The 71,097-nt window shown below is 37.5% G+C and overlaps 5 protein-coding genes across 9 annotated transcripts; 4 read left to right on the forward strand and 1 right to left on the reverse strand.

The window, feature by feature from the left end:
- The first annotated feature begins 295 nt into the window (after positions 1–295).
- gins1 (GINS complex subunit 1 (Psf1 homolog)) lies at positions 296–2,808 on the forward strand. Its single transcript, XM_043256067.1, has 7 exons — positions 296–521; positions 645–709; positions 1,053–1,151; positions 1,238–1,328; positions 1,427–1,543; positions 2,158–2,232; positions 2,365–2,808. Exons 1-7 carry the CDS (start codon positions 447–449, stop codon positions 2,431–2,433), a joined length of 591 nt encoding a protein of 196 aa, XP_043112002.1. The 5' UTR covers positions 296–446; the 3' UTR covers positions 2,434–2,808.
- On the reverse strand, positions 2,517–26,891 carry ninl (ninein-like). 4 transcript variants are annotated; one of them, XM_043256063.1, is made up of 28 exons: positions 26,419–26,891; positions 24,889–25,100; positions 24,716–24,812; positions 23,200–23,390; positions 17,575–17,641; positions 17,288–17,478; positions 16,967–17,125; positions 14,916–15,083; positions 14,685–14,821; positions 13,669–13,809; positions 13,415–13,589; positions 12,406–12,516; positions 12,222–12,311; positions 11,534–11,681; positions 11,314–11,382; positions 11,106–11,227; positions 10,508–10,866; positions 7,691–9,313; positions 7,154–7,258; positions 7,011–7,080; positions 6,081–6,365; positions 5,882–5,995; positions 5,661–5,807; positions 5,429–5,578; positions 5,136–5,249; positions 4,843–5,052; positions 4,598–4,711; positions 2,517–3,373 (listed from the first exon to the last, which is right to left on the reverse strand). In XM_043256063.1, exons 2-28 carry the CDS (start codon positions 25,069–25,071, stop codon positions 3,182–3,184), a joined length of 5,532 nt encoding a protein of 1,843 aa, XP_043111998.1. In that variant the 5' UTR covers positions 25,072–25,100; positions 26,419–26,891; the 3' UTR covers positions 2,517–3,181. The 4 variants fall into 4 exon arrangements, with proteins under 4 accessions (XP_043111998.1, XP_043111997.1, XP_043112001.1 ...); XM_043256062.1 differs by having other exon boundaries at positions 23,200–23,393; XM_043256066.1 differs by lacking the exon at positions 7,691–9,313 and having other exon boundaries at positions 23,200–23,393; positions 26,419–26,869.
- Positions 26,892–28,746: 1,855 nt separating this feature from the next.
- aifm2 (apoptosis inducing factor mitochondria associated 2) lies at positions 28,747–33,818 on the forward strand. Its single transcript, XM_043255962.1, has 9 exons — positions 28,747–28,837; positions 29,480–29,663; positions 29,745–29,860; positions 29,938–30,057; positions 30,158–30,250; positions 30,318–30,426; positions 31,145–31,297; positions 31,799–31,999; positions 32,131–33,818. The coding sequence occupies exons 2-9, from the start codon at positions 29,489–29,491 to the stop codon at positions 32,283–32,285; spliced, it is 1,122 nt and encodes a 373-aa protein (XP_043111897.1). The 5' UTR covers positions 28,747–28,837; positions 29,480–29,488; the 3' UTR covers positions 32,286–33,818.
- A 5,452-nt stretch (positions 33,819–39,270) lies between these two features.
- Positions 39,271–59,322, forward strand: LOC122356724 (protein AHNAK2). 2 transcript variants are annotated; one of them, XM_043255737.1, is made up of 7 exons: positions 39,271–40,260; positions 46,801–46,850; positions 46,957–47,055; positions 47,182–47,292; positions 47,400–47,550; positions 47,659–47,825; positions 47,932–59,322. In XM_043255737.1, the coding sequence occupies exons 1-7, from the start codon at positions 40,209–40,211 to the stop codon at positions 58,606–58,608; spliced, it is 11,307 nt and encodes a 3,768-aa protein (XP_043111672.1). In that variant the 5' UTR covers positions 39,271–40,208; the 3' UTR covers positions 58,609–59,322. The 2 variants fall into 2 exon arrangements, with proteins under 2 accessions (XP_043111672.1, XP_043111673.1); XM_043255738.1 differs by lacking the exon at positions 39,271–40,260 and adding an exon at positions 44,474–44,800.
- A 3,928-nt stretch (positions 59,323–63,250) lies between these two features.
- si:ch73-49p17.1 (protein LBH) lies at positions 63,251–69,089 on the forward strand. The gene is made up of 4 exons (XM_043256071.1): positions 63,251–63,588; positions 66,160–66,244; positions 66,629–66,809; positions 67,005–69,089. The coding sequence occupies exons 2-4, from the start codon at positions 66,161–66,163 to the stop codon at positions 67,055–67,057; spliced, it is 318 nt and encodes a 105-aa protein (XP_043112006.1). The 5' UTR covers positions 63,251–63,588; position 66,160; the 3' UTR covers positions 67,058–69,089.
- The last annotated feature ends 2,008 nt before the right edge of the window (positions 69,090–71,097 follow it).

Here is a 71,097-nt window from a genome sequence, read left to right on the forward strand (position 1 = left end):
TTTATATTTATTTTTTACTCTTATAAAATAATACGACGATGTTGACTGGGATAGTTTTTTGTTTTGCTTTCAAGAGACCGGATCCTTAAAACATATTTCTGCTGGGCATATTTATACACGCGAAAATGCACACGTGTCTGTCATTGTCTCATTAACGACGACGTTCAAGTAATTATGTATACATTTAAAGTAAAACGCTACGCTTTGACGCAAAAGGAAAATAATAAATGAACCGGCTCTTTGAATCTGAACTGTTCATAAGAACCGGTTCCCGAAAATGTCCTTTTTGACTCTCCGTAGTAACTTTTCGTCTCACGTGATCACAACAACAAAAAAATTACCGCGAAAACTGTCTGCGACTGATAATACTTTGTACGTTTTTCTAGCTGAGACTTTATTCTCCCAAAAAGCACCATCTTTAAATTAACGTTACAGACAAATTGACAATGTTTTGCGAAAAGGCAGTCGAGCTTATTAGAGAACTTCATCGGATGGGCGACGGTCAGCTGCCCGCCTTTAATGTAAGTTCAGTTATAGCACATTGCGGGGTTTAATAGTGTCTGTAGTTGAAGCAGTTGATGTTAGCAATAGCCGTCGATAACATTTCAAAGCTAAGTCATACCTAGTCAGTTTTTTTTCCGCAGGAAGACGGGATTCGCCAAGTCCTGGAGGAAATGAAGGCTCTGTACGAGCAGAATCAGAGTGATGTGTACGTGCTGTTTACTGAAGCTTTGTAAACGATTCGTTTAGCGTGGCAGAATATGAGATAACTAAAACAGTTTAACTAAAATAAAGCTGGAATAAAATAAATATTATCTATGGGCTTACGTGAAAATTAATGATGGTTGATAACTAAAATAAAATGTTAACATTGTACTGTTATATATATATATATATATATATATATATATATATATACATAAAATGATTATAAATGTAAAAATGTATTTAAAATATTTAAACTAAATTAATTTAAATTAAATGATGTGATGTGATTTTGTTTATAAAGCCATTATAGTCATTGTGTTGTTGTTATTTTTTTGTTTTTGAAGGAATGAGGCAAAGACCGAGGGAAAGAGCGAGCTGATCCCATCCATCAAGTTCAGGCACAGCTGCCTGCTGAGAAACCAGCGCTGCATCTCCTCTTACCTGTGTGTGATTGGCTGGCCTCCCCTGTCACCCATCATCAAGTGCGCCCTTGACAGGTGTCATCTAACCCGTCTCTTTCTCTCCACAGTTATGATCGCCTGCTCCGAATCCGTGCTCTCAGGTGGGAGTATGGCAGTGTACTGCCCACAAACATCCGCTTTCATATGTGTGCTGAAGAGGTGGGCCTGCTTTTGTCCTGTGTGATGTTAATACACGGTGTGTCACATGTGTCTTTCTGGCCCGTCACTGACCTGTGATTTATATGCTTGTGAACCAGATGGAGTGGTTCAATCAGTACAAAAAGTCTTTGGCGACCTATATGAGGTCAATAGGGGGAGAGGAAGGTTTGGACATAACACAGGATATGAAGCCCCCAAAGAGTTTATACATCGAGGTGAGTGCAGTGGGGTTTTTTTTATAATAGAAATGTGAAGATTCAAAAAGCTTTTAAGCATTTAAGAGTTGGTTCTGAATTTTTTTTTAGTTGAGCACCCATTTGTGATTGATGTGCGTGCTTTAGCTTGCTCTTAGTTATGTTAATCAATAAATGTTGCCTTGGGAACTAGCTGAAAAGTTTTTTTTTTTTTTTTTTTTTTTTTTTATATCATGGTTTTAACTATGAGTGGTCACAGAAAAATGGCTCTCTGCAATAAATAGAAATGGGTCAGTGCATTTCAGTACTGTTCAGTTTAGAATCATAAAATACTTTCGGCTGAAACTTTTTAAAAATGCCGGAAGGTTTTTGTAACGTTAAAAGTTTGGGCATTTCGACATTACACTTACGGCACTACATTCATTACTCTTTGCTGTAATATGCTGAAAACATCTTTCTACTGTAATGTGTAAAAAAATCCTTATCTTATTTTGATTAAATATTAATATGTACTCGACATCTTAACTATTTGTTTTAATACCTTGTACAAGAATTTTTTTAATGGGATGCTTTCAATATATAAAAACGTGTGCATGTGTGTAACATTCAGCACCAATCATTTCCCTTCTATTCAGGTGCGTTGTCTCAAAGACCATGGAGAATTTGAAATCGATGATGGTACTGTCATTCTGTTAAAGAAAAATAGCCAGGTAACTATGTTCTTAAGAGCATTTAAATCTGATTACAAGAATTGCTTATATATATATATATATATATATATATATATATATATATAGTGTGTATGTTTATCTTACCATGTTTCTCCTTTCCTCTCTTCACAGCACTTTTTACCCAGATGGAAATGCGAGCAGCTCATTCGGCAGGGTGTATTAGAGCATGTCATCTCCTAACGACGAGCGGCTGTATTGTGGATATTTTCCTTCACGTTCATTTAGATTAAAGTTGTCACGAGTAAATTAATCCAATCCGAGAGTTACACAGGTAAAACTTTACTTGGTCACGTTCTGTACAGTGGTACATGGTGCATTTACAACAGTGGCGTCACACTTTCATCTCCCAACAGTTAGCCAGCCCTTTTCACCGAGGTGTACGTCTTAAGAGACATCTGCAACACTGACAATAATTTATATCAAAGTGGACGTTAGTGCATCATGATTGACAATTGTGCAATTACTTAAAAGTATTTGTATCAAAACTGTACATTGCGTGAATACTGTGCTTTTGGTTATTGCACCACAATGGGCATTAAAACTGCAGTAAAAAGAGTCTTTTTTTTCCCTCTCTCTAGCAAAAATTTAAGTCAACAGATTTACAAGAATGCTTGCGCTTTGTACCCTACATCACAGTGAACAACCGAAGGAATGTATAATGCTCTGTCCTTAAATCAAATCTTATTCATTGGTATTCGTTTGTCTCTGAAGAGACCGTTGAATTAACCCTTCTTTCTCTTCACACTCTTAAAACAGCACAATTCAATACAGTATGCCGTTACGGTAACCCTACGACTTTGCATTATCTGTGCTTTCATTTTAACACTAGGATTTTATAAAAAAAGCACCAAAAGACGATAGTGCACTAGCGGGTGGTACTTCACAGTCCAGTACAACGGATAAAGGCTCATAATGGAGTGAAACAAGTCTAAGCTGTGAGGGATGCTGGGGCAATTTTGCGTAGCAGTTTATTAAGAGCGATCACTTTCTCCTCCAATAGAAAAGATTTCTTCTCTGCGCTCTTCTGCCTCTGCTCCGTCACCTGAAGAGCCTTCATGAGCTGAGAGTTCTCCACATACAGGTCCTTCAGCAGCAGATCCGACTTGGCATTTTTGGCCAGCTATGGGGTGAATAAAAGTTAGGAGATGATCGTCGGGGGTTACCAAACGTTCGCATTTATTTTTAAATAAACATTTAGAAAAGCTCATATGAAAATACAGATTTTTACAATTTCCTCACCCCCAGGCTATTTGTTTGTTTTGAGAAAATTAGCATTACATCACTTGCTCTGCAATGGTGCAAGAGCTGATAAAAAAAACAAAACAAAAAAACAGTACAATAATCCACACAACTCCAATCCATCAGTTAATGTCTTGTGAAGTGAAAAGCTGCATGTCCATCAAGACTTGTGACGAAAATGCAAGTTGTCAACACATAATATTGCTTTTTACAGTGAAGAAATGTTCAGATTAAACACCAAGCAACCAAAAAGACTTCAAAAACGGTTCTTTAAAAGGGGTGTAACGTGCCTCGAGTGGTTTACACTGTTAGAAATGTTGTATTTAGTTTTTAGGTGGCAAAAATCTTACTACGGGGTTTGTAGAAGTTTCTGAGAGTTTTTTTCTTTGACGTATTTGAGGATGGGACTTCTTATATGGGCATTTCTCCCAGAAGCACGCGCCCGCAGGCGTAGACCAGAGAGGCAGGACTCACACGGGAAGTAGGGCTAGTGCACTTTGGGTTACAAGGGAAAGATAACCTTGTTTTCCAAAGAAACCCAGCGTTACATGAATAGTGGATGCACTTTGTTTCCCGAAGTGTTTTAGGAGCTCAGCTGCATCTTTCTTTAATAAAAATAAACCTAAACACTTTTTTGGAGATATGAAAGATGCAGTCCTAGTCCTACATGAGATTGGGTGAAACTGTTTTATGGCCACTTTAAAATGATGATGCGAGAGGACTTTTTCACTGGAGGTCAAATTATTATTAAGTGCCTTAATGACATTTGTTTCTTAAAAACACAGCCATTCACTTCACTATCCGTTAATTAATGAACAGAAGTCGTGTGTATTAGTGAATTGTGATGTTTTTATCAGATGTTTAGACTTTCACTCCAACGGCACCCATTCACTGCAGAGTACCCATTGCTGAGCAAGTGATGTAATGCTACTACTACTACTTTCCTCGAAGTCTGTTCTGATGTACAAACAAACTTGTCTACATTTTGAATGGCCTGAGGGTGAGTAAATTTAGATGATATTTGAGTGAGTATGTTGTGGGAAATTGTGTTTAGTTCCTAAAATATTCTATAATAGTAGTCTTAATGCCGTTAGTGTCTGGTTACCTGTTCTTTTAGCTGGTTGACCTTCTCCTGCAGCATGACACGGGTGTTTTTAAGCCTGGCCTCAACCTCATCCATACGTTCCTGCATACTTGCCATCAATTTCTCATACTGCTCCTGATGTTTAAAGGTTTATTAATTGAAATATGAGATCAAGGGAGAAAATAGCATGAATGATTAAATAAAAATGTATAGTAAGCACTCATGTTCACTTCCTGTTTGACTGCCTAAATGTAATGCTGATGTACCTGCTGGAGTCCCATCTGAACACTGGCCTGTTTGGCCTGAGAGCAAAGCAGATCCTCTAAATCCTGCGTCCTGCGCTGTTGCTCCACCAGTTGAGTTTGAAGATGAGCCAAATGCTCCTGTGTGCCAGAGCCCACCCGTTCCCTCAGCTCCTGAACCTCACGCACATGCTGGGCCTGGACCAGCGACAGAGCGCTATCTGCCCTTAAAGCCTAAACCACAACATCAAAACACAAAAGTGAGACCAGAAACATTCGTAAAAGGAATTCTCAAGCGGTGAAAATGATCTCCAAACCTGTTCGTCTGCCTCCTGTTTAGCAGTCTCCAGCTCTGCCTGTTTGTTTCTCAAAGAGAGGCACTCGTGTGTCAGTCTCTGAAGTTCCAGCTCCCGAGTCTGCAGCTGAGCCACCTGGAAATATAATCCAGCATATCGGCAAGGTCACGGCTTCCATTGCACTGAATGAAGTCATTTCGGATAAATGTAAATGCATTCCAAATACTTCAGTAGAAATAAAACAGAGCAGTTATGCATAATTGCATATTGAAAAAAAATCCACTGCAAAAGCAATTTGTTGTTCCCCAACAAACCTTATTACGAAATTCCTCATTCTGCAGTCGCAAAGTCTTGCACTCCTTCTGCAGGACACTGACTGCCGTCTCCTCCTGGAGCCTGTTCGTCTGATGTAACTGCTCCTTCTCTTTACGCAACTGGCGTATGCTCTCCTCAAGCTCCTGGACCTTGTGTTTTACAACAACATTCGCATGTTATTTTTTAGTATTACTTAATTGACAGCAAGAATGTATAAGTTTCTTTGTTGACCTTTTCCTGAGACTGCTGTAGCATCTTCTGATGTGTGGCTGACTCCTGGACGTGAACATCCTTTTCTTGCCACATAGTCAAGATCTGGGAGTTGAGCTGCTCTATCTGGGCTTCTAATTTGCAAAGAGATTCCTGAAGACTTATCAGCTGCAACAAACACAAAGCATGTTTCAGCATGAACATGTTGGATAAATATTCTGAGTATAGTATCAACATCTCACCTTCTGGTCCTTGTCTGATGTTTCCTTCAGCAGATGCTCCTTGTCTTGCTCTAGAGCTTGATTTTTAAGAGTCTGATTATTCAATGCAGACTCAAGTGCCACCAAATGCTGGAGCTGAAGAAAAACAGCAGTTTCAGCGATTCCTGCCAACTTTGAAATAATTTGTTAAGACTTCTACAAAAAAAATAAAAATCCATACTGTCTCCTTGGCGGTTTTGAGCTCCCTCTCTAGAAGCTCCTTCTCTTTCTGCCACTGTTCCTGCAGCTTTAGTGTGTCACTCTTCTGCTGTTGAAGGGTTTCCTGCAGCTGTTTGAAGGACACGGCTGCTGCGTCGTTCTCCTGACACACCTGTGCAAGCCTGTCAGTCAGCGTCTGCACTGCTCTCTGATCAGTAGACAGCCTGAAGCTCAGTTCAGCGTTATCATTGCTAAGCTGCAGGTTTCTTGCGCTGAAATCAAGCACCTCATCTCGAAATCTGGAATTCTATGTTGGAGAAACATAACTATTGTTAAGGGTAGCAACTAATGCTAATGCCTGCATAGTTGTTTTTTTGGGTTTATCTGAATGAAAATGCAACCTCATTCTCTGCCACTTTTGGACCATTAAAAGCTCACAAACACTGCTTTAAATGTAAGTCACCAATCACCAGAGGGGTTTGGAAAAATAATTTGTTGAAAGAATCGTTTGGGAGTCGTTGAACAAATAAAAAGGTAAAAATTAATGCATTTAAGAAAATTAAAATGTTTTTTGACCTTGCATACACGCCAACATGCCCATCCCCCAAGTATTTTATAACCGATAACAGGCACACTTTCAAGGAATAGTTCACCCAGAAATAAAAATTACACCATATTTTACCCACAAGTACTGCAACGTAAACCTAACCTATACACCTTATTACGTTATCATTTTAAAACATGTAATAACAGCTTCTTGGCTGACGTAAATTGCATCAAACATCATAGGTTAGCTCCAACTGTGTTCGTCTGAAAGAAGAAAGTCATACACACCTAGGATGGCTATGTAAAATGTGGGATAATGTAAATTTTTGTGTGAACTAATCCTTTAAGAATAGTGGCTGAATTCAAGATCCATGCTATCAATATTTTTTAAGCACTTGAAATGCACCTCTTTCCGTAGGCCCTCTTCTTCTTCTCGATCCTTCATATATTCTCTTTCCATCTCATCAAGTTTCCTCCTAAATGTAGTGAAGCAAGATTAGTTTTTGCTAAATATTAAAATAAAGTGTGGAAAGTAGTTGATTTCTTTACCTCTTTTTGTTGAGCTCTTCCTCCAGTGACCTGACATCCTGCTGTAATACAGCAAGCCTGTCTTTCAGGGCACCATTTTCAGAGGTGACCTCATCAAGTTGAGCCCTAGAATTGGAAGCCAAAACATAGAAATCAGCTTTTCATAATCACTTTTAGGCAGCTTAGTAACATTTACTATTATTTTGGAGCTAGATTTCCAAAAAGAGTTAGAGCAGCAAACACAAAAATACTATTAATTCAATGAAAAGGATGCAAGAACACACTTTCAATCAGAATGCATATAGTAACTGTTATTAATAGTGAGATTGCATGCATGTCAGTGACATCAACGTCATTCAGTTAGTGAGATGCAGCATGATGCTGAACAATCAAAGCGCATGTCTACGGTTAATTAGATCTCATTTTGGACAAACATGAAAGTAGTGAACGTTCAAGTCTTTGCATCCATACGGGAGAAACGACGATTGGATCAATGCAGCAATGGTTAGTCTTGGTTCTGTTTTGACGGTCATCTATACCAGCCGGAGAACCACAAACCTGTGGGGATTGGCCATCTCTTGCTCTAAAGCCATGACAAGTCCCTCCATCTCCAGAAGCTGCTCTTTTAAATGGCTCTTCTCTCTTTCAAAGGCCTCCTCCATCTGCTGAAGCTCCGTCTGGGAGTCCATCAGAGATTGCTGTAGCTGGTTGGCGGTATTATCAGCATCTTCCCTCAGAGAGCAGAGTTCTTGCTCTTTGTCCTCCAACTGGCTGGTCAAAAGCTGGACCTGAGCAGAGAGATGAGTGACGTTCTTAAAGAGGTTCATCTTCAGCTGAACCTCGTTCCAGAGCAAGTCCATCTCTTTGGTTTTGGCTCCAAGCTGATGATTGAGTTCCAACATTTGATTGTCTTTGTTTCGCAGTTCCAGTGCGACTTTATCTGCGTTCTCTTTGAGTTTGGAAGACTCAGCCTCCATTTCGACAATCTGAGATGAAAGCTGGTCTACAAGTTTCTGGTAGCTAAAATTCTCTTGTTCAAGACGTCTCGTCTCTTCTTGCTCTGAATTCAGACGGGTTTGAAGCCGTTCAACCTTACCCTGCTCCACACAAAGAGAGCCTTGAAGTTTTTGCTCCATCCTGTGCATTTGATCCCACTCCTCTGAGAGACTGTTGACCTGCGTTTGTAGCTGTTTGAGAACCTCGCATTGACCTCTAAGCTCCTCTAGGAGTCGATCCCGCTCCATCTCCACAGCATTTTGCTGTGAAGCCTGTCTTGTAAGATCGTCATCTCTGCTTTTCAGAGCCTCATGTGTTTTGGCCAAGTTTTCTTGAAGCTCCACAAGTTCTTTCTCTTGTTTTCTCAGCTGCATTTGCTGCTCACCAAATGCTGTAGACAGATGACTACTGCTTCCCTGCATCACTTTAATCTCCTTCTGCCAGGTATCAGATTTGGTCCTCCAGTTCTCCAGCTCTTTAGTCAACTGAGAAACTCTGTCAAGAAGCTCCTGTTCCCTCTCTTTTTCTTTTACAAGTTTCTCCTTTAGATCTTGAATACTTTGTTCCATTTCTTTCTGTAGTTGCTCCTTTTGTTTCAGAAGCTCTTGCTTCTTTTCTCGCTCGATTTTAAGTTTTTGCTCTATCTGAGAGAGCTTATTGCAGAGCTTTTGTTCCTTCTCATTTCTGATTTCCATTTCTTTCTCTTTGGCATGGAGTTCAGTAGTCAAATGCTGAATGAGGGCATCTTGTGCTTTCATGGAAACAGTGTTGTCTTCCAGCTGGACACACATCTCCTCCAGCTTATCTTCTAGCTGTTTTTGAAGAACGAGCATCTCTTCCTCAGCCCTGGATGCAAGCTCTACCTGAGCTTCCATGAACAGGATGTGTTCTCCTAGCTTCCTGACTTCCTCCTGGTGTTCCTCCTCTAGTTTCTTCCTCTCCTGTGCCACTTTGCTGCAGATCTGAGCCTGTTCTTCACTCCAGCGCTCGGTGCTGAGGAGACGCTCCCGGCGCGCCTCCTGTTCCTGCTCCTGAACTCTTGACTCCCATGCACCGACTTCTCTGCGGTGCTGCTGGCATTGTTCCTGCAGACGGTTACGCTCAAGGTGCAGCTGGTGAAGGAGGTTGCGCTGAATCTCGCTGTGTTGTGCCTTCGTGTGTAATAACTGCTGTTCTGCTTTCTCCCTGGGACACAGCAACATGCTAATTCTTGGAAATGTTATGGAACTATCTGCTTTCTCTTTACAGGCATGTTGGTTAAGAGGTTGAACTTACAGTTTCACTTATAGTTTTCATTTGTCCACTTAGACAGGATGAATATCCATGTGAAGAAGGCATATTGGTTTTAATTGAAATTGCATCTTTAAAAAAAATTATATATATATATATATATATATATATATATATATATATATATATATATATATATATATATATATATATATATATATATATATATATATATATTTTTTTTTTTTTTTTTTTTTCCTCAATCAAATATAAAAGGTGACTCAGTTTGGCTTTAAATTTGTTTAGCCTGACTATTTATAATCAATGTTAATTATACTGATTGCCACTGTAAATTTAATGCTTACATTTTTCTGAATACTGCGTTTAGATTTCTGTGTTTATGTTAAGGATTTGTTGTGCAGTCAGGGGAACCATAGTACATATTTATATAAAATTATGTCTGTAAATGTTTTGTTTTAGTAATTTTAATAATTTATAAATATAGCAATATGTGACGAATACACCAATGTATCATTTGTCACAATTTTGTCTCTCAACAATGCAATTTTGACCAGGTGAGATTAAAAGTCAGCTTATTTTCTGAAAATAGGGTAAATAGTCTCACCAAGAAAGTTAATATTTTAAGACCACTGCAATTTTTGGCATCATGCATTTAAAATTTCTCATTATTTTTACACCATAAAAATACATAATTAAAAAAAAAATATATATTTTTTTTTACAACAATTTACGACATTTTCCCTGAATTCTTCTATAATGCATTCTGATGTTTTTAATTTGATTCTTTAAATACTCATTGTGTTCAATGGTGATGGTCATTAAAGTAATCTTACTATGCCATGTATCAATGTACTTTTTTAAAAATTAAAATTAACCCATTACAACAAATGCTACTTACTATAAACGTGCAAACACCTTTACAATAATAAAATAATAACAACAACAACAATAAAGTAAAGAGTAAATATTTTTGCAGTAATTACATTTTTTTTATAATTATACTTATACGTTTTTAATCCTCAAGCACTGACAAACCATCTGCCTTCGCTCTTTTTCTAATACGCAAGACAAACGTTTACATTGGATGAGCTGCATCTAATCCTTTTCCAGATCATGAGTGACACTTACCTAACAAGCAGCACTTCCTGGTCCATCTTAAGCTTGAGTTCTGCCTCTAGCTGATCTTTCTCTGAAGTGAGACGCAGCACAATGTTACTGATCTCACGAGCGTAGTTCTGCTCCAGTTCGGCCTGTTCCCGTTGAATTCTCCGCTCTTGCTCTGGACCCCAGGCTCCTCCTGAAGTCTTACCCCTCAGCTCTGCTTCCAGCCGCTCAGCAGCCTGACGCATTTTCTCTGCCCGCTCCTCGGCCCGAGCCTTCAGGTCCTCCAACTCACTGATCTCCATCTTAAAGCTCTGCGAGATGTCCTTCCTCTCAACCTCCATATTCTGCCGCATCAGCTCCATACTGCGCTCGTAGAAATTCACCTGTTGAAACCGAATTAGGACGCTGAATCACTTTCTCTCTACAATACGGTTTTATTTACACAATTTATGTTGCAGTGAAATCCTATTATATTCTTCAAAGTTTTGTTTGGTTGCTGGTAAGATTGTACGTCTAGGAGCACTTGCTCATCTTTGCTTGTCTTCTTAGCACTTGCTTTGAGTCTAAATTAATCTGCAAAGGTTTACAAACCTATTTAAATGTGTCCATACTATGTCTCTACCTTAGTCTCCAGTTGAATCTTCAAGTCCTGGACCTCTCGGTCGTATTTCTCTTTCATCTGCTCCATGGCCAGTTCTGTCTCGATGCTCACAGGGGGAGCCAAACTCTCCAAGGAACCCAAAACTGAGAAGACACACCAATCCAATCCATGACACGGGCGTTTAGATATTCCGTGGGGAAAGTATGACTTTGTTTTGAGAATTCCTTACCATTCTTGTCAGTAACTTGGAGCTTTTTTCTGACCTGAGGCGATGTACCTTTCTTCATTTCTGGATCATCTGCAGGACAGAACAGAATGAGCCATTCATTCAAACGTTTACTATAAAAGGTTTGCAAACATAGGCACAGCATTAAAGATATATGTAAGATCTAGAAAGGTTAACCTGACAGATAATTAAATTTCTAATTCAAAACGTTTGTCGAATTCACCAGAATCTGATTCAGTGGTTAATGCTCTTCGGCTCGACCAGTCCTGACCAGACAGGCTGCTCCTGGATCGTCTGGCTCTCCTTCCTGAGCCCTGAGATTTCAACAACTCCAGCTCTGAGTGTAACTCGTCATTCCTGTCCTGCAGCTCCTGTATTTAGTGGGGCGGAGAAATGCAAGTAAAACATTTTTTCCAGCATTTCCTGAAACAAAGATGTTGTAATGCACAGGTGAAACGTGCAATTTTGTTTCCAACAAACATCAACTGGAACTGCACATTTTAAGCAGGCTAGCTCAACATTAAAAAAAGTATAACATACTCTGACTTAATGTGTAAGAAATGTTTTCTTCTCCTCAAATTAAATGCAAAAAAGCCCATAGTTCTCAAAATTGACCAGCGCATGTGAAACCAAAGGTGTCTTAACTTGAATAAGAAGCATCATTGACAAAGTCCCCATCTTGTTGCTAAAGTGTACTGCATTAGCATTACTCGGCATAGGCAGTTACTTGCTGGCAAAAAGAGCTATACTAAAAGGCACAAGTGTGCAACTCCTCAAAAAGTTGCACAATTAAAGCTGTTATTTAAAGCACTATGAATTACAGGATAGCTAGCATAATGGCCAAACAAGGACACTTAAATACAATGCGCAATGACAGAGCTGTCTTCACACAAAAGATCCACCAAACATACCCTGCACTGCTGCTCGTACTCCTTAAAGATCTCAGAGTATTGCTCCTCTTGATTCAGCAGTCCTGTGCCATTTGTATCAAGGCCATCATACTGTTCAGTAAAACAAGCATAGATCAATTATTGTTCTTGGATCGTTCATGAAGGAAATCATATACAGCAATTTAATGACGTATAGTCATCTCACCTTGTCCTGCAGCAGATGATCTAGATCCTTCTGTAGTTTAGAGATGGTGCTCTCGGCTTCAGACAGCTTCTCCTTCAGGACGCTGACCTCCTCCTCCAAACGACTGTTCTCCTGTAACACACAGCTAGAGTTATTTAACCTGACACCACACTGACATGCTCAAAGAAACATACACCTCTAACCATGACAGATCACCTCATGCTCATCATGAAACTTAAGTCAGTGTGATTGCAAGGGAATTAAAGGAGGCTTGGTAAAGAAATTGTAATACAATACACACATTCTATAGATATATATATATATATATATATATATATATATATATATATATATATATATATATATATATATATATATAGATATATATATATATATATATATATATATATATATATATATATAAACATTTGTAGATTCTGTACATTTATAGATTCTTTACTTTTGATTTAAAAACAAACCAATGTAAATCACGGACTGAAGTGGTGTATTAAAATGTCTGGAAATATATTAATATTAATTAATAATACAATTACTTATATATTAATACTATTTGTGATAATTCACCTGTTAAGCAAATTAGTTTATTAGTGTAACTGATGGTTATTTATTATTGCCAGCCAAAAAGAGAGGCACTTTAAAATACAATAATTTAAAACTAATTGAAAGCAGAGCCTCAAAACGATTTGTTTTACAGTTACACATTACTGTTCATAGGTTTATGGTTTTTCAAATGCTTTTGTCTCTCATGAGCAATGCTAAAAAACAAATGCAGGAACGATTGTGAAACATTACAAGTAAAAGTTGTTTCCTAGGTTACTGCTATATTTTTGTGATATCAGAATTTTCAGAAGCCATTGTTAAAAAAAAAAAAAAAAAATTAAAAAGTAATTTTTTTTCCTGAATTCTCTGATTATGAAAAAAAAACAAAAACTGACCCCAATCTTTTAAACATTTTTAAGTGCAGAGACATACTGATGATGATGATGATAATAATAATGTCAGTGGCTACCTTAGCAGTAGTGCAAATGTCCTCCTGAAGGCTAACGTCCTGAGCCCTGAGCAGTTCTAGCTCCTCCTGGAGTCTTTTACGCTCCTTCTCTACCTGCTCGAGAAGCACCTCGCTTTCATACTCGGATTCGCTCCTCAGTGCTGTAAGCTTATCCCGAAACTCCTGCTCCAGACCCCTGCGCCAAAGAAACAACACGGACAGTGACACGGCAGCCCACCACACGCGATGACACGACTAGAGGAGAGCAGCCGTACTTGATTTTAGACTCATTGAGAGACTCCATGGTGGCATGGCGGTCATCCACCTCTCTCACCAGCTGCAGGTTGCGGCGGTCAGCCAGTTCCAGGTCCGCCTTGGCTTTGTCCCTTTCCTGACAGGCCTGGTCTGCCAAAACTCTACAGAGGAGGAACACAAAAGCACCACCGCATGAGAAACCCATTCATTCTGATGCACTTTTTGTCTCAAGTAACACCTGTTAATCATGCAAAGACATCTGTCGAACAGTAAAGCCACCATGCAGTTGTTTAAAGATTAGTAACTGTAACATGTGGTATAACGTTACATGTCCTCCAGGTGGAGACAAACACCAAACTGCAAAAAGTTATAAAATAGTTTAAATGAAAGCAGAAACAATACTAATATGAAAAGTTAAAATTGTCCTGAAAACAACATGCACCACACCATATATATAGTTTTTGATACAATTCTGTAACGCTCACCAAGGTGGCATTTGTTCCTTAAAAAATACAGAAAAATATTGTGAAATATTATTTTATTTTAATTTAAAATATTTTCTGTTGTAATGCATTTAAAAAAAATAAAATTTCCTGTTACACAAAGCTGAATTTTCAGCTTCACTACTCCAGTCTTCAGTGCAGCATGACTATTCAGAAATGATTCTAATGTTAAGTTGCCATTTAAGAAACATTTTTATTATTACCAATGTTGAAAGTTAAAATTAAAACTGAATGAATAATTTTTTAGTTAGAATGGACTCATTAATCAAAAGTGATTAATAACATTTCCAATGTTGCAAAAGAGCTCGGTCTCGAATAAATGGTTAAAAAAAAATAAAATTAAATAAATTACAGAACGTGTATTAGAACGATTTCTAAAGGACCGTGTGACACTGAAGCAATGATGCCAAAATTTCAGCTTTGCACAAACGCAATAAAATGCATTTTAAAAATACGGTTCATTAAAAGTTAGTCTAAACTGTAACACTTCACAGAATTATTGGACAAGATTTTGTGAATAAATCCAGACTCACTGTAAGTAGTTTATCTCATTCTTGTAGGAGACCAGAGCAGCCTGATGGATGCCGTTCCCACTGACCAGCAACTCATTGTCCAGAGCCAGAGTGAGTTCAGCCAGACACAGACGCTCCTCCAGAGAGAAGTCCAGAGTCTGCGTACAGAAAGATGACTTCTGATCCACTTCATGCAAACATTTTAGTTTGTCAGGGTTTAAGTAATGCAAACAGCACCCAATAACGTCTTACCTGTAGAATATCCCTGCTGTTGTGAATGCCCTCCTCTGTCCAGAGAGCGATGACTTTGTCCGGGCTTGTGCATCCCGATCCATCGTCCAGCCGTGTCAGCAGCCTCTGACCCACCGTAGCCGAGAGTAAAGAAGGGGATGTGGAGCGTACCACCCGCTCCTCCAGGGCCTGAGAGAGCAGAGAGAACGACATGAGGGGAAAAAAGCCAAAACGATACCAATATCCAACTGCGAGGAAAACCGCTGAAAAACTGAGCTCGCCGAGTCCCACCGCACAATGCACAATGCTGTCCTTGACATGCCAGAGCTGCAGCCTCAATCATGAACAAAATTATTGCACTGACCACCAATAAACGGCGTAACCCTGGTGTCGTAACCCTTAAGCTGGCTTAACCTCAATTTAGCTCCAGCGACCGCCAAATATTCATGCAACTCTGCGTTTGTTATCAAACACCGAAGCCGTTTCACTCTTTAAATAGGCCTGAGCTTTTCAATCCTGCATTTTATTAACCTGCAAACCAGAATATGTGCCCGGCTTGAGTTCGGTGCTCTTTTAATTATTTTGGCTGGTTGTGCTCTCAGTAAAATCACCTCAGAAACGTCATCGCTAAAGGAACCCAAACTGTCTTTGCCTTCCCACGTGAAAACATCACATGCAGGTATGAAGCCCCTTGTGCAGTACATCTCTTCAGCATTGATTTCAAGTTTGGCCACTGCACAGGAATACATTAGCTGTGCTTTCCTAGGAACAAGAGAGGAAAAGAGAGGCTCCACCTTCCCAATTAAGTTAATTGGTTCCAGCCACTGCAGCCCTCAGTAACTTGGCTTGATGTTGCAGCTCTGAAATGAATCCTGTTTGACAGGCAATCATTTAACTGTCTCTTCTGTCTGTCTTCTGTGAAATGAAGACATCGGGGCATTTTTGTCTTTTATAATCAGCAGGTGAGAGGGAAAGTGGCAGATAATGATTTCTGTATTGCATCTGTTACGTGAACCTGCCAGTATGGCACCAGTGCTTTCATACAATCTGTATTGTTAAAAGTGTTATTTAAATAAAAGTGATTAATGCAAATGCAGATTATCCATCTGCAGCAAAAATATTTTTTCAGCTGCACACCGGAAACCCGTGTACATGTGATTTTTTTTTTTTTTTTTAATGTTCTACATATGTACACCATACTGGTTTGGAATAATCTTTTTTTTTTTTTGTTAAAGAAGATTTATGTTTACTAAAAGTGCATTTAGTTAATAAAAATACAGTGATGTTAATCTGACCTGAAATGTTTTTTTGTTGTTGTTTTTTATTGGAACGTATTTTAAAATGTAATTTGCTCCTGTGATGCAAAGTTGAATTTTCAGCATAAGTACTCCAGTCTTCTGTGTCACGTGATCCTCAAATGACATGCTTTAGTAAATGTCTTATTATTAATGATGTAAACAATTGCGCTGGCTAGTAATTTAGTGCAGTGGTAATTAGAACCGTTATTAATTATTGAGCATCAATTCAGCACATTAGACATTTTTTCTGAAGGATCATGGGACACGAGACTTGAGTAACAATTCTGAAAATTCACAGGAATGCATCATAGATTTTTAATAACATATTTTATATTATAATATAAAGAAATAGCAGGTCTTAAATTTTAATACTATTAAGAGTATTAATACTATTTTACTGTATTTTTCATCCAACAACATGCAGCCTTTGTGAACATAATAAACATCTTTTAAAACAAAAAATCTTTTTATGGGTATTTATATATTTGTATATAATGCTTTGGCAACCACGCTTATACATTTGGCAAGTACAAGTACTTACAAGTAATTCCAATCTTTCAAAATATTAAATAAGCACAGTATATGATTTTAATACTACCAAGTGCAACATAAAACCTTTAACTTCTGTTTCTATCAAGCATTCGCTTCACTTGCAGAGAAAACTATGCAGTCACACTCTTGGAACACTTTTTTTCTGTTTGGCAAAGCTCTGTTTATTTTTGGCTACAATCTGCTTTAACCGCAACATCACCACGACCTTGATCTGATCCTGACCTTGGAGACGGAGCGCTGTGGTTTGGGCCGGGCAGGGGTGGAGGTAGAGACGGGAGCAGGGTGCCCGTGTTGTTGTGTGAACAGCCCGCTCTGGAACTCACTCAGACTGACTCTCCCATCCTGATCCTTGTCTAGTTTCCTGAAGAGAGCGTCTAACTCCTTTGCATAAACAAAAAAACATGGATAACAGTGTTGCATGCACTGAACGGCGAAGTAAAGTCGCTACAAACTCTGTAAAGAGTAGCAAACAAGCAGCACAGTATGTCCTAACTTTTTTTAATATGATTACTAATGTCTGTACAGAGCGTTACATGACCGTACCTCGGACTGTAAGTCCTTGAGACCGATGTGTTCACAGACGAGTGACAGCTCCTCACGGTTTAGTGATCCCCCGGCTCCGACCCCCAGCTCCTGCCATACCGCCCTCACCTGTCCGTCTGTCACTTCCTGCTGAGGGTCAGATGAGCGCTGGGGGCTTCCTGCGCCGTCTTGATTCCAGAGCTTCAACTGGCCTTGAATACAAGTAAATCAGAAACAGTTATAGCTATGTGCTGATTTTGCATGCAAACTTGCTCAATTCATTTAAAAATGAGTGATAGCTGATGTACCTTGTGCCACAAAATAGTGGTGTGTAGACTCCTTGTTGCTTCCTGTCTCCTCATCTGATTTGAGACTCTGTAAACAGCGCATTGAAAGTGCCTCAATTATGGATTTTTCATGCAGTGTGTAACACAGCTCTGTGCGAATGAAAACATGTGAAAGTGAAAGTGCCCGTGTATAAAGTTATTGTCTAAAAGAAAGAGTCGAATCATTGAAACGAGTCGCTTTCAAAACAAGTCCCAAGCCGTTTCATGTTGACATAAATTACGTATTGCCCAGCCATTTGTTGGCCTTTTCGAATCTGAATGAAAATGAAATCGTTGCTACTAGGTCCCGCTTTCGGAGCGTTAAAAGCTCACAAACACTGCTTTAAATCAAATCGCCAAAATGAATCATTGAACAAAGTATTTGGGAGTAAATAAGGTAAAAATAATAAGAAATTGAAATAGTTTTTTGACCTTGCATGCATATCAGCCTGATGTTTGGGACTCCCAAAACCAAATATGAACCTTTCATAACCCATAACAGGGGTCCTTTAACTGAATAACGCACAGTATAAGCTCTATAAGACCCACTATTTTTAAAGAAATAAAAAGTTCCAAATACAGAGATCTGTACTGGTTTCAAACAGTAGTATTGCTGCATTGTTGTCACGTGATCTCACTGCCTTTGTCACGTGATCTCATGAGAGTGTTTGTGACATGACATCTAGTTATATCACAAATGGTTATTTTATTTGATTTTTATGTAATAAAAAATATTTATTGTTCACACACAGTATACACACTTCACAATTAAAGTAGCACGGCAATAGTTTAACACAAATGATCTTGACTGAAGTGAGTGAGCGGATGAAGACAGTGTAGCTGAATGAATTAGTATGGTTCAGTGATCACAAGGAACACAATGCAATCATCATAAGGCATTCCATCCCAGCAGTCATTACTTCTGCAACGCTGGACGGGAACAACCGGCAGATACAAGCTCAAAAGTAACTCTGTCCCATCAGTATAGAAACACTGCACCATGCTAAACAGCTTAAACCTTGCACATATAAAGCCAGCTAAATCTCCCTGTAATGATGTAAAAGAGCTTACATAAGAAATGGTTTGGAGTGGGACAGGGTTATCCAACTGTTACAACACAGCGCTTTAAAATCGACTGACACCATTAAGACAAACGCAGTAAAATGTAGTAAAAGTAATTGTAACGGTGTTTACTAAATGGATACTGTGCAATATGAACTGAATACTGCCTACTATTATTTTATTAAAAGAGTGAAACTGTATTGTAGTAGTTTGCTATTGGTTTGCAGAAATATATATATATATATATATATATATATATATATATATATATATATATATATATATATACACTGTATTTATATAGCATATTATATACTGAATAAATACAGTAGATTTTGTGATTGGACCACAAAACCTCATAAGGGTCATTTTTCTAAATTGAGATTTATACATGATGTGAAAGTTGAATAAATCAGCCTTCCATTGAAATGTGGTTTGTCGGGACAATATTTGGATGAGATACAACTATTTGATAATGTAGAATCCGAGGGTTAAAAAAAAAACTAAATATTGAGAAAACCGCCTTTAAAGTTATCCAAAGGAAGTTCTTAACAATGCATTTTACCAATCAAAAATTAAGATTTGATATATTTGTGATAGAAAATGTACAAAATATCTTGGTCTTTAGAAGAAAAAACTAGAAAAATGTTGAAACATACAATATATTACTGGCTATTACTACAATTATATCCGTGCTACATACGACTGGTTTTCCAGGGTCATATGTACACATATATAATCTGCTTTATACAGTATACATATCCATTATTGTATTAACGGTAAGAGTATTAATGTACATGAAAATGGAATGATTTGTGCTAGTGCCATCTGCTGGTATATTACAGTTTGACTCGGACAATCATTGACCTGTAAAATATCCGTGGTTTGATCAATGTGGCTGATCAAACGCAAAACAGAACTGGATACACCGATCGAAACGCTACACAGTTCAGCCTCCAGCAACAAAAGAGTAAACCCAGCGGAATACGGGACAAGCCACAATCAATTACCATCAGCATTAAATTTTAAACAACATTACATAACTGTTCACAAACGGCTTTTCAGTTGAAAGGCAGAGGGCAGAATGTCTTGTATTATCTCTCTCTCAAACAGTGTAGGTTTAGTGAGAGGAAAAAAAGCCACTCCATTGATCTCCACTGGGAAATTAAGCGAGGAACATGGCACAACTTTGTACCTGCGGTGTTGTTCAGGAACGCATGGATATATGGAGGTCTTTCAGGAAAGACGTCTCTAATTTGGGCATACAAAAACTCAACGCAATCGACATGACATGAGATACTTTTAAAAGACTTAATTACAACTCAAGAACGTTCCTCGGCTTCTGCATGCTTATGCTTATGCTTATGAAATGTGTTGCATTTTAGCACTAAATTATTTATGTTGCATGACAAGATTTGTGTGCAATATTTATCACATATGGTTGAATTATTTACATTAACAAGTAGTGCCGTTGCTCACATGATTGTTGTAAAAGACTGGAGTGGACTGGAATCTGTGCTCGGGCCTGTGAATCCGCACAGATTCTCTCTATTCAGCCCAGCTTGCTCTTTTCAGACCAGGAACGTGCATTAAAAAAAAATAAATGCTTAATCATTCGCATATTCTTTTTCCTATTTATACTACGGACAACCATGATATATTTTATAATTATATAATATATTTTATTTTATATACACTTGACTGACCAAGCGACTTTCGTTGCGTTCAATTTAAAAATGAGGACTTTCATTACGTTTAAAACTGAAATCGGGTTCGGTGTGATTAGTTGCAACGATAATTAGGAACGTTCAAGAAATCTTTAGCATCTTTTAGCTTTTCGGAGGTAAAACAGAGTCTTCGGTTTTGTAAAAAAGTGTATTTAAGATGATTAAATCTTCACGGGCACCCTCGTGAAACTTTAAACCTTTTACATAATGCTTGTACTGCGCGTGTTCGTCAGATTACTGTACAAGACACGATAAGTTGGATCTTCCTGCTACAGAGCAGCGCAGGATCGCTGGTGACGGTGCAAAGAGTCGATTTAGAGCATGTAATCTCCCCCATTCATCAAAATAGCGTGTACTGGGTTACATAAAAGCTCTAAATATTTCAAACACTGTTATAAAAAGTGAGAGAGGAGATCGAGAGAAGAAAAGCAGAACAGAACCGGAGAGACGTGTAGAGAGAGAGAGAGAGAGAGAAAGAGAACGAGGGAGGGCTCTGGTATGCAAGTATGCGTTTCTAAAATGAGAGGCGCAGCTAGAGGAAGGGCCAAATTATAGCCAAACCCTTGTTGTACTTCGCATTATCAGGTCCTCTGACCACAGCTGACGCTTTGCACCCTGAGCTCCACCCGGACCACGACCTCTAATCCTGGTTGAACACATTCGATACGTAAAACACAGGCACTGAAACGCGCCGGACCAAACGGAGCCTGGCGGTCTGGTTCATAAACACCAAATGCTGCTCGCTGCCAACATAAACTGTTCTGATGGACCGGTATGCTTTCATTCTTGGCTAAAGCACTCGATTGTCTGAATCCTTCACAGACTGTGACCTGCTCTCTGAAGAAATCTCAACCTAAACAGCACCAGTAGACTGTACACTGATGGAAAATGTAAATGTTAGCACCTTGATGATCTGAGTGTTTTTTAGCATGCTGCTAGTATGTTCTAACCTTGAGAAAAGGCAGTATATTTAAGCATCGTTTTAAAAAGAGTGCCTTTTACTTACAATACAGTAATACTGTATAATACAGTACACTTCATAGAATATACTTAAGTGTGAACTGTTTTTAGGCACTTTATTGCATTACATTGCAATGAAAATGCATTACAGCTGAAATTAGTTAAGTCTAAGTAGTACTTAAGTACATATTTATATGTAATTTCATATTTGTATACTGTCTTTAAAGTGTACTGTTGAATATACATGCAAGCAAAAATGGTAAAATATACTCTAATACTTTCTACGGAAACAAAATGTTTTTGTAATTACACATTTGTAATGATGCTGCAATTTTGCACATTTAAAATATTTTACACTACATATACTTTATAATGCTAAACATACGTATTAAATACAATATCAAATAACACGCTAAAGTTAAAAACTGAGTACATTAGTCAGCACATCAAAATATGATTATATCTATTAAAAAAACTGATTTAAACAAATATTAAAACTAAAAAATGTAAATTATGTTATATAATTGTTGTCTCTCTTTAAGTACACTTATGTGGCCTTTATTTAATTAATGTTAAGATGCACTACAAATGCACATTCAATATAATTAGCACACTTCTTTTTCATAAGGGTAGACGGCTGCTTTTTCAATCAACCCAATCAATCTATAATTTTTATTACCAAAACAAGATGGATCCCAAATAATTCTTTAAAAACAAAACACTATGAAATGAGGGATCCAGCAGCACAGGTTTTCATTTGCACTGGCTCTCTGGTCTGGCACCGCTACGAACAAGTAAGATGACTCCAGAAGAAAAAGTACAGACACAGCAGAAACAACAAACCCCCTTTTATAAGAGCTCCTGCTCTTTGAGGGAAAGAAGTGAACGTGAAATGAGCCATTTTTTGATCCTGGGCCAAAAGTAACACTAAAGTCTGGTGAAGGTGGGGGCTGCACTATGGGCCGGCACTTGCACATTCCACACCACCGCACTTCCTGTCTGAGGAAAGCAGGTCGGCCCAGATCCATTCACTAGAATCGAACTGATTCAGCTCTTCAATTGACTAACAATGCGACACCTCAAGTACGCTGCATTGTTAAGGGCTATTATTTGCATGGCAATCTGCATACAGTCCCAAGACGACGTCCCCATTTTCACTTGATTCTCTTTTGACTGTTATGTTTCAATACATGAGTGAATATACACTACTGTTTAAAAGTGTGGCATCTGCAAGACGTTTTAAGTCTGCTATTGTCACCAAAGCTGCATTCATTTGATCAAAAATCCCACTGTAGTAAATAGTACTGTAATTTAAAACTATGTGAATATATTTTAAAATGTAATTTATTCCTGTGATGCAACGCTGAATTACACATGATCCAAAAATCATTAAAATATTCTGATTTGCTGCTCAAGAAAGCTACAAGTTTGTATAATATATTTGTGCGTACTGTGTATATATATATATATATATATATATATATATATATATATATATATATATATATATATATATATATATATATATATATATATATATTTTTTTTTTTGTATACATATCTATATACAGTATTTTTATATTTACATGTATTTTTAATGTATATTATTTATAAAATAAAAATATTATTTATTTTTTATTAAGAATAATATATAAACAACATATTTTTTTTATTTATATATATATATATATATATATATATATATATATATATATATATATATATATATATATATATATAATATATTTTTTTTAGTGACACTTTTGATCTATTTAATGGGTCCTGCTGAATAAAAGTATTCTTTGTTTTTATGTTTCTGAGCCCAGACTTAGAGGTAGTGTAGGCATCATGATCTTTACCTCAACACTCTCCAGTGAGGTGGAGCGTCTGAGCTTGGCTCTCCTCACACCGTTTGTTTCTACTTTGTCGGTCCCAAACTTTGGTGAATCTTCTGAGTCTGCTGTCAGCTCCAAGTCAGTCTTGTCTGGCCGTGATCGCCGCCCGTACCGCTTGCTTCCTTTCACATATTTAGGCTTCACCTCTTCTGGGACTGCTAGAGGCACAGGAAAGATGCTTTAGAGCGACAGATAATTCAAGTATGTCAGAAGCAGTCAAAGCGAAGAAATAACAGTGATAATAGCAATAGTAGGTGATCTCACATCATTGTTTTACGTCACAACCTTTTTCATAGAATGAGAAATATGTTTGAAAGGAAATGAAAACCTAAATAGAATTTCCAAACCCGGGTTCAGTGTTTGAACATCTGTTTTTTATCATAGCTTTCAGGTTTTCCATTTTTAAAGATCATTGTAAGTGTTGAGCTCTGAGATTTCACAACTTACACTTATGTACCAGTCTCCCTGACGCATCCATGAAAAAAGACAAAGGTTATTCTGGCTTTGGTTTAAAAACCACTTGCACAAAACGTTTCAGCATCTGTATTTCTTATATATACTTTATATATACTATAGATACTTCAAGGTATTATAAGCTATTATTGTGCATAACTTCATTAATAGGCAGGAATGCCTGCATTTTGTCTTCTTACATATGTTAATATTAATAATGTAATCTTAAACAATGTCTTTAATCCATAAAAGGTGTGTTTTTTTTTCTGTATTCTCATATTTGTAATTCATTTTCCAGTGACACTAGCTAATGCAAAAGACCTAGAACTTTTCTTTTTTTTCTTTCCATTTTTGGTTTCATCCAGTGGTTCTAATATAATGTTTAATGGAAGTATGTTTTAAATGTCAAAATACTTTCTAGGACCATATATTAATAATTGAAAAAAACTCTAATGATAAGCTGGAATTTGCATGCTTTTTTTTACATAAACTGCAATGATCTTACTTTTATTCAGTGATAATGAATTAAATTAGTCAAAAGTGGCAGTAAAGATTTTTACATTATTACAAAATATTTCTACTCAAATAAATGTTTATCTTTTGTATTGTTTATTCATTATAGCATACTAAAGGATCATGTGACACCCAAGATTGAAGAATTGATCACGAGAATACAGTACGTTTTAATATGTGCTCAATTACTCTAAACTGTATTTAATATTGTATAAACTGATATTTAATACTTTCATATTTTACTGTATTTGTGATCAAATAAATGCAGACTAGGAAAACAGAAAATCATAAAAAATATATAAGCCTTACACAAATAATGATTTAGACAACAGGATGTGTTCAGTTTAGTTTGTCAGAGTACTCAAGTTAGATCAAATACACATCATGCACCATCAACAAACCTGGAATCCGCGACGTCTAGACTGACTAGCGACACAAAATCACGACGATACACTCAACCCTGCAAACACCGATAAGCCCGGAGGTGTATAAAGGTGGTTTTCTTGTCGAGTACCTGGTTCAAGATAGCTGCTCTCCTCCTCTGAAGTACTGAAGTCCAAAGACCTTGACAGCACAGCCACAAAGCCCTCTTTGAACTCCTCGAAATTCACCTGCAAAAACACATTAACGTCTATGACACAGCATCAGGATGAGAGACGCCGGGGTGTTCACGGGAATGCGGCTCACCCTGGCATAATGCTGTGGCCCAAGCAGAGTGTCCAGCAGCAAGGGAAGATGGGCATCTAAGCTCAGCTTTCGGCATAAGGCAGCGAGCTCCTGTTTGTCGAGGTAACCCGTCCCGGTGGTGTCACAGCTGTCGAACTCAGCTTTCAACTGGGCCACATAACGGTTCTGCTCCTCCTCATCCATCCCACCACATACTGCACAGCCGGCCAAGTCTGGAGCGTGGAGGGAGAATTAAAAGTGAGGAACAGGGCTAGCGGTCAATCGGGCATCGACGGATGAGTGCTAGACTCTAACCTACATAATAAGTAGCCTAGTCGATTGAACTGATACACATTGATCTGGAAATCCAATCACAGCGTATTTTTTTGAGTAGCTTATGATGCATTTGCCGGTTTGGGCACAGAGATATGTATTCTACACAAATACCATCATTTGAAAGATAAGAGAATTACCACCAAATAAACGTTCAGCAAGGATGCACTAAATTTAACAAATGTGACAAACTGAATATTTATATTTCGAATAAATGCTTTTTTTTTAAGCATCAGGCCTTTCACAAAAAACGTAAGCACAATTTAATTGATTGTAATAAATGTTTCTTGAGCAGCCAATCATTATAGTAGAATGATTTCATAAAGTAATGCTGCTAAAAATTCAGCATTGCATCACAGGCACGAGTTAAATTATTAAAACCGTTTAAACATTAAATAATTATTAAACAGTTATTCTGCACTGTAATATTAATATTTCACAATTTTACAGTTTAATGTACTTTTAAATACATGCGTTCTCAGTGAGAGACTACTTTTGAAAAACTTTTGTAAATTTTTAAACACTATGACTATACAGTAAATAAATTGCATGGCGCTTGTTGTAGGCTGTACTACTTTCCTATACATACTATGTCTTTTTATACTTTAGGCACACAGTTTTATGTGTTTTTTATGCCTGTTCTGTTATCCTGATGGCTTTATTGTTTTGAGGAGTCTTTGTTTTTGTAAGAATACTATTATATTGGTACAACAGGCACCTATGATTAATGCTTTGAGGCAATAAGAGCCTGAGTTTATTTATCACTAGTTTCGAGTGACTTCTGATAACGGTGGATGACAAAGTAAACTCACACTTAATCTTAAAATATCTTAGTCTCCACTAAGGACACCCCCGAGAGTCAACTCAAGATAGGTCTTTGAATGTTTTAATTAATTCCACGCGACATTTTCACACACACACATCACTTATTTAACAATAACAGGCGAAAAGAGAAACGCATTCGTGAATAAACCCAATAAAAACTACTTTATAAAGCCTGGGGGTATCCCACAATGCAGCACGCGGGTTTGGTATACATTCACCATGGGAACGAGGACAAGACTAAAGTAAAACAAATAGGAAAAAAAAAACACATTTCGCCCGTGCCAGTTTCCATTGTAAACATGCACTTTCGAGATCCCCGTGACCCGTTAGAGACGAGCTCGTCCGAGGAAGAAACCCGTTAACGTGACATCGGGGGGATTTAAGCCGTCTTACCGTTCGTGAACTCACACCGAAACCGTTCCCGTAAAAGTCACTTCACGTCCAGCATCGGCCGGGCTCCCTAAAACATGTGGTCGCGAGGTGAACGACCCGAGACGAAGAGATGCGTTGCCCTTTAAAACGCACATGAGTAACAGACTGCAGAGAAGAGTCCGGGGACCGACGCGCGCGCGCGCTCATCCGCTCGCGGTGCCGTGTCCGCCGGAGCGAGCGGGGAGGTCCCAAGCGCTCCTGCTCGTTCAGAGACGCTCCTTTCTGCAGCCCCTGCTGGTCAGGCGGTGGACTCATACTGAACCCCCAGAGACCAGCACTGGCATCGCATTGCTTCGTTGCTTTACATTGTGCTCGCCGTAAGAAAAAATGAACAGCACTGCGTTTTGCGCTTTAAAAGCTTTACGCGGGCAGCTTGAAGAATCAGATGCGCTTTTACGCCGAAAGAAGAGACATTCGTTTACGTGGTATCTTTACAGCTCACTTTAATTCTCAGACCGTGAGAGTGCACGCACGCGCATAGCGCCACCCATCCGTAGACAAGTGCAATGCATTAAAGACGGATCATTTGAGACGAAGGCACTATTATTCATTTTATTTATGTGTTTATTTTCAATACAAAGGCTTAAATGAGAGCAAAGCACCCGCTGTTTCAAACGCGTATAACTGTTTGACAGCTCTGTCATTATACAGTCAATGAAGTGAATGGTGACTGAAAAGTTGTCACCTGTAACAGCTGCTTTTGCGTTTCAACATAAGAGTCAATAATTAATGACATCGTTTGTTTTTTTAAGGACCTAATCATTTATGCAATCTATTGTGAGAGTGTGCCGAAATACAGGGCTTGGACAACGAAACTCAAACACCGGCCACTTTAGTGCTGGAGGTGTCATGGCTAAAGTTGACCAGCCTGGTGGCCAGTCTTCATCGATTGCACATTCCACCGGTAAGTGCAGAGTGTGAAGGTTATGGGTGACACATCAGAGTTCAAAAGAGGACAAATTGTTGGTGCACGTCTTGCTGGCGCATCTGTGACTCGGAGAGCAAGTCTTTGTGATGTATCCAGAGCCATGGCATCCAGGGTAAAGTCGGCATACCACCAATAAGGACGAACCACGTCCAACAGGAGTGACTGTCTGAAAGGGATGTCCGCGTGCTAACCCGGATTGTATCCAAAAACACACTCACCGCAGAATGTAATGTGCACCTCGACTCTCCTGTTTCCACCTAAACTGTCCACAGGGTCAATATATATATAGCCGGGCTGCTGCGGCCAAACCTTTGATCCTTTGAATAGTGCCAGCAGCAAAAATCCTGGGCTGTGGACAATGTGAAACATGTATTATTCGCTGATGAGTCCACCTTCGCTGTCTTTCCTACATCCGGGAGAGTTACGGTGTGGAGAAGCCCCAAAGAAGCGCGCCACCCAGACTGTTGCGTGCCCAGAGTGAAGCATGGGGGTGGATCAGTGATGGTTTGGGCTGCGATATCGAGGCATTCTCTAGGCCTAATACTATTTTGGAGGACCATGTGCTGTGTATCAGGATGATCATGCATCAATACACACAGCAAGACTGGTGACAGAGTGGTTTGATGAACATCAAAGTGTAACTGAACATCTCCCATGACCTGACTAGTCACCAGATCTAAATATAATTGAGCCACTTTGGTGTGTTTTGGAGGAGCGAGTCGGGAAACGTTTTCTCCACCGGCATCATGTAGTGTCCTGGCCACGTTTCTGCAAGAAGAAAGGTTCAAAATCCCTCTGGCCACTGCGCGGGACTTGTATTTGTCATTCCCAAGACGTACTGATGCTGTATTGGCCACTAAAAGGAGAGTTGGCACTTTTAGTGAGCTGGTGTTTTCTTGAAACATTGGCCTGTGATAAATTGAATGTTTTATTTGCAATGAAATGCAGAGGGTACATCTTAATATAGATCAAATAATAATTATAATGTGGTAAAAGCATCAGATATATCAGTTGCATGTTTATCATCATGACTCAGCTGGATTTGTGACCTTTCACTGTTATATGAAGCGTTTCGATGAATCACCCGTGAATAGCTGAATCCGATGTTAATTGCAGTTTGTCAGCAATTTGATTAAAATATGATCATCATTATTTATTTGCTTGCGTTTTGTCTATTTCTTAAGATGAACTGCTATCTGATTCAGCCTGTCACTAGTGGTAGTTTTGCAAGAGGAAAAGAATTAGTTATTTCTCTACTCACGCAACAAAAAGACACGCCCACCCGGGCGCTAACCATTGGATGTGATGCGACTCAGTCAAATAAAGACCCGCCCACAAGCAAGCTGCGCGTGCTGCCATTGGTACAACATGGCCCTATAAGCAGAAATAGCTGAACACATCCGTGTTAAAGAACACTATACGGAGCCTTACATAATCACCGCACACTAGTTGGTGAGTATACAGTAAACTTTTATACTGCATGCAAAAGATTATGAGCTCATGTAAGCTTTCTGTTGTAATATTGTGCGATATGTGAATGTATATGTATATAATAACGTGTACGAATACACCGGTGTGGGCCACTTTGTTTATTATGAAAACGTTTCTCGTTAGTGTTTACGTATTGTAATCTCAGCATGCATTATTACACAGCGTTTTTACTGAGTTATTGATTTAAAATAAAGACATTTCTATATATTTCCCGATCTTCCCAAAAACAGGTACAATCGTCTTTTTTGGACAAATATCGATAAATGACCTAAATATTAATAAAAATATGGTGGGGATTTTTTTATGTATATGTATGCAAATGCGCGGGGATATATTTGTGTGTATTTCGACAGTTTTACTGTCAGAAGTAAAAAAAACAAACAAAAAAAACCACATTTTTAATTTTTTATCCCGAATTGATTTCAATAAAAAATATTAATTCTAATATTATTTCCACAGTGTAACTGCTTTTACTTCATATTTGATCAAATGAATGCAGCCTTACAAGACTCAAATGATTATTTTAGAAGAATCAAACAAAAAAAATGTATTTAGTTTAAGACTTTTTAATCTTTCCTTTTCCCCTCTCTCTCTCCACGATAGTGAAGCATCATGGGAGGTCAGCTGTCCATCGATGAGAAAGTCCATGTGGTGATTGTTGGCGGTGGTTTTGGAGGCATTGCAGCCGCTCAACACCTTAAACATCATGGGGTGCCCTTCATGCTCATTGACATCCTGGATGCGTTTCATCACAACGTTGCAGCGCTGCGTGCCTCAGTTCAAGCTGGTGTGCTAATAACACGATGCCTAATGTAGTAAAACCAAACAGAATAACGCAGCAATGCATTTGTTTTGTATCTTCATCTAGGTTTTGCGAAACAGACGTTCATACCATACAAAGAGACATTTGGACTGAACTTCCTCCAAGGCCGTGTCATACAGATAGACACAGAAACGCAGACTGTGGTACTTGACAATGGAAAGGTGAGAGGTTTTTTTTAATGCTACAGCAGAAGGAAACTAACACGAGAGCTTTAATAAGTGCTAATTTTAATCTACAGCAAATACGGTACTCACACCTCATTCTGTGCACCGGAACAAGCGGACATTTCCCAGGAAAACACAATTCGGTGGACACCTACCAGTCAGCCATTCAGAAGTATGAGAACTTTGTCAAAGTGGTGAGTTGTCCTATCGGTCATTTTACGTAACCACTTAACCGACAGCACAGAAGTAACTGTTAAAAGCTTGAATTATTGCCACGTTCATCCATTGTTTCAGATCCAGGAGGCGAGCGCGGTCGTAGTTGTCGGAGGCGGGACCACGGGTGTTGAACTGGCTGCTGAGATCAGGACTGAATTTACCGACAAGAAGGTGAAGCGCTGCATTCGCACACAAACAGACATCATGCTCGTTCTTGTCTCACGCTGATTTCATCTAGGTGACTCTGATCCACCCGCGTGAGGAGGTGGCTGATCCTGATCTGTTGCCGTCTGTCAAAGAACAAGCCAAACAGGTGCTGCTGAAAAAGGGGGTGGAGCTTCTGCTAGGTAATGATCTTGTGTGTCAGGGTTGCTTAGCTTCTGCTTTATATTCCTTTGCTTGACGCTGGGCATCACGCGTCTCTTTTATCTGAGGGACTGACTGCGAGAAATATGAGACACCGGAGACCCGTTGTTGCTAATACAGATATTGATACGATTTTACTTTAATAAAATGTTAACTCGATAGAAGACTTATTGTCTCATACAATTGCTGCATTTCAAAACATTAGAATAAATTGGGTGGCTTTCAGTATGATGCACTCCAATATAAATAAAAAAATGCTATACTATATATTTTTTTTTAAAATGCAACTGGTAGCAGCTTTTAATACTAAAAACTTGAGTATTAATATCACTGTCATGTCATTGCAGTTCTTATTTATTTTTTTTGTTTGTATTTGCATTGAAATTGATATTTTTCTTAGTGACCCTTTAAAATAATGTACAGCTGAAATAAATATTTTATGTGCACATATATATTCATTTATTCATTTAAAGTAATATGGCTGGGTGCGGGGCTGGGGGGACTTTTATCACCCTAAAAGTGTTTATATTGCAGTGGCTGACTGTACGTGGTCTATGTGGGGAAATCTTTTCAGGAAATGGAAAATGTTACAAGCTGCATTTGACTATGCAAAATATAAAAACATGCATTGTGCTTCAGACCACATATATACCATTAAATGTGCATGGTTTCTAACTTTCCCTGTTTTTCTAAACGCAGGACAGAAAGTGACAAACCTCGATGATCTGCAACTGAATGTGTTTCGGAAAGACATGGTGGTCAAGACCAATAAAAATGAGCAGGTCGTTGCTGATCTAGTCATCTGCTGCACAGGGAGTAAAATCAACTCTGAAGCATACAGGTCCAGTCTTAGTAAGTGCTTTTTGTACGTAATAAATGCTTATTCGTGATGATACCTATTCTTAACATTTGGTTGCATCTCCAAAATAAGCTTTGCTTTGATGCATCTGTTTGTGTGAATTACATCTAAAAATATATGAATTTTTTTTTAAACATAACTTATAATACATTATTTATGTCATGAAAAGTGGTACATAAAATGCTATTTTATTAAATAAATGCAAATTATTTCTATAGGTGGCACTGATTGTTAATAGATGTTAATGTGCTTGGATTACACCGTATTTTGTGTGCATATTTATTGTTAATGATCATACATTCATTAATCATAACTTTATTAAATTTAAATATGATAATACACCCTTTCTTAATGGCACAGAAGCCTGGTACTTGAGCACTAGCAGAGCTTAGAGAATTGTATATGTAGGTATGTATATGTATGTATTTTTTTTATCTCTCTCTCTCTCTCTCTCCCTCTCTGTTTATACTTCATCTCATTTTCCTGTGTTTCAGATGCATGCATGACAGAGAGTGGAGCTCTGAAGGTGAACCAGCACCTGCAAGTAGAAGGCTTTGACAATGTGTATGCTGTGGGTGACTGCGTCAATCTCAAAGAACCCAAGATGGCGTATCATGCCGGACTTCACGCTGCGGTTGCTGCCACCAATATCATAAACAGTTTGACGGGAAAATCTTTAACCTCATATCGCACAGGTACGCACCAAGGACCCGGCGGTTTAGCTTCAGCCGTTCTTTGCGAGCTCGTTTTACACAACGGTTCTTTTATGATATAATTCATACAGCTTTTCATACTCACTCAACAATATAATTTTTTTTCCAATCAGGAAATGTGACTATGCTGATCGCTATGGGCAAGGATGCTGGAGTAGGCCAGTTTAACGGCTGTAAACTACCTCAGTTTCTGGTCACCAAGGGAAAGAGCCAAAGCTTGCTGCTGTGGAAGAGCTGGAGGGAAATGGGCCAAAAAGCCCCTAACTGACACAAGGTTATCAAAAGGGTTTACATCATACTCAAAATGTATATGTTAACTATGTTAAGTATAACACAGTTCCATCTTACTTGATTACTTTTTTATAAAATAATTTTTACATTTATCATTGTCTTATTAAATTAAGCCAACAGAAGGAAGCTTCATATTGTACAAATAACAGAGATTATATACTTCTATATAACATTGCTCGTAATATTTTGTAGAACAATCAAATGCACCGTTTTATAGTACTTTGTTCTAGTGTCTTCCTGCATTGATCACGTGACGTGTGATAACTTATTGGTGTTTCTCCACTAGAGGGCAACATATATCAAATCATTGTAGCCCGGACAATGAAACAAGATGATGCTGAGTCATAGATTTGGTTTTTCACAATTGCATATTGAAATCAATATCTAAAAATGCACAAATGGACGCAGTGAGTTCACTCGGTGAATGCCTTTACTCACGTTGTTTTCTGAGTGAATTCACGCTGGAGAATGGAGGATTAGCCTAAATCAGTTTTTAAGAAGCCATTAAAGCGCCTAATCAGGTTTGTTTCATGCATCACATATCAACGGAGTGGTGATATCACGTTGGAGCTAAAAGGGTTGTTTTTGCAGTTTACATTCAATTTAGTGTAAAAGGTCTATTGGCTGTTCATTAAAATAATAAATATTAATTTGCAGTGCGTTCATCTGATTGAAAAGATAAGTGCACTGCACTATAAGACGCACTGCCAAGAGAACTGGAGATGTTCACAAAGAGCTGGAAATCTCTGCAAAATGCCCCGTAATGCTGCAGTCATGTCTGGAGCTGGTGGAAGGCCGTTGGTATTTAGTGTTTAAGTCTTGATATATTGTCCTGAAATCAAGGCACTGTGTTTTTTTTATATCACATTACACATCTTTGCCGGTTGGCCTTGGATACAAGTGGTCTTTAAATGCAATGCTGCCATAAATTGTAACTCTGAAAAGCTCACAAGCTCCCAACCCATTGTTTGAGTCGAGGCACACAGGCGCTGATTCAATTCAGAGCTTGCTTACTCCGATACGAATGTCAGTTAGCATTTTTTATGTCTGTTCATGTTTGTCATTTGTTGTTCTTATTGTTAAGGATGATCTTTGCCATGCAGGTTTATATTGTTTCAACTTGTATTTTTAAAAGTTATCTGTATGAACTGAGCGGTTTAAATTAAGACTTCTGAAGAAACACAGTCAGTTTATATAAAAGATTTAACTTTGAATAAAACATTGACAATAGCCTAAAGCTACATAATAAACTTATGCATCAAGTAAGCATGTTTGTTACTTTCCCTTTAAGACTAAAACAAATTTGGATAGAAAATAACTGCTAATACTTAACTAGAATTATTGAAGGTTGTTTCAATGAGACTTATAACATCATTATATGTTTTATGAAAGTTATGACATCCTTCACTGTAAAGAGCCATCAGCAATTTCCTGTATCAGCGTCAAGATATACTGTATAACTAAATCACTGTCGAGTTTAAGATTTATTCAATAAAGAGAGGCAGCAGCATGTTTGGTTCCTAACAAGTGTCCACTCAAATGCAGGCCTGGCGCCTCAATCCCTTTTATGAATCTTTGTTGCTTGATATACTGTACAATTTTGCACTGATGTGACTCAGCAAAACATGAGAAAAAAATACATCGAATGTAAAAGTGAGATGCGAGGGAGCTTCAAAAAACATTCAGAGTATCATCATGGAAACAGCATAATGTCTCACCTCTGCTCAGTCAAAAAAATGATACAAGCAGACAGACAATTGAACCGGGAGATGGATATAAAGGCATTCGTCGATGCTCATCAAATAAGTCTTATGTTTGAATGAGTAAGCAGAGTCAAATAGTCCTCTGCGTTCCCACTGGAACCGTTTTTATTTTAAAGGAATAGTTAAAATGGAAAATTGCTTGGGAAGGCTATGCAAGCGAGCTTGTTTCTTTATGAGAACAGATTTGGAGAAATGTAGCATTAAATCGCTTGCACACCACTGCAGTGAATGGGTGCCGTCAGAATAAGAGTCTAAACAGATCCACAATCCCACAATCCATAATTTTTTACGTTAAAACAAGTCTTTGGATTGTAGAGGGGAAGTGAGGTCCCTGTCAGTCTCGGTTGTTTATCATAGATGCTTATTTTTAATACTCCTGCTTTGATATGGGCACCTGTGTAAAAGTTAAATGTAGCCAGATCATTGATCAGTCAGAGATCATTGTGACCCCTGTCCAAAACGCTCATCTTGCGGTTAATGATACAATGAACAACACCACATAACCTCCTGCATCCTGGGTTTCCCCCAGACAAACATCTGTTTTCCCTCAGCAATTCAATTAACCCTAAAATGAATCACAATTAGCTAATTTACAACACTGTAGAAATCATTAGCCTAACGGTTCTCGTTCGTTTTCCACTACACTTTTTCCTTCGCAATTGTTTTCGGTTGTCCTCCGGCCCACTGTAAACTATTTAAAAAAATTAAACATTTCCCATGGTATGTCAGGGAGACGGTAATGAATGGGCTTTCTGTGCGCAGTTAAATATATTTTGTCTTACACAGTATACATCACTATATTCCAGGGTAGATTTGGAATTACCTTAAGAAAACCCTCATTAACCAGATTAAGTTGTTTGTGATTTAACAACTGCCCTCTCTTCGCCTCTGATTTACAAAACAAACCAAGTATTCCAAGAATGCCAACCTTGTCCTCGAAGTTCATGGAAAAAGTCAACAGTGGATTGATTCATACACTTTTTATAATTCTGTCAGTGCAGTCAGAGGACAGCAAGGGTACATTTTTATCAGCGATTAGGCCACACATATTTACGATGGAATTTAGGTGTAGAATTATTATACCGCCACACTAGTCACATGAGGAATAAATTAGATGAGTGACCCTATAAACCTACTATATCCAAATTGCTGAGGCCTCTAAATAATCAACATTAAAACACAGTTTGCTACATGCCTTCTGACTGATACTGTTTTATCATATCAAGTAAAAGGCCTATGCCTATTGGTATATCTAAAAAGTAACACAGTAGTAACATTATTTACTATTGCTATTTTATTAGAATGCATATTAGATTAGATTAGATTAGATTCAACTTTATTGTCATTACACATGTACAAGTACAAGGTAAAAATGCACTTTAGGTCTAAGGCAATAAGCAGCAAGTGCAGGATATTACAAATATAAATATAAATTACAAAGATAAATATGTGATATAGATTACAGATGGGAAGGGGGAATTTACAGTGATTATGTGTAAACAATTTACTCGTTATGTATATATATTACAATATATTGGCGGTTTAAATCATTATTAAGGCCTTATTCTGCAACTATTCTAGATACAACAACAATACCTTCATATGTACAACAACAAGTTTATGTACTAATAGTTAGGAGTTTAATGATTAATAGTGAATCTTAATAGTCCCCCTTCAGGTCGTGGTTCAGGACTTTTTTTTTACTGTGAAATCTTTAATGATTTTTATAAATGAAGTGCAAGAATTCTTGTTGTATATTGCTGGCCGTATTTGAAGATGAACACTTACTGTATTGAAAAATAAGAGCATAAAGATGATACATCAAGTTCTTAAAGAACGTTTATTTCATCTTTCAACCATCATTGTATTGCACTACATTATGTACTTTGTCCTCCAGAGCTTGGACTACAAACTAAGCATTTAAATATAATTTTTCTACAACATATTATTGGGAAATACAGAGTGACAACTGATGTTTATTTTTTTTAAATGTATTTATTTTATGTACGCATTCTGTTATACTGTTATAAAAAAGATTGCACTGATCAAGCTATCATCTGTCTTCTTCATCATATAAATATCAGCAAGTTGCATATTTTTGCCCAGTTTGGGCCAAAGCATTTGTTTTTATCTATTTAAGTAGGCCTATACATTTACATTTAGACAGTCATTTTTAAAACATTAGCATATCGTCCGCCCATTTTTTATTTTATTTATTATTTTCTTCAGTGTAGGGGCACTTTAAAATCTTGACGTACCAAATATGATTCTCAACAAAAACACATATTTTAGACTACCGCAATACAAGATAATAGATGGCCAGCTGTAGTGTAAGGCAGTATTGGTCTCAAAGTATCTCAGATACTCTCCTGTGGGATGGGATGTTGCATGCATCTTCTCAGTGCTTCCTAAAGGAGTTGCAGATTCGGCAAAAACGTGCTGCATCATACAAATGCAGTAAAAGGGTATCAGTTTCATACAAAAGCAGCAGCAAGAACTGCCGGAAGATGCTCAAGTCACTCATACTTTTTCAAATCTTCCCTTCCAAACACTTCATTACACATTATAACGTTAGCTTTTTTACAGTTCAATCAGTTGCTTACGTACTTATATTAATTAATAGTGTTAATCTTGTTATGTTAGCAATATTGAGTGTGTGGATTTGTAAGATTAAATCCTCCCTCAACACGTGATTATCATTACAAGTCTGTGGTTTACACTGAATTAACTGTTACGGTAGATGTAATTGAGTCTTTGAGAGCTACATTCCTGGAGACCTCAGCTCATGCTTTAACACCCGGCCTGTAATTCCCAAGTAGAGATGAACACATGGTTAGCTGGTTCGAGCTGAAATCTGCAGAACAGTAGATCTTATACAGAAACCGTTTGTATCAAACTACCTAAAAAAATTTTGAATTAAAAAAGTAATTAAGTTCGACTCAACCGAACCAGAAAACACTCCAAAAGTCAACTAGTTGGATTTAATGCAAATTTAAACTGGAATATATTTTCACTGCATTGCATTCTTTAATATAAAAATACCCCAAAAAATAAAATTCATATATTATAAATTATCAAAAAATGCCCCTAAATGCATGAGGTTTTTCTGTAGTTTGAACTACACACTGTATTATTGCTATATTGATTTTCTTAGATCAATCTACTGCCCTATTGGAGAAGTGGCACCAAGAGTTGTACTAAAAAACAAGAAGTCAATCCTCATCCAGGTACAGGCAAGCGAAAAAGTATAATACTACTTAAAATCTCAGGCTAGACACCATTCAGCCTTGTTTTCATTCACGTTGGATTCAAAACGGTGTCTTCCATTATTAAAAGCATTAAGTGAACTGAGCCGAAGCAACAGGTTGCTCCAGGAGCACGATCTCTTGTCAATAATGAAATGTTATTTGCATTACATTAAAAGCGTCTGCTCATCAGCAGAAGCTCCATAACAGTGTTTTCAACTCCTTTGATACTGAAACTTTCCACTCTGTGAGCAGAGGGTTCGTTCATAGCACTAAAGACGTGGCAGCAAATGCACGTTAATATACATAAATCACACGGAGGATGAATTACCTTTTGAACGTTGACAGAATTTGTGGTGCATAATGGCAGAAGACGGTAGGTCTTGGCGGAAGAAGCGTAGGCAAAGATGGTGGCAGGGCACATTCTGTTTTTCTCAAGTGCCTAAATTGATTTTGGTGTGAAGTTTCTTGGGCAGCAGCCAGGGGCTAATGCAGTATCATCCTGCCACTCCCTGTCTCAGATGCAGACACATAAAGAGATGGACATCTGGGCTGAATATGAAACAGAGATGCTTCTGTTTACATCCCAAGTCATCAGGGGTGCATACATACATGCATCGGAACATAGTGCATGTCTATAAATAATCAAACTTCACCCCATGTTTAATTCATCATACACAAGGTTTTACTGATAAATTAGTAATGTATCATATCTGATGCTTTATACCTTTGCTGTTGTAGTAATACCTTTACTGAAATGTACAGAAAACCTCTTTAAACAGGAATCAAATGGTTTTATGAATAATAAAATAATAATTACCAAATAATCAGTCCACCAAAAAAATGAAAATAGCCACCCTCACGTCAGTCCAAATCCGTAAGACCTTTGTTTATCTTCGGAACACAAATGAAGATCTTTCTGACCCCACATAGACAGCAGTGCGGCTGCCAGCTTCAAGGCTCAGAAACATAGTAAGGATATTGATGAAATAGTGCTGCTGGCACAGGAGTCGGCGTTCTGATGTAGAACACAAGCAGAAGACATAAAACATACATAAAACTGTATATGCAAACATGTCAGATTTTGACAAAGAGGATGACTTGCAATTTTTTGCCTAGCCTTGCTTTAAACAGAATATACAGACAAAGAACTAAGAGAGATGGATACCAAAAATATTCTTGTAGCTACATGAAATTATGACTGATAACACTATTTTAACAATGTCTTTACTACCTTTCTGGGCCTTAAATGAGGTAGTTCTGTTGTTGTCTATGCAGGGTCAGATGTCATCAAAACTAATTTAATGTTCTGAAGATGGAAAGACTTGAGTAATTAATGACAGAATATTAATTGCATCACTTTATAACTACAATGATTTTAGCCCAAATGATCAATTTGCACTTCTAGCGATACAGATAAGATTTCCTTATTCATTTTCAAGTGTGTTACATGCATTCTGAACAAAATATCATCATGTACCAACCAGCACAGTAAGAACTGGATAAAGCCGGAATGACAATGTTACCGGTGCTACTGTAAATATTGAATATAATTGAATTTGTGAATATAATTAACTGTAAATATGAACTTCTCCACTGATTGGATTCAAGAGTTTACATGCTTAATATTTTTCTGTTGATCAGATTATTTCAGGTCTATACCAACCCTTCCAGTCAGATCAAAATTTCATTCAGATTGACTAAGAGGTCTACAGGAAGTCTTTGCAATTCAAGTCATGGGGTTGATTATAAATGGATTATATGGGTGTATGAAAACAGCTATTATTCAAAAAGTCTACATTGTAAAAAAAAAAAATATTATATATTTTTTTTATTCAGTGTGTTACTTAGCATATTTCTTCAAAAGCCAAAAAAAACCCCTGTAATTATGAGAAGCAGAAGCCTGCAGATTGCACAATGTCCAATGGAGCTGCCCAGGAGAAACATGTAAGAAACTGAAGAGCTCTTAACTGTGAATTTTCCATCAGAACCTAAAACGAAGAAACTTTTCTTTCAACTGATTTGTTTTAGACCCACAAAGGCCATAAATACGACCTCTGTAGTCTGAGGGGTGGCACTCCGGTTTGTCTCAGCTTGACGTCACAGTCTGGTACCTTTCTGAGGTCATTTTTTATTCTTAGACATGAAATCATAAATTATTTAGCCGTGGTCTTAGTGGCCATCCTCAGAAGGACAGATTCATGCAGAAACCAGAGGAGACATTCCCTCGAACGGGTCACGTAACCCCATCAGACGAAACTACATATCAGAAGTTTGTGAACGTCATCCAGCTCAGGTACGCAGCTGCTCTTAAACACATTAGACCAGTCACCTGACAAACCACATCCTCAGTTCCCCTTCTGCCACCCGGCAGACGTGAAAACATGTACTGTGTTGTATCAAATCCAATTACGCATCTCTGCTGCATGCCTATAAAGCTGGAATGTTTTTCTTGCGTCGTAAACCAATCAGCAGTCGGACGGTCCAGAGCCTCTCTTCAGCGATTGGTCAAAAGTGATCAGAAGGGTGGAGTGAGATGCTTAGGAGGAGGGATTTGCGTTGTTTAGGACAGCCCCCGTCCCAAGTCGGCCATACCCCTTTAATTGTTTTAGCGTGCTAGAGAGACAGAGTTTATTCTGGCAGGGAAGAGAGTGCAGCCTCACTCCTGTGAAGTACGAACTAGTGTGGATGGAGCACAACATCTCTCTCCGTCCCTCCCTCGCATGCCAAATCAGACTGACTTTATCACTGTTCACCGGCTCCGACTTTATTTTGTCCTCTGCATCTGGAGTGACTGACTGAGAGGAAAAGGAAGCAGCAGGTTCTTCTGCCCCGGAGGAAGACTGAATCCTCTACTGACAGCCTGGACAAGACCTCCATCAGACAGCCACCATGTGCGACTGTTTTCACCTGGCGTTTCCCAACTGGCATGCGTCAGCCGCGGGTGGGCATCACTCTTTATTTTGCTCTCTCTCTCTCTCTTTAGCTTTTCTTCTCTCCCTCTGTGTCGGGCTTACTCTGCATGCTCCGTGCTATTTTTATCTCCACGCTCAGCACCTCTGGTGGCAGGACAGTAATGGTGCGTTTGGGCTGTGCATGTGTGTGTTAGTGGGACACTGATGCTGAGCTTGTTGACAAGCATCACTGCATTTCTCTGCTGAGATGACGCTGCACTGTGGGTGATCTGGGTGTGTCTGCAGTAAAGGGGGCGTGGCTATCGGCTGTGGGTGTGTCAATAGAGTTATGCAGTATTTTATTAACAGCATCTGCAGTGTGTTTGTTTACAGTGTTAAGAATGTAGTTTTGTGCGTTTGGGAATGGGCGAATTTGGATAGTATTGCTTACAAGGGTTTATGAAAACTTTCCATAATAGCTTTTTTATTTCAATCATTTCTATGTTTAATAAAAAAGCAAAAAAAGTGTGTATTTATATATACATACATATGTATATATATATATATACACATGTTCTATATATATGCTTTTCATCATGCAAGATGTATACATAAGCCAAAGTCTCCAAAACAAACTGATTGTGTATATATATATATATATATATATATATATATATATATATATATATATATATATATATATATATAGAATATAAAATATACTTTGTATATGTAAGTCATCTTATGTATCTTCTTTGTGTAATTGATTTCTATCTTTGGTTGTGTCATTCTGTGTTACAGTAACTTGTTGGTGCTCTTTCTGGCTCCATTATCAAAGGACTTTGAAATCCAATTAACCCACTAACCAAACAGCTCTAAGTCATTTGGTCACCTTGTCTCATTTAATTCAACCAGCAGCTTTATCTACTTTTTCTTTGACCTTCAGATGAACTTCAACAGACACAAACAGACACACGGAGTGACCTAAATGAGTCAAGAGCTATATTTTAGATCTCTAACAAACTGCAATGAGCAGCCAATACATCTCACAATACAACGGCTGCACGACAGCTTAATTGCTAGATATATATAGCAGAGAATGGCAGGATTTAATTAAATCAATTGTGTTTTTCTGCTGTGGGTTTATACAGACATGAACTTGCTATGCAGCTTTTCCATGACGCGAGATTGCATTAGCACAATCTCTCTTATCTGACAAAATGATTTAATTGTGATCACACTATAATGAACCGCTGTACATAAGCAAGGCACAGTAACCGTATATATTTTGTGGAAATTGAGTTTTAAGCCAAATCGAGTCGGGGTTTGGCTGTGCTATGCTCACGTTCTCAGAGTGTGAAAACGGATATAAGATCAATCCTAATTGAATCAAAAACGTTTCTCTTTGTTTGGTGTCTTCGTGGTTGGGCTCTGTAGGACAGTATAAATGCTGGTGGGCCTGGCTCAAGGTCTTTATGTTGACTTGTGAGGCTTGGATAATGGCCAAAGTACACCAACTGAGCATGATGAGCAAGATGTGGATGGGAATAAATACTCTGAATTAGTGTAACTGGACAGCTGATATATTCACAATGCAAAAGGTAAAAAACATAAATAAACCCAAATATATTTATAGAGAAGCTCTAAAATATCAGCGCATCAGCAGGCCATTAAATACTTATTGATTTTACCCACTTAGTCCACTTATAAAAATAGTTAACTGTCACTAATTCCCTCCTGCTAATGAATAAATTATGAATTTGAGAGTATTAGAGTTTTTCTTGGTCTGGTTTTATAGAATTAGTCTAACTGAAGTTGAACATTATTGAAAAAGTTAAGAACTGGTTTTGTGTATTGAATTTTTTTTCTGTATTTTAAACTGAGATATTTAAAGGCAAAGTAAACAAAAATATTTTACAGGTGTAGCAGTGAATATGTTATTATAATGTATTATACTGCGGTTATAATAATCCTTAAGATCATACAATGCATTTTTAAAGTAAATTTCAATCCGTAATAAATGCACTAAAGTCTCTCTTTTAAAGCATAAAGGCTTTAAGTACATTTTTACCAAATAAATAAAAACCAAAAACCTGTACATCGTCTATACTCACCCTCGTGTCATTTCAAATCTGTATGATTTTTGAAACAGGTTAGGAATGACATTTTTATTTTCAAATTTTTATTTTTGTCTGAGCTCTCGGTTTAACTCTCAAATTTTAAAGCTATCATCTCTTTGGCACATACAGTAAACACATCAATTATTGCTGCCGATTGATTGGAAACATGAGGGAACTTGGTCTCATGTTCTTAATATGGAAGAAAATCCAATTCAGTTTTCAGTTTATTTTCCCTCTCCGGCCCTGAAATTCAATTATATTTCGAATACAAACAAGTCTTTCCCACTTGTCTCTGAAAGAAGCTTGTGTATGATGTTATGAGCTCAGGCCAGAATTGATGTTCCTGCTCCCTGTATCTTGCTGAGCAGCTAATTAACCGTATTAGTGTGCTGAAGGAGCAGAGCTCAGGCCTCGTATGGCCAGAGGAGCAGAAAACAACCTCTAATGCCTATAATCTTGGTCATGGGAGATGTGCTAACACACAGGAGATCAGCAGTTAGGACATTCCAGGATTTTCACAGCTTATGTTGTAATATCATGATATATGAAACATACTACATACAGCATTTGCAATACTAGTTCCATTTAGGGAGGTGTGTATAAGGTTCGGGCATGATGAAATTTGCATTTCTTAAAAGATCATTCATTCATAAAATAAATATAGTCATATTCTAAATATGTACTAATATTAAATTTGAAAATCAGTTATGAACTCAACCCCATGTAGTTCCAAACCCATACGTTGTTAGTTTACCAGTAAAACATTATTTTTTTTAAGAATCTTCATGCAGATCTTTTCCACATTTCAAAATGATCAACACAACTTATATACTATAAATCTGATTTTAGAGATTTTCGATAGCGACGTTTAGTGAAACGCTTGCATACACAAGCATAGATCCTTCACATATGATATCAATAAAACGTAGTGTAGTTTTCTGATAAAGTCGCATCTAAAAATCCTACATTTCATATTTGGGCATGCAAACATAACACCTTCACAAAACAATGCCAATAAAATATAGTTAAGTTTGCTGATGATGTTATGGACAAAATTTCTTTGGTCTCCATTCTAAACTATGCTCTGGGTCAGGAAAACTAGGATTTGTCTACAGCTAGACCACACCACTGAACAATATCTAAAGGCTCATTGTTCAAATCTGATTATGTAATTGTTTAAGCAACACGTCCACATCCACAAGAATAGGAAAAAAAACTGTAATGGACAGCATATGATTGACCTTCATATTCAGTTTTGCTTTGCAGAGAGTTTCCTTGTTATTTAGCTGTGGTAACACTTATTTCTCATTCCAAAAATAAAATTATATATTATAAATAAAGCTAAATCCCAGTGTTATAATATGCCTAGTTCTGTCAGCAATGAGACAGATATAGGCTATTTAACTAAATGTACAATATACTAGATTTAGTCATGATTGTAACAACATGAATTAACCACCTAAATCATATTTTGTAGTCCTTCATAACATAACATCATAAAATTATAAAGAGAATCTGTGCGTGCTTATACTTTCTGTAGAGGATTTTCCAGTAACACAAATTACAGGCCTATACTGTTAAAACTATTTTACAGAGTAGTCACATATTTTAAATGCTTTATCCCTTTTTGACCAGAACCCTGTAAGTAAACATTTGATTAAAAAGTTATGAATTTTTTCATAACAGAAAAATACAGAATCTTTCACATGTCCATCTCAGTTAATGATCAATGATCTGTGACTAAAAATCAATACGCTTTTTTTTAAAGGTTTCCTCCTATTATAGGTCTGCTGCTTGCTAAATCAGTTGCACTGTTATCTTAGAACAAATGTGAAGCTAAATTATAATTTTTGGGGTAAAAAAAAAAACATTTTTGGACTGGTATTTCAACACGCAGTCAATGTGCACACACGCATACTGGAAAAACACAGTGTGATTGACAGCTTGCTTTGTATCGAGTAATCTGATCTATTCTTTAAAGCCTCTGTATTTATTTGTGTGAAAGCACAATGAAAAAGAACTCTGAAATGCATGAGATCTTGTCTTCATTCTGCATTCATCTCCCAGTGTACACTAATGTCATAACTATTTCCTTCAACTCAAATTTAAAGTAAACTAACACAGAAAACTGGAGAACCGAAGGACATAAACAACCGTACAACATAACCTCTGCCCTGATTCCTTTGATTCAAAATGTCAAGACCTCTCATTTATAGTCATTTGTGAATGTGTGCACGCAGAGTTACACATTCAGATGTTTGTTCTTCAGCACAATAGCATTAGCAGGAGTTTGAAACACAGCCCTGAAACGGGGTTGTGCCGTACCTACAAGAAGGGCAGGGCCCTTCATCTTCTCCACTAAAACTAACAACTACCCGCAAACTATCCTGTCAATGCATGCTGTGTACTAGGTGAATTACTATCTGGAAAACAGTAAGACATATATTTTTTCAAGTAAACCAGAGATAAGGTAAGTGCAAACCTGTCATTGTTAACCTTTAATGTTTACCTGGAGAAGAATTTAGCATCATTGTAATTACAACACAGTTTTTTTTGTTATTTATTTTTATATATTTCCGTTATATAGGCTATTTTCATATTGGCACATGAATTCTTTTTAGTGTTTGTACTTCAAAATAGGTCAGTAACCTACTGAGGTAAACAGCATGTTATAAGTTATGCATATTATTTTTGGATCTTCAGAAGCGAAAACTGATTACACGACCTTATTCCTAACAAAAACACAAAGTATAGGAAACCAGGAATGATTGCAAATTGGTATAGAGGGGATTTTATTTTAAATAACTTATTAATGATGGACAATGGCCTTTCGAGAACATTTTCAAGAACAACAGTGCACTTCATTCAGTAATTATTACATATACTAACTAAGAAACGGCCTCATTTTACCTGAAAGGTGTGAGGATCCTGAAAGCATATAAGAAAAAAAAAGAAAAGTAAGGCCTGTTGTTTGGGCCTGTTCTAATAATGGTGTTGGTTTTGGACAGATGTTATAAAGCTTAAGAGCAGCCAGAAAAGACACCTTGCTTAAACTTGTTGATCTGCACCACAACATATCAAACTTCAAAACTGCAGCTATGTAATTTTAATCCTTGTTCATCATATACTACCCACAGTTAGAAAATGACTGTTAAAATCACCCCTGGTCTCTCCTATGAACATCGGTTTCCATCAGGTTACTTAAAACAATGGTTTTGCCAGTATTTGCCAGAGCATGGTTTCATAAACCAAGGTTCTGGGATGAAATGCTCACAGTAATAGTGGCGCAATACCCTATTTAAACATTGCTTTACTTGTGTTCAAAAGCAGGGTGTAAATAAAGAACTGTGGTCGACACAAAACTTGCGTAATTGTTTTTCATTTTTTAGATAGAGGGTGTGTCATATAACATGTCAAAGCTGGTATCTGCATAACGACAGAATGATTGATGAATGGCATATTCATTTTTTACCAGAATACCACTGACTTGGATTGTTCTCAATGCCTTTAACCAGTCTGTTTACTTTACTTATCTTAACTGTGGGGAATTCACTTTTCCCAGCTGTCTATACATTGGTGCATTCACATGTTTAGTGTCTGATCATTAGAAACTCTAAAAAAAAAGCTGGTGTAATAATGCTCACATGCTATATGACATGCATACTGTATATAAATATCTAGTGTGCTTCAATGCCATTTAGACCTGATGCCTGGATAAGTGCTTGAAGGAAAGTGCAGGTTAATGGCCTGGGCAGAGTGAGGCTTATGGAAAATGTTTGTGTACCTAAATGATCCTTTAAGTGCATTCTGTTATGGGTAACTGGAAATGTATGTCTTTCTCAGAAGAAAGGAGGTCATGAAAGTATTATTACTGCCGTTATCATTTAAGTATTTCTTTTTTTTTGTATAATATTGTTAAAAATCATGCCACTATTTTAAAAAGTATGCAAGGGAATCGTGTCTACATGCAGCAAAAATAAAATATATGTATATATAATTTGTATTTTTAGAATAATATATCTGCAGATATTTATAACTATATTATTTATACTGTCCTTTCTGAACCTATATCATTTTCATGTTAGTCTTACTGCTGGCACTGTAAACCGACCCCTTAAGATCAATAGAGTGCCTCAATTTCCAGGAAGCAGGTAGACTGCCTGGATCCTGTGGGTATATCTGCCAGGAAATTTTTCTGCCTTAGACCTTGCCTTATTTTATTTTTGCCTGACCAAAAAGTTGTAATCAGTACAAACTATGAAACGGCAAATGAAGAAAGTATATTACATAGATGGCTAACAGACTCTACATTTAGGATGCTTAAATTTCAGTCATACGTACAGAAAACATAACGCACCTATATCACTTTCAAGTCCCATTTGAGGTTTTCACTTAGCAGCCACATTTTAAACCTATGAATTCACAAAGTTTTATCCTTAAGTGTTTATTCTGCTTTTTTCATCATGACAGGTGAAGGGAGAAGGCTGAAGGGACCAGAACAAGACACAGATGATGATTTAGTAAGTATCACTCAAGTAAAGCACATTTAGCAAATACACAAAATGAATTGTACAACATCATATACAACATCAATTGTTTAAGCAATCTTAACAATAATTATAACAGGCATGTGAGGAGCCTGAAGTCTTAGAGGGGGAAAGACCTCGTCCTCAGGGTTCCTCTCCTGTTGAGGAATTCCCCACCACAGAGAAATACGCAAAACAAGTGAGCGCTACATTAGACTGTTACATTATTCATGTACAGTATAATAATCCAAATGCAGAATTGTATAATGCTGTATTTGATCATCAAACTATTATGTATTTAATATATCACATGCTGTTTTGTCAGGCTGAAGGTGACTTGTATGACTCACCCACCAAGAGTTCCAAAAAAAGCAAAAGGATTGGTTTTGGCTCACTGTTTGACAAGCGTTCCTCCGCCAAGATGAATCAAACAGAGGTCAGACACACCTAAAGTTATCTCTATATCTTCCTATAGTGAAGAATACAGATGGTTATGAATGTAAATACTAAGAAAGTTTCTAAATTACTTGCATTCTGTTTCAGGATATGCAAAGTGATCAGTCAGAAGTAATAGTGAAAACTGTGAAAGAAGTCTGTGCTGAGGGTTTGATTGTAAGTGGAGGAAAAGACGGCATCTTCATCAAAGAAGTAAAACCAGAGTCACCTGCTTCAAAGCATTTAAGTGTGAAAGAAGGTGAGATTTTTATTATAGCACATTACAGAACATTTGTTAAGCTAGAATACAGCTAAATTTGTATTTTCACTTGCATCATCATTTGTGCTCTTCCATCTGGGCTTTCAGGTGATCAAATACTTAGTGCCACAGTATATTTTGATAATGTGTCATATGAAGATGCCCTCCAGATTCTTGGGCACGCTCAACCATATAAAGTGGCATTCTGTCTAAAACGCAAACCACCTCCAAGAACCCAGGAAGATGCTGAGACAATGAGGCCAGATACAGCCATTGTAATTATAATATTGTTCATTACATATTTCATGTTTAAATAGAAAATACACCCAAGCTTCTTCTGAGGTTTTATTGAAGCTATATTTCTTTCATCAATGTTTGCAGGGTGAAGAGGCTGAGCAAGAAGAAGAAGAAGGGAGAGGACCAAAGATGAGAGGTAGAAGAAAGACAAAAAAGCAACATGATCGCATCTCTTGGCCCAAATTCCCTACCTTTACCAAAGGTCGCAGGGCCAATTTTAAAAGATCTCACAGCACATCAGAAGCAGAGGAACAAAGAAAATTAGAAATAAGTCCACCAACAAGTGACACAGAGTCTCCACTTAAGTCTCCACTAAAATCCCCAGATGGAAAAGACAAGAAAAAGATGCACAAAATGAAACTTAAGAAGCGGATGGTTGGCCGCAGGAGCAAATCTGTGGAAGAAACTGAAGAAAACGAAGAAGTTCTTGCCACAGACAATATGGAGTGCTTGGACAACCAAATTATTATGAATATAGTGGAAGAGCAAGTGCCAGTGACTAATGTGATAGAGAGTCCGAAAATACTGAATGAAGCTGACTCGGCTAAAACAAAAAATGAATACACATTACCGACTTTTCCAGCATCTGAATCACTGCATAAGGTCGAGCTCATCAGTGTGGACACCACTTTAAAGACTACTGATATTACAGTCGGTCTCAGAGATGATGAGAAATCAGAACTGAGGGTTAGCATTCCAGGAAAGGATACATATGAAATAGAAACAGAGAGCCAATTAAAATCCTCCACTAGTGAAATGAGAACTTTGGATCCATCAACATTCGTCAATATTTTGGACAGTCCGAATGTAATACCACAAACTGAACCAGCTATACATCGAGTTGATTCCGATAGCAAAGCAAAAGATAAAGAAATTTTAGAAAAGACTCAAGAGTCAGGAAAAACAGACATGACCATACCTAAAGTTGATGTATTTGTTGACATGCCAGAGGTAGGGCCGATAAGCAAATCACCAAGAATTGGCAGCGACAAGGAAAAGAAAGAAATAAACATTCTTGAAACAGAAAGTTATGGAATTCGAACTAGAGGACCACTTGCAGACATAGCCACTTCAAAGAGCCATTTTTCAAATGCAGTAAACAAACTAGACTTTACATCAGACACTTTCACTTTTGAGATTCAAAGTAAGGATGTGTCCTCAACAGACACAAAGAAGCCAATCACTCCAACACCTGTTATATACCAGCCAAAATCACATGCTCTGGAAGTGGACAGAAGCAGGAAGAGTACTGGAGGCAGCACTGACATTGAAACTTTTAAACTGCCTGAAGTAGATGTTTCTGAATTTGGTCCCCAAGAATCAATAACTGTAAAACAGAGAGAACCAACCAAAGTACCTCTCCTGAAACGAGAGGAAATTGAGATTCCTGGCATGGAGGACAAAGGATCAAAAGCCAAGGTTAAATCTCCTAGAATTAAAGAACAAAAAGTTGAGAAGATAATAAATATCTCAAAAGTTGAAAAAAAGCAAGCTCGAGGTGAAGCAGAAGACTTTAATGTTCAGGATGTAAAAGAAGCAGTATCAAAATTCCCTGCTTTTAAATTACCTGAGAGAGACATCACTGGAGTCCTTGTACAGAGAGAGATTACAATCATGGAAATGAAGACAGACAAGACTGGCATGACACCTAAAGGATCCCCTTGTAAAATTTCAAGCACAGAAATAAACATTAAGTTGCCTGACACAATAGATAAAGAAAAACAGAGACTTTCTCCTATTGCTACAAAAGATCAAGTCTTCATATTACCAAAAATTGAACAATTGCATCATGATGAAACTGTGAGCAAAACAGATCAATCAAAAATGACACTTGTGGACCAACAACTCAAATCTGGCAAAAAATTGGCCAGAGATGATAAGGTAAGTACATCTCCAGATGTAAAATTCAAACTTCCAAAGCGTGAAGACATTGAAATTCCAGGAATGGAAGCCATTGAACAGTCAGTTCCACCACAAAAACTTACAATAGCCAAAGATACAGACTCTCAAGAAAAGACAGATACCGATATTAAAGCTGACAAAAATGTTTATGAAAAGAAATCAAAGAAATCAAAGGTATCAATGCCAAGTTTTGGAATCATGACACCTGACATTCGCTTCCCAGGTATTGCAATTGAATTACCAATAAAGGTCACATCATCTAAAAGTGACAGTAGTGCAGTCAAGGAAATGAAAACTGAAGCAAAAATAGCTCTTGAAGAAGACATAGAGGGTAATCAAATGCTCCATCATGACGTTTGCACTGCTATTGCTAAGGAAGCCTCAAAACAAGATGTTGAAGGAGAACTGAAGGCTGAAATCATAAGCAAAGACACAGATTTCTCCCCACAAAAAAAGAAACTGCCAAAAATAAAATTGCCCAAAATTGGAGGGAAATCTATGAAAGGAACAGCTGAAGTCACTACAAAAGAGGATGTTACAGTACAAGAAAGTGACATAACAGAGGTTCTAATAGATTTTGAGAAAAGAACATCTGAGACTGATCCAGAAACAGACAAAAACTGGAATAAATTAAAAATGCCAAGCATAGATGTTTCTGTTCCAAAAATAAAAATCCTTAAAGCAGAGGGAAAATCAAAGGATGAGGAAACTGGACTCTCAAAGCATCAGGCTGCTGAAGCTGTTGAGGATGATCAAGAGGAAAGTGGAATTAGACTTATCAAGTTTGGTATTTCAATGCCAAAAGATAAGATAGAAGAAGTTGGCCGGCTACCAGATGATTCTGAAAAAACCATCAAGGTTAGTGGAAAAACTGAAGTTGAGCTACCTGAACTTCCAAAAGCTGAAATAAAAGAGGCAGAGTTTAAGATGAAGAAAAGGAAAATATCATTTCCCAAATTTGGATTCTCTAAATCAGATACTAAAGTGTCTGATGCTGACATAACTCTACCTGCCACAGAGGGCTCTTTACATGATTCTGATGGCACAGAAATAAATGTTGAAAGTAAAACCACTGATGTAGAGGCTGAATTCAAGGATTCAGCAGATTCTCCCACAAAATTTAAACTTCCCACAATTAAACTTCCCAAATTTGGAGTCTCATTTCCCAAGTCAACTGATGCTGGGGACGATATTCAAATGCCTGGTGTCAGAACAGATGAAACTACAATGGATGTTAAATTGCCAGAAGCTAAACTATCTGTAGAGTCAACAGACCTAACTGACAAGAAAGGCCCGGAAATTACTCTCAGTGTATCCAAGCCTGACACTGATTTGTCTCGGCCCGAGGGTAAGATAAAAATCAAAGGTTTTCAGAAAAAAGAAATAAAATCTGAAGAAATTCCATTTTCTAAACCAGATATTGATGTTAGTCTGACTGACCATGCCGCTGAAGTAATTCCAACCACCATGCTTTCAAAACAAGACATCAAAGCTGCAAGTGTTGATGTCAGTCTTCCACAGGTTGATTTATCAATTCCAGAAGGTTCTGTGGAAATAAGAGAACCTGATGTGAATATCACAATTTCAAAAGATGAGGCTGAACATAAAGATCTAACAAGTGGTGGTACACCAGTAAAGTTTAAACTTCCCTCTCTCAGTTTACCAAAGTTTGGTGGAAAATCATCTAAGGTAGAAAAAGATATGCCAGTTGTAGATATAGATATTGAAGAATCTGATGTAAGCCTTCCAGAAACACAAATAAGCTTGAAACTCAAAGATGATGCACCATCAGGTGATGTCAAGGATTTATTTGAGACTACAGAATGTCAGTTTGTTAGTGCAGATATTAAGGTTGAAGAACCAACACACAAAGGACAAGAGGTTACCATTACCTTGCCTAAATTTGGCATTAGCATTCCAAAGATTGAAGCCCACAAGCCAGCTGATAGTACAAACAAAGAAGAATCAATCATAGAGCCCAAAGAATCAAATGCAGAGCCTGTCCAGGCTGAAAAAGATCCAAGATCTCCAACCAAAATTAAACTTCCTACTATTAAATTCCCCAAATTTGGGGTCTCTTTTCCAAAATCAACAGATGCAATCTCTGACAGTCAAATGCCTGAAGTCACCAAAGATGAACCTACCATGGAAATTAAAGCACCAGAAACAGAATTGTCTGCAGAACAGCCATCATTACCTGACATGAAAGCCCCACATGTTATTCTCAGTGTTCCCAAACCTGAAGTTGAGATATCTACCTCACGGGTAGACAAGTCTATTGATGCAAACTCAGAAAAGGTACTGTCTTCAGATCATGCATTTTCTAAACCAGAGGTTAAAATGAGCCTTGCAGACCATGGTCTTGATCAACAGACAGCTATAGAGGATTTGAAAGTGCCAGCCAAGAAACTTGAGGTGGAAGTCAAACTTTCTTCAGGTTCAGTAGATGAAGTCATCCTGGAGGCTAAAGAAAAGGAGAGTGAGTTTAAACTTAAGAAACGTAAAATATCTTTTCCAAAATTTGGCTTTTCAAAATCTGACACTAAGATCCCTGATGCTGACATCAGTCTTCAAAAAGAAGAAATATCTGTGCCTGACACTGAGGTAGAAGAGACTGAAGAGCTTCCTGCTCCAGAGGTTGAAATCCAATTAAAAAACAAAAGTACTTCTGGTTCTCCATCTAAATTTAAGCTTCCAACAATTTCTCTGCCTAAATTTGATATTTCCATTTCAAAGACGGGGGAAGATCTTACTACAAAAGCAGAGGATGATGCACAGTCAGAAATAAAGGCAGCATCAGCAGTTGCATCACAAGATAAAGATGCAGGAATGCAAGATTTAAAAACATCAAAATCAACTTTCGAAACCCTACCGGTGGATACTGAATTAAAAACTAAAGACACTGATCCTGGTAGTCAAGGGAGTAGATTTATGATGCCCAAATTTGAATTTTCTTTTCCAAAGCTAAAGGGGCCAGAATTTAAAAAGGGTGCATCAAGAACAGATGTGGATAAACCAGAGGTTTCACTGAAACATGAGAAGGAGATTGCTGAGGGAACAGCAAAGATACCTGGGGCATCTGTGGAAATGGGGGTAACGATGAAAATGCCAAGCTCAGAGCATGAATTTTCTGAACAAGACATTAAAGCTCCAGAGATTACAGTTGTGAGGGGAGATACTATGGCAGTCAGTGAACCAGATGTGAATCTTGAGTCCGACATGAAAATTCAAACAGAGATGTTAAAAGATGATCCAACCACAGGAGGGACACAGATCAAATTCAAACTTCCTACCTTCAAACTACCCAAATTTGGAAGTTCATCTTCCAAAGTAAAAACTGACATAACAGATTTGAGGGGTGAGGAAATTACTTTTGAGACTGAAGATGTATTTGCATCAGTAGATCTACCAGCGGAACCATCAAATGTAAAAAGTGACTATAATGTTCCCAGTCAAGAGTTAAAGAAGGCCTCAATCAGTGTTGGTCAGTCAAAAGTCGATAGTGGAGATCAATACACATTGTCACTGAAAGAGGCAAAAACAACAAAGGTAGAAGGCTACATTACCTTCCCAGAGGCAAAACATGGGGAACCATCAGCTAAAGCAGAAGTATCACAAGCCACACTAGAAAGCAAATTTGATCAAGAAGTTGGTTTAAAAGACACAAGTCTGAAAATGAAAAGACCAGGCTTTTCATTTCCTAAATTTGGATTTTCTAAAACAGATATCAAGGACCAAGAGATTGACATCAGTCTTGCACAAATTGATACATCTAAACCAGAAGGTGATATAAAAATGAAAGAACAAAGTATGAATATCTCAGTGTCAAATGTTGAGGATAGTCAAAAAGATGCAACAACAAAATTTAAACTCCCCTCAATCAACATCCCAAAGATTGGAGGACTTGAAGTTACGATGGAAGAGAAATCTATGCCAGTTGTAGACATAGCTGTTAAAGGACCCGAATTGAGTGGTCCAGATACACAAATAAAAACAACAGGTACAGTGCCATCAGTAGATATAAAGCCACAAAATCTAGGCACACAGGGTCAAATAAGTGTGGACTTGAATGTTGATGACACTGAACTTGGAGGACAAGGGGGAACGTTTATGATACCAAAGTTTGGTATTGGCCTTCCTAGAGTAAAAGGATTTGATTTAAGTACATCAAAGTCAGATTACACAACTGAAATACAACAAATTGATATAAAAAAACCTGAGATAACTGATGTGATGGCCCCACTAGAACACGATTCTAAAGGACTAGATGTGCAGATGAAGACATCAACTGAATTTGGGTTTTCAAAACCAGAATTAAAAGCCCCTGAATTTGATGCAAGTATTCAAAAAACTGATATCCCCATTCCCGAAGGTAGTATAGACCTAGATGAAGCAAATGTGGATATTAAAGTGTCAAAAATGGAGTCTGACCAAAAAGGTTCAACAATTTTTGGATCCCCAACAAAGTTTAAACTCCCATCTATAAGCCTCCCGAAATTTGGTGTTAAATCACCAAAAGTAGCATTAGATGTTAATGTGACAGATCCAGAACTAGAAGGAACAAACTTAAAAACTGACATTTCTAAACCTGATGTGAAATTAGAAGTACAGGCGCCCAATGCTGAAGCTAAAGTTGAAGGAAGTGCATATATTCCTGAGGTTGACTCCAAAGAACCCCAAGTAAAAGTGAAGAGACCAAGCTTTTCATTTCCCAAGTTTGGGTTTTCTAAACCAGACACTTCAATTCCAGATGTTAATGTCAGTGCACCAAAGGCTGAAGTGTCCATACCAGAGGTCAATGTTCCTGTAAAAGAACAAACAACAGAGGTCATACTTTCTGGAGGAGAGACTGAACAGAAAGATCTTACTATTGTTAGTTCCCCAACCAAATTTAAACTGCCAGAAATTAACTTGCCAAAATTTGGAGTTAAAACTTCAAAAGGTACAGTAAGTTTACCATCAGCAGATAAGGACATAAAAGGAATCGGAATCATTGCTCATGAACCAGACATCAGTGTGTCAGGTCAAATACCAAAAATTGACTTAAATGTAAAAGAAATAGAGACAGATATACATGCCACAATAAGAGAAACTGATGTTCATCTAGCAGAAGGAAAAGTAATACTACCCCAACCCAATGTTCACATTCAAGACATATCCATTGAAGGCAAAGCAGATATGCCTGAAGCTGACCTGAAAGGATTTGAAGTGAAACTGAAGAAGCCAAGCTTTTCATTTCCAAAATTTGGTTTTTTAAAGCCAGATATTAAAGGGCAAGATGCTGAAGCCAGTCAACCAAATGTAGATTTGCAAGAGGGAAAAATACCTATTAAAGAAGTAGATGCAGAAATCACCAATACAGATGAAGTGAAAAAAGGAGATACAACAAAATTTAAGCTGCCCTCAATCAACCTTCCAAAGTTTGGACTCAAACATCCAAAAGCTACAGCTGATATTCCAGTAGTTGAAGTAGACATAAAAGAACCTGAAATCAGACTCCCTGAAAAAGTAGAGTTACAAACCACTGACAAAGAGACAAACATAGACATTAAAAGGCCATTGGTTGATGTGGACATCGATGCTGATGGGACGGGAAGCAAGTACAAGCTGCCAAAATTTGGAATTGGCATGCCAAATGTAAAGGGGATAGAGATGGAAGGAAAAGAAATAAATATAGAAACCAATTTGCTATGCGAAGAAAAGATAAATGTACAACAGCCCATTGTTAAAATTCCAAATGTGACCATTGAGGGGAAAAAAGATACAGTTGAAGTTGATTCCAAAGGGCTGAAAGTGAAACTTCCCAGATTTTCAAAACAAGACCTTAAGGCTCCTGAAATTAATGTGAGTCTACCCAAAGCTGACATAGGCACATCAGTTGGAAATGTTGATGTTTCAGTGCAATCTGCAGACATTAAATTACCAGAACAAGAACCTGATTTGAAAGAGGAAACTGTTGGCTCTCCAACAAGATTTAAACTTCCAACAATCAATTTCCCAAAATTTGGAACCAAAGCATCAAAGGACACAGTTGATATACCTGTGGCACATGTGGACATCAAAGTTCCTGAAGTAAGCCTTCCTGATAAGAAGTTTAACATGTCAGGAAAAGTGTCAAGTGTTGAAATTAAAGGGCCAACAATTGAAGGTCCATCCACTGAGATAAACATTACAGGAGATGATAAAGAGGGCAAATTTAAGGTTCCAAAATTTGGCATTGCTCTTCCAACAATTAAAGGTCCAGATGGTGACCAAGGGCTTACAAAAGCTTTGACTGAAGCAGAAGTGAAAATGTCAGGGGATGTACTATCTACAGACAAGGAAGAGCTAAAGTTACCCAAAGGATCAGTGGAAGTAGATATGGAGACTAAAGGTGCTAAACTTGAAGAAGAAGAAGAAAGTAAACTCAAACTACCACACTTTGGAATTTCTCTACAAGCATCAAAAAGTCCAGAAATTGATATAAATGTTTCTCAAATTAATGTTAAAGAATCTGTTACGGTAAAAGATGTTATGGTTGAGAAATCAGCAGATTTAACTGATATAAGTTCTAAGGGGCTTAGTGTAAAAATGAAGAAACCAAGCTTTGGATTTCCAAAAATTGGATTTTCAAAATCAGATGACAAGACCCAAGATATTCAAGCCAGTGAAATTGCAGCAGATGTATCCTTGCCAGAGAGCACTATAGAAATAAGAGAAAGTGAGACAGAGGGCAAAGCTGAAATAACAAGTCCACAATTTGGCTCGCCAACAAAATTCAAACTCCCAACAATAAAATTACCCAAATTTGGTGTTTCCACTCCAAAGGTCCCTAGTGATGCAGCAATGGCTGATTATGAAACCAAGGAAATTAATGTTAGTTCTGTGAATTATGAGATAGAGACAAAGTTGGATATATCAGGTGACATCAAAGGCAAAATTACAGAGACTGAAACCCCATCAATTGATATTAAAATAAAAGAAAAAGAACTTAATCAAGAGGAACAGGAAATTAAATTTAAACTTCCAAAATTTGGGATATCGTTGCCCAAAGTAAAAGGTCCTGAGGTGACAGTGACAGCAAAAGAGGTAAAGACAGAAACACCTGAAATTGGGATCACTGAACCAGAAATTAAAGTCACAACAGACACAAGTCTCCCAAAAGTAGACATGGCTTTAGAAGGAAGTTCCAGCCTTGAAAAAAAAGAGGTAGAGACAGATTTGAAAGATGATACAGTTGTTTCAGGTTCTCCAAGTAAATTCAAATTGCCTACTTTTAAAATGCCAAAATTTGGAATTTCGGCTCAAAAAACATCTGATGCAAAAGTAAAAGTTGCAGAAGTAGATGTACCAGACGCTGATCTAAATATTGAAGACAAGCCTGTGCAAGCATCTAAAGAAACAAAAAGAGAGGACGACATTAAAGAAACCACTGAACAGCTTCCAGAGGTTGCTGGTAAAAAATTTGGTGGTGGGGACAAAGGCTCCCCAAGTAAATTCAAGCTTCCTACTATAAAAATGCCAAAGATCAGCATTTCAAGAACAAAATCTCAGGAGGGAGATGATGACACAACCACCAAAGTGAGTGCTCCAGATGCTAAATTAGAACCTAAAGATGATACTCAAGGGGCTGGAAAATCACCCAAATTTACAATGCCCACACTTGAGGATGTTCTCAGGGGCTTTGAAGTTGAATTTAATGTTCCAACCATAGAGGACACCGAAGCGCAAAAGGACAAACCACCTGTTAAGCAAGAACAGGAGACCGGAGCAAACGTTGAGGAAGCAGCAGAACATAAGGACAAAGGAGTTCAGGAGAAATCAAAGTTTAAATTTAAGTTTCCAAAATTAGGATTCAGTCAGTCTTCAGACGAAAGTGATAAGCTTGTTGATGTTAAAATTGAAGAAAGTGAAAAGCATCTAGAGGCTTCAGAAGATCAGAAAGCAACTGTTAGCAAAGAACAAGCAAAAACTGAGAAAGGGAGCTGGTTCAAGTTCTCATTTTCTTCTCCAACCAAAACATCAAAAACAGCTGAGAAAGAAACAATCCAACCACACAAAGAGGCTGAGAAACTCGATGATGTTGAAAAAGAATCAAGCAAAGAACACGAGGAGCCTGAAAAGAACTCGCTCAGCGAGGCTATGGAGGAAAACCTCAGCCCAACACTTTCACTGAAGTCATCTGAAGCTTTTGCAGATATCAGTTCTACAGTAACCACTGAGCAGATTGGCCTGTCGCAGGCTTCACCTACAAAGGTCAAAGTGAAATATGCTGAACCCACTGCCACCGTTGGGCTCAGTGACATACAAAGCGATGTTGTGACTTCTACAGCAAGATGTGAACTGATATCAATGGAGCCCCACCAGCCCGAGAAAGTCAACATCCCTTTCTCATCGGACATGTCTTCAGCCTCTGTGGACACTCTGAAACAGATGTCAGGGGAAATCCATGTCATCACATCGAACATACAAGCTATACCTGAAACACAGCAAGCCTCAATCTTGACTAATTTAGACACACATGGAATTCACACCTTGCCTTTACAAGTAACACTAGGCTCAGACTCCGTGTTGACAGTGGAGAAAACCAGAGTGCAAAGTGGTACATGCACAGTGGTGGAAAGGCATGTCGTAAAAGAAACTGTACATGATGACAAGGAGACAATACTTGTGACACAGAGAACATGTGTATTTGAAGGCGACTCTGCAGAACCCATTACTGATGAGACAGCTTCTTCAATTCGTAGGCTAAAAGATACAGTACACATTGAGAAAATGAGGTTTTTTGACAATGTAGCAACAACTGAAGAAGTCACAATAGTGAGCTCTGAAACATCTCTAAGACATATGGATTCCTCTACTGATGAAAATGGGAAATGAACATGAGATATGGCTGATTTGATTTTATGCTTTTGAATGTTTCAGTGTTCTCTTATATAATCATATAAGCCAGCTGCATTGTAATGCTATTATACAAAAGAGCGCTGATACTTATGGACATATCACAGAGTATTGTTTAGCTAACAGAAATTTTAAGCTTAAAAAACTTTTAAAAATATATATATCCACTGGGAAAAAATGTATGTACACGGAATAATAGGAAAAAATGTATGTTATAATTTTATGTGTGGGTTGCCAGTGTGCTTTATTGTAAAACGGATATCTTTGGGAATATTGTTTATAGTACAAACTTGGTAATCAAGCAAACACCATTTAAACAAATATATTCACAAATAAAATTCATTATAAAATGTGGCTATTAAAGACTGTTGACTGTATCACATATTGAGGCATTTGTTTCTTTAAGGTTATTTATTTTGTGAAAGCTATATAATTGCATAAAAAAAAATCAGTTTCTGCAGCCTTTAGAAAAAAAAAATAATATTATGTAAATATGTTTTATTCACCCAAAAGCATTTGCACCTACAGTATGATGGAATCAATGGACATGCAAAACACACAATGCATATTTTAAAATACAAATAATTTTCTTAATAAGCAATGTCTTTTCTTTTATCATATATAGTCAAAGTAATCAAATTAATGTTATAAGAGAAACACTTAATGCAAAATAAATAAAAAGTGGAATAATGATTCATGTCTCTGATTTATTGTGTGAATGTGTGCACAATTAATAAAGCATTTGAGCAGATTGAGAGACAGACCTCATGATCATGATACTAGATAAAGATCATTATTAATTGAGTATGATCATGAACAGATAAGTGGAAAGCCAAGTGGAAATGTTACGCTCCCTTACTATAACATCATACTGAGTCCCGGCGCTATAACAGGAATAAGGAACTAAACCAGCATAAAGCAAGCAGCGTGTCAAACAATTAGAGTCATTGACCAAACACCAATGGACTGCACCAGCTGGACCAAGGAGTTGTTTTAAGGACTTAACATTTCAGCAAATAAACCAGTGGACACTTTCACATTGGAACTTACAGCACGCTGGAACTCTTAAAGGAATAGTTCACCCAAACATTTCAATTACCCTAAATTTTTTTTACCAAACGTGGTAAAGCTTGTAGATAGTGGCCGTTATTTTGGAGCTATGGGATATATCTGCAAGTACTGCTATGTTAAACTAACCTATACACCTTCGAGGGTTTACCAGATGTCCTCTGAAGCAGACTGATGGGTATTTGTAACAAAAACTTTTCTAGTTTTAAAATTATAATGTAAATAACTGACTGAGTGTCGAGTCATAGATCAGCCAAGAAGCCAGAACTCGGCCTTCTCGCGGAAAATAACAAGAGTCAGTTATTTACGTTATAATTTAAAAACTATGAATATTTTTGTTACAAAAACCCTTCAATCTGCTTCAGAGGAAATGTGATAACCCCTTAAAGGTGTATAGGTTTTAACTCGCAGTACTTGTGGATATATCCGATTCACAGAGCTTCAAATAATAACGGCCACTATTCATGAGCATTACAGGATAAATAATAATAAAAATAATAATAATAACTTTAAAAAAAACTCAGACTGCATTCATCTGAAAGAAGAAAGTCATATACATCTATGATGGCTTTAAGGTGAGTAAAATATGGGGTGCTCTTCATTGTTGGGTGAACTATTCTTTTAAGGATATTTTTAATGGTATGGACTGAAAGACTCTGCCTAGGATTTCTAGTTTTATTGTGTTGTTCCCTGTAAATGTTGTAAATACACTATTTATTCCTTCTACTTTTGTTGTTGTCTCATCTTTTTTTACCATACACAGTTCAATCTGACCCCATTTTAAATCCATGCAACTCTGCTGATAAGGTAGATTTACAACGTCTGCATTCCGAGAGTCAGAATGATAATCAAAACTTAGATGGAGTCGATCAACCCCCCAAAGCCTGAGAGTCATTATTACCTCTGCATTGGTTCACATTTGATTCCACAGCGCTACAGTTTGGATGCAGTTTTATGTCTGGGGATCATGTCAGACTACGTGTGGAGGCAGCTGTTGGTTCGCTTTCTTCTTCCCTTGTGTTTTGAAAATGCTGTAAAGAAGATGTCTTACTAGCGTCCCCTGCTGTATAACAGTGAACCCCGAGAGCTCAAATAAATGTTTTTCTAAGTCAAGTATACTTAAATGTAATTTCAAGAAGTCCATAAAAACTAATTTCTGAGAAGTACATAAAAAGTCGACTGAAAGTGCACTGCGCTCCACTGAATGAATCCTTTTTAATTTGTAATAATTTTGCACTGACACAAACTACGACAACATATTTTATGACATAAACAATTTATACATAGAAAATAAGTTTACTTTTTACAGCTTTGCATAATCTGTGCATCCGAGCTCGTCAGTGTATTTAAACATTGACTCCAAGCCTCCTCAAGGATTGCCCAAAGATGTTTGTATTGTTGATGTACTGTATTTGCACAAAAAATGCACAAAAAATGCTAAGAATTAATGCTGATGTCATTCAAAACCACACGTTGCCAGGGTGTTTCCAAACATTTAAAGGGCAGTGCATACTACTTTTAGCGTAAAAGAAGTATACTAATAGCACAGGGATGTTCTCCAAACACATTTGAAGGACTTATCAAGCTGTAATCCATGAACATCGTATCCATAACTTCTCTATCTCTGATCATGTTAACCCCATGAAGCTCATTATTGCAAACTCTACTATATATTTATTTCAGTGTAGATAAAAAAAGGAAAGACTGTGTCCATTGCCATTGAGTGATCTACAGCGTGTTCTCCTGGAGAGACAATGCCCTTTAATCTGTGTGCATTCTTGTGGTTGCTCAGATATTGTATTTATCCCAGCACAGTCTGTGCTACAGTAGTTAAGTAATAGTCAGCCTTTTATTAAAAGATGTACTAAGTGTTCTGTTTATTACACTCATTTATAAGGGATTCACATTTCTGAGGCAAAAGTTAATTGTGCCAATATTTTCATAATACACATTTTTTTCATTAAAGCTGCAGTATGTAAATTTAGTTTTTTTGAAAAAAAAAAAAAAAAAATCCAAAATCAATAATCCAGTACTTAAGCAAGTACATAAACAGCCAATATTCAAAAATATTGCCTTACTTTCCCTTGCCAAAAAGTAGTACACTTCAAGTTTATTGTATTAAGTATATTTAAGCAAAGTTCGAGTGTATTTTTAAGAATACTTGATGTAGTAAGTATACAAATATGATTGCAATAGTAGTATACTTGTAAGTGTACTAGGATTAAATTGGCCCGCTTTCTAGTATATAAAAGGATTTATAAGTATACTTTAAGTATAGCAGAAGTAAACAAATTTACATCAATGTTTTAGCTTGTACTGCAACTACACCAAATGTGAACCTGTAGTGATAGTATATTGACTGTATACTGATTAAATATGCATACTGATAGTTTTATTAATTAAATACTAATAATTGCAGTACCATTTTAGTACACTTTGAAGTATAGTGTCAGTAAACTACTAGTTTAATAGTTTTATACTAAAAGTACACTCGTAAGTATTTTTTAAGTTAACTTCACATCATACTTTAAGTATACTACACTATACAGTACGTCCCTATTTAGGTATTAATTTGTATGCATTTCGATATATCAATATCTGAACATACAAAACATCAAAAGAAATACCAGGTTATCTGCTTGTAAACAAAATCATTTTATTCTAGCTTCATGCATTCTTTTTTAAACACTTGAATGTGATTAATGAGTTGCACAAAAAACCATGGTTCTTGTATGTGTACTGTGCAAAACAATGCGGTCCAGTCAAAGCGGCAATATTACATACAACAATACAGTAAATTATACAGTTTGGCTTGATCCTCAGATCTCGTGTTTCAAATGGATAGGAAGAAAATGTATCATTACCTGACTCGCTCTCCACTGGATCCTCTGCAGTGAATGGGTGCCGTCAGAGGGATTCATACGAGACAATATTGAAAAGAAAGCAGTACAGAAATATGAAGTTGATGAATTTGTTTATTGCGAACGCACATCTTTTCACTAACTGATGCGCTGGACTTACTCGTGGATGTGTGATGTTTTATCATATCAGCTGTCTGGGCTCTCATTCTGAAGGCACCCATTCACCGTGGATCCTCTGATGAGAAAGTGATGTAAGAATTTTCCCAAATCTGATGAAGAACAAACTTACTTACATTTTGGACGGCCTGGCGGTGACTGCATCTTCAGCCATTTTTATTTAAAGTGATTCGAACCAAACCTGAACAAAGGCACTGTTCGCTTAAAATATTAGCAAAAACTCGTTGAGGCTCAAAGAAAACACTGAAGGCCACACTGATGAAAAAAAACAACAACCAAAAAGCCTACATTGACGTTAGTGGGGGAAAAGTAATGGTGATCAATACTTAGTTTCAGCAGCAGGGGGCATCGGCGACCTACAACCAGCAACGTGAGCGCTTTTCAGCAGCGTTCATCCTCCTCGGACAAGCTCTAATACACATAAAGCACGCGATAGCTTTACTATAACATCATTAACCCGTGACATAAAGAATACGCGTCTTTCTGAGGAAGTTTAAACCCCTTTCTTTGTACCCCGTCCCTTCCAAAGTCTCTGAACTCGCCCCAACACTTGCGTAATAATCATCATCTGGAATCAGAGATCCCAAAAAGCGACATGAACAAACAGGCTGTGGAGATGTGCGTGTGCGTGCGCTTTTCATAACCAATCGATGTTGCATGTGTGCAGCTCTCAGCATGTAAATGAATGACGTTGGCAGGATGAGCACGAGCGCTCTGACAGCGTTCAACAGTAAGTTTCCGCTGCGGGTCAGACGCGAGCTCAACTGGACAGACTGATGCAAACGGAAGCTGTGCGAGTTTAACGGGAGGATATACTCGGTGTGACAACGTCCCTGGCGCTTCACGAACAGAGGTGAGTCGCATATGAAATGCTGATCCGTGGTGTGAAGTGTGAAAAAGAAAGCTCAGGGTATTAAAACCATATATGTTGTGAATTGCTGCAACACTTATTTACAGTAGGAGTGTATTGCAATCAGTGCCTACATCTTTTAATTGCTTTTTTAATGAGTATGTGTGCGAATAAGTTAAGTCTGGCACCTTTTTTGAGATTTTGTTTATGCATTTGCCTTGATGGAGCTACATATAGTAGTTACGATATATGAAACCCTCAAATCAATCTATTATAATGTACCCCTTAAATACATTAAAAAGGATTTACTGTAACAGTGAAAACACGACTTAGCTTTTAATTATGTGTTGTAATAAACCAAATTTGTACTTACAACTTTATGTATGTTAACTTTCTTGTTGTTTTTCTTCAAAAGGCCTTTATTAAATATACACAATGAATTCTAATAGATTTTAGATTACAGGTTGTGTTATAATGTGCCCCCAGGCTATGCATCAACACCGTAGTATTATAATTCCCTCTAATAATTGCAACTAGACGTCTGATGTAATCAAATGAAGTAAATAGCTCTGGCATAATGAGAGTCAACCAGTGGTTTGAACTCTTCGAGGATGTGGATTGTCAGTAGGGGAACGGTTTTAAATATTTAGTCCTGTTACCATGGTTTTGTATAGTAAGCTCATTAATGAAAGTGCCATGACATCTAATGTCATGACCTTTAGCACCTATGTATAGATGTGGCTACAAAGAAGTCAATTCTATTTGTTCGTTTAGAAATAAAGTTATGTTGGAAATATTAAAGACATAAAAGTAATGCAAAAAAACACAAGCGTGTGTGTGTGTGTGTGTGTGTGTGTGTGTGTGTGTGTCAATGCTCATAAGCAAGGGGCGGAATTTACAAGAAATTACTTTGAAATAATTTTAATACAGTGCCAAAAGGCCTCTGGGAGCCAGATGATTTTTGGATTGCAAGCAAAGACGTCACCATACATGCCAAATCATGTCTAGGCCTTTTGTGAGTTCATTGAGAGCGACTGTTTTATGGTTATTATTCATGATAGATTACAGTCATGAGGGAAGAGAGAGGCTTTCAGGATTTTGAAAATGTCCAGCTGCTGAACTGATCAAGGAACATTGTAACATGCTTTATGGCGTGTTTGTCTGTTTCAAAGGCAGCGCAGCCTCAATGTTCGTCCTGAGCACAGAAATAATTAAAGGACAGCGTTAAGTAAGAGCATCTATTAGTGTTGTTCTAATGACGCCATGACATAGGCATAAAACACACTGCATTCAACAGCCTCGTCGTTCTTTTCCAAATACCACTCAAACAATTAGACCTGGCGTGCTCCTAATAACTCTTCCCTGGTAACATCAGAAATCTGTTTAATAGTCTCTTTCACACTTTCTCCTTACTTTCTTTTTCACAGAGAAACTTAAAAATACACTTATATAGAATGTAACACATTTTAGGAAGAACATCACTCACAGTTCAGTCAGGGCTTGTTCCCATTTTGTTTAAGACTTCTCTAATTTATGTCTGTCTTTTTTAGAGCTACTTTAGCCTTGTTTAGTGTTTATTTTGTATTGGTATTAATCCTTAAGTATTCGTCTTAATTTAAGTATGCTTTAAAGATGCTTGTTTTCAGTTGTACTCGTTTTAATACTTCGCCTTAAACTTATTTTAGTTAGTCGCACGATTTAATTTTTATTTCAATTAATGAAAACTATTTTTAGTTAACGAAAACAACACTGGGTGCTACAATTTGATCAATTTGGATCTCATTGTCCAAATAACGTGAATAGTTTTAATAGGCCTTTGTACTATCTAGCCTTTAACTGTTGAATAATTGAAGAGGATTTGTGAGCGTGCGTGAGCGTGGGTGTACTAGTGTGTCGGCTTATGTGTTCACGGTTTTATTATCCTTCAGCATTCGACTATGACTTCTGTCTGTTCGACAGACAGCAAACAGGGTCGAGTCCTTCAGACCACCATCGGCTGATTGAGTACGATTGGAGGCCTGTTTCAATATTTTACCAAGCTTTACATTTGCATACTCACCTGCACACGCCAGTGTTGTCCCTGTCACACCACAGCCTGGAGGTTTGGTTGTGTGCATGCTGTTAAAACCATCACAGTTTGAATGGGAGGCAGGAAGGGATTTTTTAGGGATCACGGACTGAACAAACATGCAAATGCGGGAACTGACTTGTTGGAGCACGAATTTAGATCAAAGTGTCTTTTTTGTTTAAGGAATAGTTTAGGCGCAACGAAATGTATGTCATTATTTACTCACCTGTGTTTTTCGTTTTCTATGTAACACAAAATTAATGATTGCGATAATCAAAAAATGTCTTTTTGTGTTTAATGGAAGAAAAATAGACGGGATTGAATGTTAGTATTGAGGTGACCTATTCCTTCAGCTCATGTATTGGTGTGCTAGCGTTATAATCTGAATACCATTCAGTGTTTAGTGCAAGGCTGCATTCAACTGATCAAAGGTGACACATCACAATGATTTCTTTATGTGTTTCACTAGAATGTGTAGCTTGATTTCTGCTTTATTTTCCCACTAGAATGACAGATATAATGAATAACCCAGAGCACAGTCGGGAAGACTTCACTGTGAGTGACAGCGGAGAGCAAGGTGTTTCCTTTCAGGTTGGTATTTAACCTTTTCGTTGGTCAGAGCACACGCAGAAAATGACAAATAAGTGACTTTCTGCTCTATTGCAAGTCTTCCGAAGTCATACTACAGCTTTGTGCGACAGATTTAAGATGTTATTGGCTGAAATGTTGGCCTGTTTATCATTCAGAGCTATTATATTAAAACTTATTGGTGTTATTTTGTCCTTATTTGGTTCACTTTCACTTTCATTACATGAAAACTAGTTACTCTAAATCGCCTTTTGTGTTCCACGATTAAAAGTCATACAGATTCTAGAAAGCATTGGGCTTTACTGTTTCTTTAAGTCAGTCAGCTCACTGTAAGTGTAACATTAAACATCTTTATGACGGATAAAATCCACTATCATCTATTTTCAGATTTTCCCAGACACACAGGAGCGCCCCAAGGTGTTCAAGCGCCTGCCCTCCATCGTAGTGGAGCCCACAGAGGGAGAGGTGGAGAGCGGAGAGTTACGCTGGCCCCCAGAAGACCCTTCCAGCCAAACACACACACCCATGTCCGCTTCACAAACCCAGATTTCACACAGCCAGAGCACAGGTGTGTAAACGACAAGACCAGTTTAGGAAAAAATGCATGATTTTCTCTTATTTGCTGTTATTAACATTCAGCCACACCACAACGTGCAATGATCTAAAGACGAACATCTGAATATACGCTTCCTGAAAGCTGCTTGTATGCGTTTCGGTTTAGAGAAGTTCATTTATAATGACTTGCATGCATTTCCCCCCTCAGATGAAGTCAAGTGCAGCAGCCTGGAAACATCAGGGGCAGCTGAGCGCGACTGAAATTTAATAAATAGGCTATCACAAGTCTGCCGTTATCACAACTCTCGGTTCTCACACAAATTTTCACACTTAGAAGACTCAAATACTGACAAGCAACGCAAGCAGCCAATCCGGCAGGCATGTGTGAACAAGATCGGTACTCACAATGCTATATCTGAGCACCCTTTATAACACTGTCATGGCTCTAAAAAGACTTTTGAAAGTCTTTTGTACTTTTTAAGATCAAACTCATGACACATTTCATCTGTGGAAAGTGGCTTTAACAATCTTACACTGCCTTCATACTTAAAGGCACAGTAAAAATGTATACGTATACGAATTTGGATGTCACATCAAAAATGGATTGTATGAGCACAATTTCAGCCGAAAATATGAATGTACAGAGTATTATTCTAGTATAAAAACAATGGATCTCAAGTAAGCAATGTGCAGTCAGTTAGCCAGTATTGCTCTGTTATTTAGCTTTATTGACCAGCTGATTGTATTACTTCACTTAATACGCTTTCACGTATCATTTAAAATAGATGTGAAATATTAAATTCATGTGTGAGATATAAAAATCACAAAGTGATACAGATTTAAACAAGCACAGAAACGTGGGAAACCGATTGCCAGGTCCGCTGTTTAACGGTACTCATAAATATTTGACCACAGAAAGTTAAATTGCAGCTTTCTCTGGTCAAATATTTATGTATATTTACTGTTTATGTCTATTGGACGATCAGAATGAAGTATTCCAGAGAGCCATGTAATGAGCACAACACGCTCAATGGTTTGGGGTGCTTTGATGATCCGTGTCAAATCTAGAGAGAGATGTATTGATTTGTTATCATGCCCTCCACTTTGATGTATCCCCGAAGCCTTCGAATGCATATTCTAAAAAGATTGCAGTGACCACTGTGAGTCTCTCACTCATGTGAAAATTATTCATTACACGCTCGGCGGCTGAAAACTTTATGCGAGGAGACTCCATCCTCTCTCCGCACCATCTGGCTGAGGCTTGTGAGGAACGACTGCTACTGAACTTCAAACATGTCTGCCTGTCGATCAGCCCGAGGACAAGGACTTCCTCATATCTCCGAGCCCTGTCTGACTTTCCGCAGACTTGAAATTATTAGAGGCGCTTGTGCACATACACAATATTTTCAAAGCTCGACTGGAGCAGGAGTCCCGCACCGGACTACAGAGAGAGAATGCCTGTTAGACGGCTTAATTCAACTTCTGGCTATAATTAGTTGCGTCTGCTAAGACAAGCATCGTGTGCTATCGCTATTTTCTTTCTTGGGGCTAGGAACTTAAACAGAGACCTATCCTTGAGTATTATAGAACTTATTCTCAACCGTTTGTACAACTGGCACGAATGATACACCAAATCAAGCTGGGAAATTTTGGGAAAGGCCGAGTCTGATATTGTATCTGCAAGTATTGCACATATAGGCATAAGACACTTCAATTTTCCATGTACATTTTTACAGAATATTTACATAGTATCTACTTTAACGGTAATAGATTAGATGTTGTAGTAATATTGATGTGATTCTCGAACCACTTCTCAACATACATAGCCCTCCTGATAATTTCTTCATTTTTATGTAGTGAAAATGCCTTGTTGTGTATCTATGTTGTTTATAGTCTATATTTTGAAATGGCCAGAATTGACTACTGTAATATTTTCATAATCCCTCAACTTAAGGCTTGTGTTTGCCATAAAAACACTTCCCAACACTATCATATAAGGTGTCTCCGTCAGGATTTTTTTTATTGGCATGCGTTAACAGTTTTGACTTTTAGCACTTTTTCAAGGATAACTATAAATTACATATTTAACCAGCAGACACATATTCTAGAAAACCAGATCAGATTGATTTTATTTTGTTCTATTACTATTTCTATTTAAGATTTGCCTTCATTGCACCATCAAACCTGTTGTAAAAATGAAGTGATATTTTAATATTACACTTGCTCTTAATATGTACACATTTTTGTTTGTTCATTCGTTTGGTAATTTTAAATAAAAATTAATGTTAGATAACTGCTGAGTTCGTGTTCTTCGTCCATTAAATCTGTTCTCCTTTGTTTAACCTATTCATATTTACTCCATTTAGCTCAGAGAAATGTTTTTTAGAAACTATTATTCCATTGTTTTGTGTAGTTTATAATCCTGCACATTAAGTTCTTTCCTCAGTACCCCCATTATTCTCAAAATGGCAAGGAATAATGGGATTTTTGTTTGGGAGGAGCACTTTCGTTTGATCCTGTCAATCACAACACAAGGACACGGCACCTCCATCATTATTTTAATCATCTAACATTACTTAATTATGTAGTCTTGTAGGAACTAAACGCTCAAATCAGCTTGTAGTGCAGATTTTTGGAGTATGTTTTGCAAGAAAAATACTATTTAGGGGTTTCTACTTAAAATGTTCATGTATAAATCAATGTGCTGTTATTTCTTCATAATCATTTTTTTATTTAGGAAAAAACACAAGACACAAGGCACTGGTATTTTAAGTGAAATCACAAATCATTCCAGAAATGGTATGATCATGAATGAGTGATCTCAGATTGAGACTGACCACAGAGTCCTTCTGTTTAAGAGCACTGAGTCCTAAAGATAAAGGGGGCATGAAGAGATTAACTCGATGACCCCTCTGTGATTAACATGACCCTGATGGCTCGGGTTCAGTCTGCTGCATGTGATAGCCATTGTCTCCTCACTGATCCAGAAATCACATGACAACATGACACGCACTCTAGTACTTTCACTGATCACATCTGCCACTTCAATAATAAAAAGGAAAATTGGTTGAAAATGTTCTTACGCTCAGGCCATATAGTTGTAGCTGAGTTGTTTGCTTAAAAGAACAGATTACTTGCTCACCAGTAGATCCTCTGCAGTGAATGGGTGCCGTCAGAATCCGAACATCTGATAAAAACAGCGTGATAATCCCCACAAACCCCCATCATATGAAGTTAAACCAATTTTTTGTCTTATAGACTTTAAACCATCAATTCTGGCCAAAATACAAGTCCATAATTCATAACAATGTAAAAGTCCATCCCTTGTTGTCATCGCACATTAAAACCCACTAACATATTTAGAAATCCACTGCTTATAAAAAGTGCTTGATCTGTGTATTTTTCTCTCCTGATTTAGGCAAGGCGACCTTTTCACGGGAGAAAGCTCAAGTGAAAAGGTCGTCTTGCCGAGTACTGGAGAGAAAAATACACCGATCAAGCACTATTGAGGAATCTAAGTATTTAAGACAGACGCAGTGGTTTTGTAGTTAAAAACATCTCAATGATGAGTTCTATCTGCATTCTGAGCAGTTTAGAGATATTGAGCTTTAACGTTTTTGCAAACCATAGACTTGTGTAGAAAGAACCATTTTGTTTTCTAAAAAAAGGCCAGAAATTTACACAGCTTACAAAAGAAACATCACGTAATGTGAACAAGATGCCACACAATAAGAATATGTGACCAACTCCATTTTGACAGAAATGTCAGATAGAACTTTATTGCTTATGGATTATTGTGATGTTTTTTTTATCAGCTGTCGGGACTCGTTCTGACGTCACCCGTTCGCTTAAGAAGACCCGTGGTGAGCAAGTGACGTAATGTTACATTTCTCCAAATTTATTCCAATGAGCAAACAAGCTTAATAAACTCTAAGCAAATGTAAAGTTTTGGACCATTTCTTTAATGGCACTGTCACATTAACATGCTAAGTATCTTATTACGATCATCAACCTGTTTATTTTATGAATATAAGCCCCGAATAAAGGGCTCTACTAAAACACGAGTACACTATTTCCAGATTTGCATTGCCCGTCCTCAGTTAATGTCATTGTTTTCCTTTTTATCTCTTTTCCACTTCAGTCAAAACCCCTCTGTGCTTGCGCTGGGTAACTATGGAGATGGTTCAATGTAGGGGTTTGGTTACATCAGACACGGATAGTGGCACTTGACCTAGTTCAGCTGGAGCCTGATTAGCAACACAGCATTCAGCTGCGTGCTCCTCATCATTATCATCATCGGA

Source organism: Puntigrus tetrazona, chromosome 13 (genome assembly GCF_018831695.1).
Source record: "Puntigrus tetrazona isolate hp1 chromosome 13, ASM1883169v1, whole genome shotgun sequence".
Classification (NCBI taxonomy): Eukaryota; Metazoa; Chordata; class Actinopteri; order Cypriniformes; family Cyprinidae; genus Puntigrus; species Puntigrus tetrazona.

Excerpts from the sequence above, each read along its gene's own strand:
- gins1 (XM_043256067.1), top strand. The coding sequence starts at position 447 with ATGTTTTGCGAAAAGGCAGTCGAGCTTATTAGAGAACTTCATCGGATG. Across the intron at positions 522-644 it reads GTCAGCTGCCCGCCTTTAAT|GAAGACGGGATTCGCCAAGT; the intron begins GTAAGTTCAGTT and ends TTTTTTCCGCAG. Across the intron at positions 2,233-2,364 it reads TGTTAAAGAAAAATAGCCAG|CACTTTTTACCCAGATGGAA; the intron begins GTAACTATGTTC and ends CTCTCTTCACAG.
- ninl (XM_043256062.1), bottom strand. The coding sequence starts at position 25,071 with ATGGATGAGGAGGAGCAGAACCGTTATGTGGCCCAGTTGAAAGCTGAG. Across the intron at positions 13,590-13,668 it reads CTCAATGAGTCTAAAATCAA|GGGTCTGGAGCAGGAGTTTC; the intron begins GTACGGCTGCTC and ends TCTTTGGCGCAG. Across the intron at positions 9,314-10,507 it reads CAGGAAGTGCTGCTTGTTAG|GGAGAAAGCAGAACAGCAGT; the intron begins GTAAGTGTCACT and ends GCTGTGTCCCAG.
- aifm2 (XM_043255962.1), top strand. The coding sequence starts at position 29,489 with ATGGGAGGTCAGCTGTCCATCGATGAGAAAGTCCATGTGGTGATTGTT. Across the intron at positions 30,251-30,317 it reads CTGAATTTACCGACAAGAAG|GTGACTCTGATCCACCCGCG; the intron begins GTGAAGCGCTGC and ends GATTTCATCTAG. Across the intron at positions 32,000-32,130 it reads TTTAACCTCATATCGCACAG|GAAATGTGACTATGCTGATC; the intron begins GTACGCACCAAG and ends TTTTCCAATCAG.
- LOC122356724 (XM_043255737.1), top strand. The coding sequence starts at position 40,209 with ATGTGCGACTGTTTTCACCTGGCGTTTCCCAACTGGCATGCGTCAGCC. Across the intron at positions 40,261-46,800 it reads CTGGCATGCGTCAGCCGCGG|GTGAAGGGAGAAGGCTGAAG; the intron begins GTGGGCATCACT and ends TCATCATGACAG. Across the intron at positions 47,056-47,181 it reads CAGAGAAATACGCAAAACAA|GCTGAAGGTGACTTGTATGA; the intron begins GTGAGCGCTACA and ends CTGTTTTGTCAG.
- si:ch73-49p17.1 (XM_043256071.1), top strand. The coding sequence starts at position 66,161 with ATGACAGATATAATGAATAACCCAGAGCACAGTCGGGAAGACTTCACT. Across the intron at positions 66,245-66,628 it reads AGCAAGGTGTTTCCTTTCAG|ATTTTCCCAGACACACAGGA; the intron begins GTTGGTATTTAA and ends ATCTATTTTCAG. Across the intron at positions 66,810-67,004 it reads TTCACACAGCCAGAGCACAG|ATGAAGTCAAGTGCAGCAGC; the intron begins GTGTGTAAACGA and ends TTCCCCCCTCAG.